This window comes from Moschus berezovskii, chromosome 9 (assembly GCF_049115385.1).
Source record: "Moschus berezovskii isolate FMDL1 chromosome 9, NW_MosBer_1.0, whole genome shotgun sequence".
Taxonomy (NCBI): domain Eukaryota; kingdom Metazoa; phylum Chordata; class Mammalia; order Artiodactyla; family Moschidae; genus Moschus; species Moschus berezovskii.
In genome coordinates, this window is record NC_142468.1 from 77,180,434 (window position 1) to 77,252,522 (window position 72,089).

General features: G+C 36.3%; 2 protein-coding genes and 3 pseudogenes across 2 annotated transcripts; all 5 read right to left on the reverse strand.

The window, feature by feature from the left end:
- Positions 1 to 7,665: 7,665 nt before the first annotated feature.
- On the reverse strand, positions 7,666 to 8,607 carry LOC129563234 (olfactory receptor 4K13-like). The gene has a single exon (XM_088840319.1). The coding sequence runs from the start codon at positions 8,605 to 8,607 to the stop codon at positions 7,666 to 7,668; it is 942 nt and encodes a 313-aa protein (XP_088696445.1).
- A 10,086-nt stretch (positions 8,608 to 18,693) lies between these two features.
- Positions 18,694 to 19,618, reverse strand: LOC129562928 (olfactory receptor 4N5-like; annotated as a pseudogene).
- An 11,238-nt stretch (positions 19,619 to 30,856) lies between these two features.
- On the reverse strand, positions 30,857 to 31,786 carry LOC129563152 (olfactory receptor 4L1-like). Its single transcript, XM_055436881.2, has one exon. It carries the CDS (start codon positions 31,784 to 31,786, stop codon positions 30,857 to 30,859), a length of 930 nt encoding a protein of 309 aa, XP_055292856.2.
- A 14,607-nt stretch (positions 31,787 to 46,393) lies between these two features.
- Positions 46,394 to 47,319, reverse strand: LOC129536214 (olfactory receptor 4L1-like; annotated as a pseudogene).
- Positions 47,320 to 55,191: 7,872 nt separating this feature from the next.
- LOC129562370 (olfactory receptor 4K13-like) lies at positions 55,192 to 56,120 on the reverse strand (annotated as a pseudogene).
- Between the last annotated feature and the right edge of the window lie 15,969 nt (positions 56,121 to 72,089).

A 72,089-nucleotide genomic window follows, 5' to 3' on the forward strand; every position in this document is an offset into this window, starting at 1 on the left:
TTTTTCCCAAGTATTGGCCACGAGGTGATGGGACCAGATGCCATAATCTTCATTTTTTGAATGTTTAGTTTTAATTCAGCCTTTTCACTCTTCTCTTTCACCTTCATCAAGCTGTTCTTTAGTTCCTCTGCACTTTCTGCCACTAGGATGGTGTCATTGGCATATCTGAGGTTATTAATAATTCTCCCAGCTATCTTGATTCCAGCATGTGTTTCATCCAGCCTGGCATATTGCATGATGTACTCTACATGAGAAGGAAATGCAACACACTCCAGTATTCTTGCCTGGAGAATCCCATGGAGGGAGGAGTCTGGTAGGCTACAGTCTGGTAGGCTACAGTCCATGGGGTCACAAAGAGTCAGACATGACTGAGTGACTTCACTATCACTATCACTCTACATGTAAGTTAAATAAGCCAGGTGACAATATGCAGCCTTGACGTACTCCTTTTCCAATATTGAGCCAGTCCATTGTTCCCTGTCCAGTTTTAATTGTTGTTCCTTGATCTGCATACAGATTACACAGGAGACAGTTAAGATGGTCTGGTATTCCCATCTCTTTAAGAATTTTCCACAGGCAAAGGCTTTAGCATTGTCAATGAAGAAGAAATAGATGTTTTTCTGGAATTCCCTTTCTTTTTCTGTGATTGAATAGATGTTGGCAATTTGATCTCTGGTTCATCTGCCTTTCCTAAATCCAGGTTATACATCTAGAGGTTCTTGGTTCACATACTGTTAAAGCCTAGCTTGAAGGATTTTGATCTATTTTTGTGTTATTTTATTCTACACATAGGTGCTAAATACTTATGTGCATTCCCCAAATTCTATCTTTAACTTTATCTTGTTTCCTGGTGATTGTGAGGATACTCAAACCAATAAGGACCACAGGAGGATTTTTACTCTGCAAGAATTGGTAAAGTACACTTAGTGTTAATGAAAATGTTTTTCCTTATTAAATATAAGTGATAATTTTAAAAGAGTTGTTGTCATCATCATTGGTATTATATTTAATGCAATAGAATAGTCTACATAATATTTATGAAATTATCAAAATTATGCACTCTTCGATCTCAAAATACTAATAGAAGAAAACCTTGAGGAGAATCCTAAAAGTAATTTTTATAGTTTATTATGTAAAATTGGAAAATTAAAAGCAAAAATTATATTTATTAATTTATGCTTTTAAAAAAATTTGCAAGCATATTTGTAAAATATATCCATCTAAATGCACATAAACATGATTCAAATATGTTATGATACAAAATAATTCATTTTTACAATTTTTGCTGCTGCTGCTGCTGCTGCTGCTGCTAAGTCACTTCAGTTGTGTCCGACTCTGTGTGACCCCATAGACGGAAGCCCACCAGGCTCCCCCGTCCCTGGGATTCTCCAGGCAAGAACACTGGAGTGGGTTGCCATTTCCTTCTCCAATGTGTGAAAGTGAAAAGTGAAAGTGAAGTCGCTCAGTCGTGTCTGACCCTTAGCGACCCCTCGGACTGCAGCCTACCAGGCTCCTCCATCCATGGGATTTTCTAGGCAATAGTACTGGAGTGGCTTGCCATTGCCTTCTCCGTTACAATTTTTACATATGATCAAATGTGAAATATTTTTGAAATACTCACTCTTCTACTCAGACACAGGTAAAAATAAGTTAGAATCAGAAAAATAATGCGGTTATTGCTAACTTGAGGCACAGTTTAAAACTCACGTAAAAAGTTTAAATTTTTGAGTGGTATGTATTTATACAAATAATATTGAACTGAAAAGGAATGAAAAAATAATTGAATAACGCTCAATCAGGCAAGGTTTGGTTTTTCTCTAGCAGAAATTTCTGAGAATGGGATGGTTACCTGTGACTGGGGAGCCTAGCTCTTTCTGTGCTGTTTATGTGACTAAATGAGTAAGAATTATTAGTTCATCTATGGTGCAAACTTGAAGAAAGAAAACTATGTTTAATATTCTGTGTCTATATTCAGTAATAAAGCCTTTCTACACATTTTCATAAAAGCACTTAATGTATGTGGAGATATGTAACTGGAAGCTCTTTTGTTAAGTAATAAAGGCTGTGAAGTTTGTATTGATCTTGAATTTTTTTAATGATTATTTATCCTCATAGTGTTAAGCTATGTATGGATTAGATAACCCATGAGTAATATTCACTTATCACAAAAAATGTTTGACATGTGAACAGTCAGATTTTCTGCCAAAATAACCATTATAAATATTTTCCTAATTAAAAAATAAGCTTGCACAGTTGGTAGAAAAGTTCCAACATTATATGTGCCCAAAGAACTCTTTTCCCATCTCAAGTTTAAAATATTAAAGTATGTATTTGTTATAAATGTAGGTAGAAAAAGGTGGTAAGTTTAGAAAAATTGGAAATAGTCCTTAGGTTACAAAATCACCAAGACAAATATATTAGCAGTATAATTAGACAATCATATTGAATAGAAGGTTTGTTACTTCAGAAAAATAAATATAGACTTGAGGGGAAATCTTTTAGATATTCTTTTAAATTAATCACATTTAATTTAGAATTCCATAAGTGTTTTCTCAGTTGAAGTAAATATCCAATGTAGGAAAGTAAAAATATGAAGAATTAAATGAACATAAAATAAAATAAGTCAATGTTTTACATTTTCTTGATATGCAATTTTTATTAGACTATATTTTGGACTGGCTAAAGATGTTAAATGTAGCCAAGCATGAAACTGATTTTTTGTTATTTTACCACATTTTAAATTATTTTGTCTTTTTATAAAATAGTGGTTAAACAATAAACAAACTCAAATTTATGTTCTCAAAATACAAACTCAAATTATAAATCTGACCCTTTAGATCAGGATGTCAGTGGTATTTTTCCATCACAGACTGGCTTTCTTCTTATTAAAACTGGGTAAATTTGTCCAGATGATATCTGACCCAAGTTGTATTTTACCGTTGCCTTCATGATCAGAATAATCTGGTTTTCATTAATTTCGAGGTTTCATATACAAAGTTTCCTCCTTTATTAAAGTATACAGTTTCTCTACGTTATTAGCACTGCTATTTAAACCTACCAGTTCTAGCTGAGGAATGGCCTCTTCAAAGATACGTAGACACAGTAAGATTCTGAATATATATTTATCTTTTATGCCTCTGTGGATATACATGACAATCATTTGCAGGTCAGAAAGAAAAAAGACACAAAACACATACATAAGGTGTAGATTAGTGATTAACGCCCAGAGGGAATTATTAGAGTAAAAGTGCTAGTTAGTTGTCTCTAGAGTTCAGAGTAAGGACTTAGTCTCTCATTATTTAAGTTGATTATGAATTCATCAAGTGTATGAGTTGTGTGGAGTCTCCCTAATAAGTGCTTTCCAGAAAAAAAGCATTAACTTAAGTGTTTTGGTTGGCAGAGGGTAAGCAAATTCATGAAAATGGATCTACCATAGATGATGGACTTGAGGAAACTATAATTCTATTCATTTGGCTTTACAATCTGAATATTTATAATTTGATAATTGAATGCATTTTTTCAATTAGAATTAAAATAAATAGATACACACAGAGCAAGGCATGTAAGGAAATTCATAGACTATAGACTAGTTCTTAGCACAGAGAAAACTTTCCTTTTACTCTGTAAGGGAATAAGAGAGAGAGAAAGAGAAAGAAGCACACACACTCATGAACTAGAACAAGCAGAGGAGGCCTTCACCAGTGAAGTGAAGTGAAGACGCTCAGTCATGTTTGACTCATTGCGATCCCATGGGCTGTACCCTACTAGGCTCCTCCATCTATGGGATTTTCCAGGCAAGAGTACTGGAGTGGGTTGCCATTTCCTTCTCCAGAGGCTCTTCCCGACCCATGGACCGAACCCAGGTCTCCCACATTAAAGGCAGACACTTTACTGTCTGAGCCACCAGGGAAACCCCTGGCCTTCACCAGGGTGATCAAAATGATATATGGTACTCAATAAGTGATTAGTTAGTGGAGTTTAGCAGATTTGGAATTTCATGTATTCTTACAATTATGTTTAACTTCATGATGGCTCAACAGTATTAAAAGAATATTATGGAGGTTACAATAAACTGTGGAACATTCTGAAAGAGATGGGAATACCAGAATCTGACCTGCCTCTTGAGAAACCTGTATGCAGGTCAGGAAGCAACAGTTAGAACTGGACATGGAACAACAGACTGGTTCCAGATAGGAAAAGGAGTACGTCAAGGTTGTATATTGTCACCCTGCTTATTTAATTTATATGCAGAGTACATCATGAGGAACGCTGGGCTAGAAGAAGCACAAGCTGGAATCAAGATTGCCGGGAGAAATATCAATAACCTCAGATATGCAGATGATACCACCCTTATGGCAGAAAGCGAAGAGGAACTCAAAGGCCTCTTGATGAAAGTGAAAGAGGAGAGTGAAAAGGTTGGCTTGAAGCTCAACTTTCAGAAAATGAAGATCATGGCATCTGGTCCCATCACTTCATGGGAAATAGATGGGGAAACAGTGGAAACAGTGTCAGACTTTATTTTTGGGGGCTCCAAAATCACTGCGGATGCTGATTGCAGCCATGAAACTAAAAGACGCTTACTCTTTGGAAGGAAAGTTATGACGAACGTAGATAGCATATTAAAAAGCAGAGACATTACTTTGCCAACAAAGGTCCATCTAGTCAAGGCAATGGTTTTACCCGTGGTCACGTATGGATGTGAGAGTTGGACTGTGAAGAAAGCTGATTGCTGAAGAATTGATGCTTTTGAACTGTGGTGCTGGAGAAGACTCTTGAGAGTCCCTTGTACTGCAAGGAGATCCAACCAGTCCATTCTAAAGGAGATCAATCCTGGGTGTCCATTGGAAGGACTGACGCTAAAGCTGAAACTGCAATACTTTGGCCACCTCATGCAACGAGTTGACTCACTGGAAAAGACTCTGATCCTGGGAGGGATTGGGGGTGGGAGGAGACGGGGACGACAGAGAATGAGATGGCTGGATGGCATCACCGACTCGATGGACATGAGTTTGAGTGAACTCCAGGAGTTGGTGATGGTCAGGGAGGCCTGACATGCTGTGATTCATGGGGTCGCAAAGAGTCGGACACAACTGAGTGACTGAACTGAACTGAACTGAATGGAGGTTACTACAGTAAAACTTTTATGGTAAAACGTAATTAAGTAGGTAAATTTCTAAGGGCTATCTGAGTAGCAATACATGAGTGCAGAGGATTTCTCCTGTTTGAGGAATTTTTCTGTCTTTATTCTTATATGTAACTTTTGAACTGTGGTACTGGAGAAGACTCTTGAGAGTCCCTTGGACTGCAAGGAGATCCAACCAGTCCATTCTAAAGGAGATCAATCCTGGGTGTTCATTGGAAGGACTGATGCTAAAGCTGAAACTCCAATACTTTGGCCACCTCATGTGAAGAGTTGACTCACTGGAAAAGAGTCTAATGTTGGGAAGGATTGGGGGTGGGAGGAGAAGGGGACGACAGAGAATGAGATGGCTGGATGGCATCACCGACTCTGTGGACATGAGTTTGAGTGAACTCCAGGAGTTGGTGATGGACAGGGAGGCCTGGCGTGCTGTGATTCATGGGGTCGTGGAGAGTCGGACACGACTGAGCAACTGAACTGAACTGAACTCTGCCATGTCTCCTCAATTAAAATCCTCTTGAAAAGGTTACAAGAAAATGAGGGTTGTAAATATATGATAAATATGATTCATTTCCAAAGCCCATAGTAAATATTGCTAATAAATTTTTTATTCTTTCTAACTGAACCTCAGAATTTTTTTCAATGTAGTTCTCCAGGCAACTGCCAGCAATTAGAATGCCATTAGAAAAGTATTTCAGCTAAGGAGATATACACCTCAACATAGCATGACCTTTGAGGAGATGTTTGCAAGAGAGCCGAGCATTCTTAAAAATAGAAATTAGAAGGATAATATGAGCACAATATTGATATCCAGATGAGATTACCCATACCAGTTGTTAAGGATTGTACACATTTAATTTTTCAGAATAAACTTAAATATTTGGTGCACAATGTCTAAGGTCAAAGTAAAACAGGGTGATGTATTGCTTCTCATCCTGTTTGTGATGCCAATTCATACTGTGTTCTCTGTTCCTTGAACCCATGGTAGATAAGGTGCAAGTGGGGAAGCTGGAAGAAAACCACAGCACAACCTCTCTCTAGGCTGGCACAGCGGTCATAACTGTGTTCTCTCCTGGCTGATGCGGCAGTGGTAGCAGCAGTCACGCTGTCTTCTCTCCTCTTGTGGCTTACCCAACGGACACAGCCGTGATGCAGCAGTAATGCCACTGCTCTCTAGGTGGAGTTCATATATCTGTATCACACAAAGTAGCTCACAGGCCAGCAGCACCTGGTGATGTGAATGCACAGCGCTCCAAGTGATCAGAGCTGTTACATAATCATTATTTGCAAAATGTGGGGCAAGAGCATGAGGCTGTAGGGTGAGAGAGCCTGACCATGCCATCCTGGCTAATTTGCTTTTTCCCTACAGGCAGATACAATCGAACACAAGGGAAAAAACAAATAAGATGAAAATGAGAGGAAATATGCCTTATTCCAGGTTCCTTGTTTTGCAATATGTTAATAAAATACATCAAAAGAGGTGATCCTGAAGATGTTTGCGTAATTTAGGTTTTCAATACGTCTTTAGAAGGACTCTTTGCAATGTTTCCATAAACTCACTGAATCATTAATAAATTCAGATTTGTAACCTCAAATAGCCCACTATTTTCTCTGTGTTCATTTCTATTACAATTTATTCTCCACTTAAGAAGACAAACCTTCATGACACTTTAGAAGTATGTTGAATCTATTCTCAAACCTCCCATTTTCAAAACTCTTTAATTGCTTTATGTTGCTAAAAACTAGGATTCACGAGGCCTAAATACTCTGGTCTCTGCCTTTCTATATAATCTCTGCACATGTCTTTCTTCCTTTTAGTCATCAACCTCCCTCATAAATGTCTGTCTTTGGTACCTAATATGAATTTCTCACTCTACAATATCCATATAAACTTTTCCTTCTTCCTGGAATGCTCTTTTTCCCACTCAAATGTCTATTCTTTAGCTTTTTTAATGCTTTTCTGTGAAGACTTCTTAATATGATCTTCTAACATCACCACGCCTAATATGGATGCCTCCTCATTACTCCCTGCAAGGCAGAGAGCAGTGTTGTGTGATAACCACGTGTGTGTATTATTTATTTTAAACATTCATAAGAGTTCCCTTGAATTCTAAAACAAGGAGTTAAAGGAGGCAATGAATGTAAGCTTCTTGATGTATTACATTTGTGCTAAGAATATTTTCCAATAAAATAAAAAGATACCTTATTTTCCTCACATTTAGTAAGGTAGAAATTTAATATTATTTAACATTTGATTTCAATTATTTGAAGAAATATTTATATGATCTTCCCTGGTGGCTAAGCCATAAAGAATCCACTTGCCAGTGTAGGAAATATGGGTTAAATCCCTGGATAAAGAAGATCTCCTGGAGGAGGAAATAGTAATCCACTCCATGGCAGTGGAGCCTCTTGGGCTACCATTCATGGGGTTGCAAAGAGTCAGACAACACTGAGCAGCTAAACAATAACAATAACAGCCCCCAAATTGCAGGGAACAAAAAATGATCGTATACAGCAGACAATATTTAGGGGGTGAACCAGGAACCAATATGCTGGTTGCTCAGTCTCTTAATGGCTGCCTTCATTTCCTGATTCCTCAGAGTATAAATAATTGGATTAAGGAGAGGAGTGATGACAGAGTACAACATAGACAGAAATTTATCTACAGAGTAACTATTAAATGGGAAAGCATAGATGAAGATGGCAGGGCCAAAGAAGAGAGTGACGACAGTGATGTGAGCAGACAGTGTGGACAGAGCCTCAGAGGGTGCACTGGAGGAGTGCTGCCAGATGGTGAGCAGCATGGCCACGTAAGATACGAGCAAAAGAATGAAGCAGATCAGGGGCAAGAGCCCGCTGTTCACGATCACCAAGAGCTCCAGGATGTAAGGATCAGTGCAGGCAAGCTTGATGACCAGGGGGAGGTCGCAAAAAAAGCTGTCCAATACATTGGGACCGCAGAAAGGCAAACCCACCATAAAAACCATCTGGCTTGTAGTATGGATAAGCCCAATCACCCATGAGAGCAGTAGAAGCCCAGTGAGCACCCTGTGACTCACGATGGTCTTGTAGTGCAAGGGTTTGCATGTGGCAACATACCTATCAATGGCCAGAGCTATCAGAAGAGACATCTCTCCACCCCCAAAGAAGTGCATAGAGAACATCTGGATCAGGCAGCCCCACCAGGAGATGGTCTTGTGTTTTCTGAGGAAGTCTGAAGTCACTTTGGGAATTGCAGCAGAAGAAAGACATACATCAAAAAATGATAAATTTGCCAGGAAGAAATACATGGGGGAGTGAAGATGGTTATCAACTATCACAGAGATGACAATGAGGAGGTTTCCTACTAGGACGGCGACATAGACCAGCAAGAAGATTGCAAAAAAGAATATGTGAGTTTCTTGAGAAGTAGAAAGTCCCACCAAAATGAACTCAGAAACACTTGATCTGTTATTCAGGAGATCCATTCATCCTTCTGCAGAAGCTGTCTGAAAAGGGAAAACAAAGAGGGTGTGATAGGAAGTAACAGATCAGGGAACTTAATATCTACTTAAGCATTTTACCTTTTATTCAGAGTAATGACAGTTTGGCAGTAGGACTGCTTTTTAGGTATTTAGCAGTTGGAGATATTTCACAGGACCTTGAGACCATAAAAAGGTGATGATTATGGACCAAGTTAAATCAAATTTTCTGATGGTTAGTGCAAAGCAAGTTCAGTTAGACACAGAAAACTTGTCTCCTTTCATGTTCAACTCCAGATCACACTGTGTATTAGAGTGACAAAGGAGAGTTTTCAAAATCTACTGAAGGTAGATTTTTATCTTTTGTGAATCTCAAGAAGTACATTATGATATCCTCAGTATGCAGTAATAAGTTTACTTTACTAAAAAAGATATTATGAAGACCAATTCAAGCCTAAAGCAGCATGAAGAAAATAAATAACAAAAATTATAGCAAAAATTAAATGTAGAATTCAGAGAAAGATAACAAAAGAAACCAGTGAAACCAAGACCTGGTTGTTAAAAAAAAATGAATTAAAGCAATGATACTCTAAACAGGCTAAAAAGGAAAGAGAAGATGCAATTTAGAAAAATCAGAAATGAAGGAGAATTCGTCACTACTGGTCTACTCATCCCATAAACATTATGAGGATAGTAAATAACTCTATAAAATAAATAAAAAAACTATTGCCAAAATCACATTATGTGCATTATGCTTCCTAAAGTAGATTGATTAAAGACATGTATTGTTGATAGAAAGTTAAGTATTGAGACAGCTCCATGGTTTACTGAGATCAAACCCTATTCATTTACACCTGAAACACCAGATTAACTCTCAAAAGTGCAGATACTCATTTCATTTATTTTTCTAAATCTTCCCTTTATGTGGCTAGGTAAATAAGTTTATTCCATCTGTGCATTCTTGCCCTGCATGCTGCATACTGTCACTTCACTTGTGTTCAACTCTGTGTGACCCTGTGGATGGTAGCCTGCCAGGCAAGAATACTGTGGGTTGCTTTGCCTTCCTCCAGAGGATCTTTCTGACCCAGGGATATCAGTTGCATCTCCTGCATTGGCAGGCGAGTGTTGCAAAATCCGTGACCGATTTTATCTGATATTTGCTTTTTAACTCACATATTTTCATAAATACAATGAGTATGTAGAAATACCAAAAATACTGTTACTAAGACCATGAGCTAGTGATGTAACCAAGGTAGTCCTGTTCAACTTTTCACTCAAAGAGATGTAAGAAGCAGGGTGACTGAATTGTTTACCATTGTGCATCTAAACAAACAAACTAAAAGTATGATGAACTGTTTGAACAGAGTAGCATCTTTGGATAGTTACTTCTCACCTTTGGACCTATTTCCTCTCGTTGATTTTCCTTAAGTTTCCTTTAACCTTTAACTTTGTCAAGGATAGATAAAAGTCATAGATATTGTGGTGCTGATTGAGATGGACTCTGTTAAGCTAAATTATCTTTTTAAAATATGAATAAAAGGAAAAGTCAATATTTCATCTACATAAATTCACTTATTTCATTGCCTTCCCTGTAGATCTGACTTTAGCTCTATTGTTTAAGTTTAATTACAGGCTCAGTGATCATCCCTAGTGCTTTTATTGCCTTTTTCAGAGCCTAGAGTCAGACCTAATGCCAAAATGAGAGAATAAAATAGGACATATTTGATTATTTGTGTACCTTTAACCTGTTAATCACACAGTGTAGTTTTTAGAGACACAGTATATCCGGTCGGACACGACTGAGCCACTGAACTGAACTGATATCCGGTTGATCATAACGAACGTTTTATGCACTTAGGTATGTAAGATTAATATCAGTAAGACACACATTTGATAAGTGGCCGTACTCTAACCATTATGTTTGACACCATTATCAGTGTTGCATAGAAACTTCATTCTTTCACATGGTTGCTGCTGCTGCTGCTAAGTCACTTCAGTCGTGTCGGACTCTGTGTGACCCCATAGACGGAAGCCCATCAGGCTCTCCCGACCCTGGGATTCTCCAGGCAAGAACACTGGAGTGGGTAGTCAGATAGAAAATGGAAATCTTTGACATGTGAATCATCATTCCTTCTTTGTGCTTTGTACTCTTAATGCAAGACAATGATTTTATCTAAGCTACAGCCACTGGATCTTCTGTGTTTTTCTGAAGTATGCACATAAGTAGATTTGAAGGTGCTCATTGACCTGGCAAACATCACATCCTAGACAGGGTGATTCTTCTCTCTTTTTTTTATTTTTACAAACTCAGTTCAGTTCAGTCATTCAGTTGTGTCCGACTCTTTGCGATCCCATGAACCTCAGCACGCCAGGCCTCCCTGTCCATCACCAACTCCTGGAGTCACAGAAATCCATGTCCATTGAGTCGGTGATGCCATCCAACCATCTCATCCTCTGTTGTCCCCTTCTCCACCTGCCCGCAATCTTTCCCAGCATCAGGGTCTTTTCAAATGAGTCAGCTCTTCAAATCAGGTGGCCAAAGTGTTGGAGTTTCAGCTTCAACATCAGTTCTACTAGTGAACACGCAGGACTTATCTCCTTTAGAATGGACTGGTTGGATCTCTTTGCAGTTCAAGGGACTCTCAAGAGTCTTCTCCAACATCACAGTTCAAATCATCAATTCTTCGGAACTCGCACATCCATACATGACTACTAGAAAAACTAATGTTTGTTTAAATACATGGCCATTTTCAGACTGCTGTCACTGGATAGTTTGTCATATGTTCCTCTCCATAATTCTGAACAAGTGTAATGAAAGCATCAATATTTTGTATGTGTTGAGACTCTATTATTGTCCAAGCCATGAATCAGGCATTTTATCCTTGCAGTTTTGTTATCTATCTCCCTTTATAGTAACTGCATCCCTAGAAACAAATATTCAAATTCCTCTATATTATGTAGTAGCTCAAAGAATAAAGTCATTTAATCTGATCAGGGTCTCCAATTAAAATATCTTGAAAACATAAAAAAGAATAATTATTCTCTAAGAATAATTATCTAAGAATACTTCTAAGAATATTATTCTCTAAGAATAATTTCTTCAGCCTGGATTGCTGCCTTAATTCCCAGCAAACATGATTACAGTGATTTTTATATTTTTCCACTTATATAAAAATAAGGTTTTTTTTCCAGTGCAATTTCACTCTTCAACCCTCACCTCAGTTATTATTTTGACATTTGAATTTTATCACTTACAGACCCATTTATATCATAAATGAACTAGCGTGACAGATGTGATATACAGGTAGAGTAACACATCAGGATGATGTAACCTACCAGTTGCACTTGTACTTTAGAAGTAACATCACTATGAAATCCTGAATGCTCAGTTATTATCCAGTGATTTTATTTTCTGCTCTGGACTTCAAACTGCTCAATATATAAACGTATCCCTTAATAGGAGGTATAAAGGAGAAAACTCACTGGCTTGTTTCAGAGTCCTCAGAGACTGGCAGTAAAAAGTAACTGGGATTGTTAGAAGAGACTTTTGCCATTATGGAAATTGAGATACCATTTTTCACTTCTCAAATTGACAATTCTTTAAAGGGTACAATAGATAATCAAGGGGGTTTTGGAAGCTGTCACTAGTTGTGAATTGTGGGATTTTGTATAGTTTCTTTTGTTTTGTTGTTGTAGTTTAATTTCTAAAATAAGCATTAAGAAATGTTACATTTAGGCAAATATATATTCCAGGTGACTTTAACTATAAATTTTATTAAGGTTGAAAATGTCACATTTAAACTCAAATCTGTTGAAATTTATTGAGAAATGATATAAGGAAATTTTCCATCATTCCAATGAAATAGTTACTCCACTAACAATTTTTTTTCTTGTATATATATATATATAACCTAGCAAATTTGTAGATGCATCAGGTTCTTTTTTGGGTCTGCTCATTTTATTCCTTGTCTTGGCTGTTAACTTTTGAGGAGGTCCTATGCACTTTATTTTTACTCATTATGTTTGTTGGTATATCTTAGTGTTAGAAAGAGCATGTCCTATCTCATCGCTTTATTCATTCAAAGGGTTCTTGTATGTTTTTATATCTTTTTATTCTAAATTTATTTTTTTCTAAAATTAAAACAAGTTCTACTAGTCATTTTGATATCACAATATTAAACTTATAAAATGCAGAAAAAATTAATAGAATTACAAAATTGAGTATAATAGGAAATTCTTACATCCCTTTAAATATTTACTATCATGACACAGCAAAATTTGGTCATGTTTGTTATTTCAACACATTTTTTGGTAACACATTTTTGTTAAATCTAATCTTGCACATTTTGTACTTGGGTGCTGCACTTAAATTATGTTTTCCCCTAACATGATTGATCTTACTGTTACTGTTTTTGTTTTACATATATAGGTGGTAAATGGTATCATTGCTGACATCTAATTTCTAATAGTTTTTCTGCTACTTTCTCTTCTTTGTATTAGGTTAATGATAAAATGATCTCTAAACAATATTTTTTATATTACTTATCTCGTTAACTAAAATTTTCAAGCAATACTGAGTAACAGTGACAATAACTGCTATGGGCAAAACCTGTTAGCTTCCCAACCATGACTTTCTTTTTTCTTGATAATGCCACCTCATTTTCTTGGGATTAGTTGCCTATGTACTTCCACGAAGCCTCAAACTCTTTATAAAAATCTGCATCTCACTAACCAAGGTCAATCCCAACTCCACTATTTTCCTCACCAGTATCTAGTTTAGACATGATCGTAGACCAGGTAGCAGAGACTGCTATTATCTGCTGTGTGGCCTTCTCCTGTTCGTCATTTGTAATGGATACCTGAATTCATTTAGAGACATTGTAAAGCCTCCCTTGTAATTAGAACTGGCAAATAGCATAAAACAAAACAATATTATCATGTGGCTACTTGGTGGAAATTCCCTATAAGGGCTGACTCACCAACAAGTTATGCTCTTTGCCTCTTGCTGCTGCTGCTGCTGCTAAGTCGCTTCAGTCATGTCCAGATCTGTGCGACCCCATAGTCGGCAGCCCACCAGGCTCCGCCGTCCCTGGGATTCTCCAGGCAAGAACACTGGAGTGGATCACCATTTCCTTCTCCAATGCAGGAAAGTGAAAAGGGAAAGTGAAGTTGCTCAGTCGTATCCGACTCTTCACAATCCCATGGACTGCAGTCTACCAGGCTCCTCCATCCATGGGATTTTCCAGGCAAGAGTACTGGAGTGGGGTGCCATTGCCTTCTCCATTGCATCTTGCTAACCCTATATAATCCAAGTCTGTGCCCCGACCAGTAATGCTGAAGAAGCTGAAGTTCAACTGTTCTACGAAGACCTACAGAACCTTCTAGAATTAACACTCAAAAAAGATGTCTGTTCATTATAGGGGACTGGAATGCAAAAGTAGGAAGTCAAGAAACACCTGGAGTAACAGACAGATTTGGCCTTGGAGAACAGAATAAAGCAGGACAAAGTTTTGCCAAGAGAATTCACTAGTCATAGCAAACACCCTCTTCCAACAACACAAGAAAAGACTCTACACATGGAAATCACCAGATGGCCAAAACCAAAATCAGATTGATTATATTCTTTGCAGCCAAAGATGAAGAAGCTCTATAAAGTCAGCAAAAACAAGACCAGGAGCTGACTGTTGCTCAGATCATGAATTCTTTATTGCCAAATTCAGACTGAAATTGAAGAAAGTAGGGAAAACCACTAGACCATTCAGGTATGACCTAAGTCAAATCCCTTAGGATTATACAGTGGACGTGAGAAATAGATTTAAGGGACTAGATCTGACAGAGTGCCTCATGAACTATGGACAGAGGTTCATGACATTGTACAGGAGACAGGAATCAAGACCATCCCCATGGAAAAGAAATGCAAAAAAGCAAAATGCCTGTCTGAGGAGGCATTACAAATAGCTCTGAAAAGAAGGGAAGTGAAAACCAAAGGAGAAAAGGAAAGATATAAGCATGTGAATGCAGAGTTCCTAAGAATAGCAAGGAGAGATAAGAAAGCCTTCCTCAGCGATCAATGCAAAGAAATAGAGGAAAACAATAGAATGGGAAAGACTAGAGATCTCTTCAAGAATATCAGAGATACCAAGGGAACATTTCATGCAAAGATGGGCTTGATAAACGACAGAAATGGTATGGACCTAACAGAATCAGATGATAAGAAGAGGTGGCAAGAATAAACAGAATAACTGTACAAAAAGATCTTCATGACCCAGATAATCACGATGGTGTGATCACTCACCTAGAGCCTGACATCCTGGAATGTGAAGTCAAGTGGGCCTTAGGAAGCATCACTATGAACAAAGCTAGTGGAGGTGATGGAATTCCAGTTGAGCTATTTCAAATCCTGCAAGATGATGCTGTGAAAGTGCTGCACTGAATATGCCAGCAAATTTGGAAAACTCAGCAGTGGCCACAGGACTGGGAAAGGTCAGTTTTCATTCCAATCCCAAAGAAAGGCAATGCCAAAGAATGCTCAGACTACCACACAATTGCACTCATCTCACACGCTAGTAAAGTCATGCTCAAAATTATCCAAGCCAGTCTTCAGCAATATGTGAACCGTGAACTCCCAGATGTTCAAGCAGGTTTTAGAAAAGGCAGAGGCACCAGAGATCAAATTGCCAACATCCGCTGGATCATGGAGAAAGCAAGAGAGTTCCAGAAAAACATTTATTTCTGCTTTATTGACTATGCCAAAGCCTTTGACTGTGCGGATCACAATAAACTGTGGAAAATTCTGAAAGAGATGGGAATACCAGACCACCTGACCTGCCTCTTGAGAAACCTATATGCAGGTCAGGAAGAAACAGTTAGAACTGGACGTGGAAGACCAGACTGGTTTCAAATAGGAAAATGCGTACATTAAGGCTGTATATTGTCACCCTGCTTATTTAAATTATATGCAGAGTACAACATGAGGAATGCTGGGCTGGAGGAAGCACAAGCTAGAATCAAGATTGCTGGGAGAAATATCAATATCCTCAGAAATGCAGATGACACCACCCTTATGTCTGAAACTGAAGAGGAACTAAAGAGTCTCTTGATGAAGTGAAAGAAGAGAGTGAAACAGCTGCTTTAAAGCTCAACATTAAGAAAACTAAGATCATGGCATCCAGTCCAATCACTTCATGGCAAATATATGGGGAAACAGTGGCTTACTTTATTTTTCTGAGCTCCAAAATCCCTGTAGATGGTGATTGCAGCCATGAAATTAAAAGATGCTTACTCCTTGGAAGGAAAGTTATAACCCACCTAGAAAGGATATTAAAAAGCAGAGACATTACTTTGCCAACAAAGGTCCATCTAGTCAGTGCTATGGTATTTCCAGTGGTCATGTATGGATGTGACAGTTGGACTATAAAGAAAGCTGAGCACCGAAGAATTGATGCTTTTGAACTGTGATGTTGGAGAAGACTCTTGAGAGTCCCTTGGACTGCAAGGAGATCCAACCAGTCCATTCTAAAGGAGATTAGTCCTGGGTGTTTATTGCTAGGACTGATGTTGAAGCTGAAACTCCAATTCTTTGGCCACCTGATTTGAAGAGCTGACTCATTTGAAAAGACCCTGATGCTGGGAAAGATTGAGGGCAGGTGGAGAAGGGGGCGACAGAGGATGAGATGGTTGGATGGCATCACTGACTCAATGGACATGGGTTTCTGTGACTCCGGGATTTGGCGATGGACAGATATGCCTGGCGTGCTGAGGTTCATGGGGTCGCAAAGAGTCAGACATGACTGAGTGAATTAACTGAACTTAACTGAACTGAAGATGTACAGTATATATTTATAACCCTAAATAACCACTAAAAACCACAGGAAAAATATAACTATGTCAACATTATTAATATGAATATATATAAATTAATAATGGAAAATACTTAAATATATCCCCCGAAAGAAAAAGGACAAAATCAGAAAAAATGGGTGAAACAAATATAAAATAGAGAGTTTTGTCAGTTTTAACCAAACTGTACTTGTAATCATGATTTATATAAATGGCTTAATAACCCAATTAAACACAGAGATTGTCATATTGGTAAAATATATGTTGCAGACAAGAAGCCATTGTTAAAGCCATCATTAAAATAATCTAATACTTAGATTAAAAGTAAAAAGACAGAAAAAGAAAAGTATGCTAATATGTTATTGTTTAATTAAATTGTGATGTGCTGATTTACCTCTGCTGCTATAAAAATTTACCACAAACTTAGTGACTTAAAATGCCATAATTTATTATCTTACAATTTTTAGGTCAGAAGTCTGATGCACTCTCATTGGGCTAAATTCATAGTGTTGGCAGATTTGCATTTCTTTCTGTAAGCTATAGGAAAGAATTCATTTCCTTGTGTGTGTGTGTGTGTGTGTGTGTGTGTTAGTCACTCAGTCTGACTCTTTGCAACTCCAGGGACAGTAGCCTTCTAGGCCCCAGCCTTCTCGGTCCATGGCATTCTCCAGGCAAGAATACTGGAGTGGGTTACCATTCCTTTCTGTAGAGGATCTTCCCCACCCAGGGATCGAACGCATTCTCCTACATTGCAGGCAGATTCTTTACCATCTGAGCTGCCAGGGAAGCCCTCATTTCTTCTCCTTTTTCAATTAAACCAAAAGAAAGCAGAAAAAATAGAGTAATACAAAACATCTGGCAAGAAAACAAATTTTAATGTAGTCATATCAATAATATTATTAAATATAAGTGATCTTTCATTTTGCACTATTGTCATGAATTTATACATGTATATACATATGTCACATATATAAGTTTCATGAGATATCTACTATTTTTTGTACAGTCAATTTTCAGTATGTACTTTTTTACATGTATCAACATAATTGACAATCTGCTTCTATATCCCCCAGCTTTATAATTGCTATGAGGACAGTAACTTGTTTTATATACCAATTTGTTGGCAATGTTTTTGGGTTATCACTGAGTACCATACCAAATATACCTTTACAGCACTTTCCATGATTTTGTAAGCACTTAATGCCTTATATTACCTTATTTAAAAAATAACCAGAAAAGTTTAGTTATCTGTAACCAAATAATAATATACCAAATATACTGTATACAAAATACCTATCATTATTGTATTAAGTGAAAAGATTTTTGAGTGAACTCAAATTCCTTTCTAAGATTTAAAAAATTACCATTATGAATAACCACAAAACTCTCCAAAACTTTGAAATGTGAAGTTAAACTCTTTCATGACCATTTTCCATAGGATATAACAACTTTCTTTACCTCACTCCACCAAATTAGGAACAAACAACTACATCTTTAAGTGTCCATTAAAATTATGTAACAGCATGATACTTTGTACTTAATGATATTTTACTATGCAAAACCCTTTATTTGGAATCTCGAGAATCCTGCTTTAAATCAAATATGAAACATTAGTCACTCTTTTACTTAATACCTTTTTTGGCCTCTCTTTGAAATTTGAATATATTGAACATCTTTTTATCAACTAAAATATATGATTTTCTTGTACCAATCTCTCTAGCTTCAATTTCTGCCACTTTCACACTAACTATGCTACAGCCAGTCTATTTTTCTTTATGATTTTCAAATGTATCAAGCTTATAAGATCTTTGTGTCCTTGTATTAGTCATCCTCTCTGCCTAGAATATTCAGTTCCCATGGTTATTGCATGGTTGTTTCTTTGAAATCATCTGGATATCAGCTAAATACCACTCAATATCTTGCTTACCAACCAAAAATAAAGTAACTACCATCTCTCAGTCAAACTCTAACATGCCATTATTTTTAATTAACTTCAGAGCATTATCTCTTTCAGACATTGTGTCTTTTTTTCAGTTTAATAGTATAACCTGTCTTTATCCACTCAAATACAGCAGATCTGGAATCTTATCCGTGCCATTCATATACTTAGAATAATGCCTGAAACCGGAAAGTGTTTAATAAATACATTATTTGCTAAATGATTGATTGATTCGATGCATTAATGAATAAATAACTTATTTAATTCCAAATGAACTTACTCCCTTCCTTGGTTTTCCAGTCTTTCCATTGCATTCAGCAAACCATGTGATGACTCAACAACTTCCTCATGGAAGCTTTTACTTCCTGATTGCGAAGGGTATAAATCACAGGGTTCATCAAAGGAAAGATTACAGTGTGAAAGAGAGAAACCACTTTGTCAGCTGGGAAGGCTCTGAAGGGGCGGGTGTAGATGAAGATGGCAGGTCCAAACATGAGAAACACGATGATAATGTGTGTGGTGCATGTGGAAAGAGCCTTGTTCTTCCCTTCAGAGGAGTGCCCCTTTACACGGCAGAGGATGACTGCATAGGAGGCCAGAAGCCCCAGAAAGCACAGCAGGGTGAGCAGGCCACTGTTGGAGACCGTCAGGAGCTCCACCACAAAGGTGTCAGTGCAGGCCAGCTTGATGACCTGTGGCACGTCGCAGAAGTTGTGTCCAGTTGGTTTGGACCACAGAAGGGCAAGTGGATAATAAGAGCCACTTGAACAATGGAAGGAGTAAATCCCCCAAGCCACAGAGCCAACAGCAAGGCATAGCAGGCTCTAGGGTTCATGACAGTTGAATAGTGTAAAGGACGACAGATGGCAATGTAGCGGTCAAAAGCCATCACAACAAGAAGGAACATCTCCCCTGCCCCAAGAAAGTGCAAGAAAAAGAGCTGAGTGATGCAGCCTCTATAGGAGATCACCTTCTTCTCAGAGAGGAAGTCCACCAGCATCCTGGGAGCCACAGTGAAGGAGTAGGATGCATCCAGGAAGGCCAGGTTCCCAGGAAGAAGTAGAGGGGGGCCGTGAGGCCGGGGTCTGACCTGATGGTGAGGATGATGAGGACATTTCCAGGGAGGATGATGAGGTAGAAAATTAAGACTAGTGTGAAAACCAGGAGTTGAACATCTTGAGACTGGGTCAGACCAAGTAGGATGAACGCTGTCACCGCAGTGCTGTTCTCCCCCTCCATCAGTGCTCAGTCTGCGGAATAACCAAGAGCACAATACCATCTGTTATACCCACCTTTCCATCTATCCCCTAGCTCTGCTCCAAATAAAAATGATATTTTCCACATCCAGCACCTTGCCAGCTGAATGCAGTTTTTGCATCATACGTCTCCTGTGTTTTCAGTTAAATTTTCTACCTTTCATTTTCCTGATTCTCCAAGACACTGATCTTACAGCCACACTTGCATTCCTATTTAAGCATGTGTTTCTGTATAATTGTGTTCCTAAGCTATTTTGCTTGAAGCATGCTAGAAAACTCCTGATCAAAGCGACACTGGTCACTATTAAGGTTGTCAGGCTGCTGTTGCTCTTGCTGCTGTCAGTGGTGCACTGTCTCTAATTCTTAGGTTAGGTGCTGAGTTTTGGTCCCCTTCTTCATCTCCACAGAGCAAAGATATTTTGCAGATGCTTCTTTCCTCCAGTTCCTGCAGAATCCCCAGTTCCTGATTTGCAGCTGTGTACCTTGTTTTCAGAATTTGTGCCTTATTAGTTCCATCACAGTGTTTTGCTTTGGTGCCCTTGTGCAACCTTACTCCATTTAGTCACCTGGATCTCAGCAAGTACACTACATTACACCTAACTCAGAGGTATTCCCCTAGTTGGGGCATCCCAGGTGACTGAGTGCTAAAGAATTCACCTGCCAATGCAGGAAATACTGGAGATGCAAGTTTGATCCCTGGATCAGAAAGATCCCCTGGAGGAGGTAATGGCAACCCACTCCAGCATTCTTGCCTGGATAATTCCATGGACAGAGGAGCATCAACCCATGGGGTCACAAAGAGTCAGACATGACTGAGCAACTAAGCACACATTCCCCGACTTACACCTCTGACTGGTCCCCAGTCCTGCATGTGTTCCACACCCTGTTCTTAAATTCTAATGAATACTAGTCTGGTCTTACTTGCTCACCATATATATCCACAGTCTACTTTTCCCTCAGATCTCAGGATGATAGCCAAATGCTATTCCCACAAATATTTTCTTGTAATGTAAAGCTTATTAGAATATATAAAATATTTTGACTATCTCAACTAATAAAATCAAAGCTAGATCTGAAAATGACCATATAAAACATGTAGTCTAATACATCTTTTAACAGATGAGAAAAATAGAGCAATTTCAGTTAAGATTCTTAAATTTACAATGAATTTTCTTTTTTATTCTAGTTAGTAAGTGATAGGGGAGAAAAGGTATGTGTTCCTCAGTTTAAACAGATTATGTGTGTGTGCTCAATTGTGTCTGATTCTTTGCAACCCCATGGACTGCAGCCCACCAGGCTCCTCTGTCCATGGGACTTTCCAGGCGATAAAGTTACTAATTAGTGCCCCCATCAACTTGTATGATTCTATTTAGGTGCTTAAATAATTGCTATTTGCTTATGTAAATGCTTTGTCCTTGTGGGCTATAATCTGATCTAAAGAATTCTGTTCATGACATCCAGAATGAAGGTTTAGTCTATAGTGGTCTCCAAAATGGAATATGCTCATCTCAGTGGATAAACAAGATAATCCATTAGGGTGCATAAAAACAGTGGAACTTCTCCATATATTATTATAAATCATGCTTTGAATTTTTAAAAGTATTTGTGATTGATTTCTAAGTTTTACATTGATATAGTTGTAGAAACATTCTGTAAGTAAATATTCATATATGTGATATTTGTGCATATTTGTTGAGATGAATGATGTAAAAGAAGAAAGGTTGTTGACTATAACAAAATATTATAATGTGACATACAGCAATATTTCCCTTGATTTTTAATTGCACACAATGTTGATTTTCAAAAATGCTAAGCATACAGTGGAATGCAATTTAGCAATGAAAAGGAATGGAGTACTGATGTATGTTACAACATGCATATAACTCAAAACCATTATGCTATGTAAGAGGAGCCAGTCACAAAGGACCACATATTGTTTAATTCAATTTATGCAAAATGTCCAGACAAGGCAAATCTGTAGATATAGAAAGTAGAAGAGAGGTTGCCAAGGAATAGGAGTGGGATTAGAGTGACTGTTAATGAGTATGAGATTTCATGGGGAGTGACAGAATGTTCTAAAATTATATCATGTTGATGCTTGCATAGCTCATTAAATATACTTAGCACTGAATAATACGGACTAAATGGTAAATTTATGATATGTTTTTTATATCTCAATAAATATTATTTGTACTGTGCTCTATCGCTCTAGTTGTGTCTGACTCTTTGTGACACCATGGACTGTAGCCTGACAGGCTCCTCTGTCCCTTAGATTTTCCCAGCAAGAATACTGGAGTGGGTTGTCATTTCCTTCTCCAGATTTCTTTAACTACTATTTAATGTGGCAGAGAAGAGTAGAGAGGAAAAAATTTCTAATTGAAATTTGACATAATTATTACTAGCATCCCTAGAAAGAAGAAAAGAGAAAAGGAAAGAGTGAAGGAAGATCAGCTTTAACAAGTCTGTATAGGGAACTCATGGAAAATTCAGACAATCCACCAGTATCTTAGGCACACTTATTAGGCAATGGCAAGCCACTCCAGTACTCTTGCCTAGAAAATCCCATGGGTGGAGGAGCCTGGTAGGCTGCAGTCCGTGGGGTCACTAAGGGTCGGACACGACTGAAGTGACTTAGGAAGAGGAGGATTAGGAAACATCAGAACTTGTGTTCTGTGTGATTAGTAACATTTGTAAGGAGCAGCCAAATGTGACAAAAAAGGTGTTTATAACTCATGGGTGGGCTTCCCTCATAGCTCAAGCAGTAAAGACTCTGCCTGCAATGCAGACCTGAGTTCGATTCCTGGGTCGGGAAGATCCCCTGGGGAAGGAAATGGCAACCAACTCCCATGTTCTTGCCTGGAGAATCCTATGGACAGAGGAGCCTGGCAGGCTACAGTCTGTGGGGTCGCAAGAGTTGGACTTGACTTAGGGACTAAACCAACCAAACCATAACTCATGGGCACATATTTGCGCATAAAAATACATATTTACACATTGTGAGTCTAAGGAAATTTAAATAGGAAAAAAGTATCTTTGGTGACCTTCAAATTAGTTTAGGATCTTTCTTTTATCCACTTAAACACTGATTTGTCTCCACATTCATTCTTCATTCTGCCTGTAGAAACCTGTTCTTAGGAAAGTAAGTCTACAGCTCCCTCTATCTACTCTTAAGTTTTGTGCATTTCAGGTGCTCAAGGTTATTTCTTTGGGTTAATATTTCCAGGACAGAGGGATCGCTATGAGTTACAAGCTCTTCCACTCCACCTTTGCTTTTATTTTCCATCATCCACCTCTACTTCCTATTTGTTATTAACAAATGAAAATCTATACCACTTAATATTTTAAATTCACTACTCTTCTCCCATTCTCATGTGCTGCTGCTGCTGCTGCTGCTAAGTCACTTCAGTCGTGTCCGACTCTGTGTGACCCCATAGACGGAAGCCAACCAGGCTCTCCCGTCCCTGGGATTCTCCAGGCAAGAACACTGGAGTGGGTTGCCATTTCCTTCTCCAGTGTGTGAAAGTGAAAAGTGAAAGTGAAGTCGCTCAGTCGTGTCCGACTAGTAGCGACCCCACGGACTGCAGCCCACCAGGCTCCTCCGTCCATGGGGTTTTCTAGGCAAGAGGACTGGAGTGGCTTGCCATTGCCTTCTCCGCATTCTCATGTACATACCTTCTATTCCAGTGATTCTCAAGTTGTGCTCATCACAGAGATAAAGGACAGATGTGCCTTGGGTGACTAAAAAAAAAGCATTCTGCTAGACTTACTGTGGTGATCATTTCATAATGTGTGCAAATGTCAAATCACTATGGAGAATACCTGAAACTAATATAATATGGTACATATATGTTTCAATTAAAAACAAACAGGCAAATAAAATATAAAAATATACATCTTTGAGTTACCATGGTTCAAATTCAAATAATACCATCATACTGTACATAGAAAGTAATGGCTTCAAGTATCACATTTGTAATTTCTCCCTCCATGCTTTATGCTCTTGTTTTCATATTCTTTAATATGCTATAAACATATATATATATAATAAATTGCTACTGTATTTCTTTGGATAATTTTCTAACAATTAAAACAGGAAACTAAATTTTTAAAAAAAAAAAGCATTCTGGAAAAAAATAAAAGCCCCAAACAGTGGATCTTAGAGGGACAAGCTTTTGTCCTAATCCTATAAAGCAAAGAAGTACTGTCAGCGTAGGCTAAGATAGAGATCTGAATGCTCTCATCATCTCTAATAGTCCTTGTTATTTCAACTGGTACAAAAACACATGTGGCACTGAAGATGCACAGGGAGAGATGTCTATCTCTTTTCCCTCTTTCTCAGAGTGCAGACCCGCAGCATCCATCCACAAGCAATGCTGAGCATGCCTAGCCTCCAGCTGCTGTCAGATCAGCTCTCCTCTGGGGACCTGATTACCACCCTGGCATCTCGCTCTTTAATCTTTCCCCATTTATTTCCTGTTCTTGTTTTTCTATAATTTCCCATTCTCTTCCTGTTAATTCTACCTTAATACATTCATTTTCTCAATTATTCTTTTTATATTTATATTCTCTTTAGCTTCTTTTAGTTTCAATTTTATTCTTTTATTTTTTCTTGCAGTTTCTCTTCCTTGTTAGAGCTCTTGCTTTCCCGTCCTCCTTGCTTCCTTTCTTGTCATTCTCTTTCTTTTCCCTCTTTTTGCCCAAATTCTTTCAGTGTTAAATCCTTTTCACTCTCTTCTCTATATGTATTCTATTTCATCGTGTTCCATGCCTGTCTTTCCATTAGTTCTGAGATAAGAGATTGTTTTTTCTCCCCATGGTAGAGGGAGCATGGTAGGTGCCTCCTAAATGTTCATTTAGAGTCGATTTTCTACAGACTGAAAATTCTTCACTTGGTCTTCAGTGCTAGGCCTTTTCTCCTGAATACTATCCTCTGAAATTTACTCAGTCTCCATCACACATTAGTCACTCAATCACACATTCTCTCACATGTTTTGTCGGGTTTTAACTCATTCTGATAGATTTGAAATGACTTTGTGCTCTAAAATTAATCTCCTTAATTCCACCCTTGCCAAGATGAAAGTTCAAATATGACAATGTGGTTTCTGATAATGTATTGTTTTCTATATTTTATTACAATATATTGTTACTATTACTACAAGTTTTTAAAAATGTGGATCAGGTAGAAGAATAAGAAATATTTAATTGATAGTAGAGTTGAGGATTCGGAGAAGGCAATGGCAAGCCACTCCATTACTCTTGCCTAGAAAATCCCATGGATGGAGGAGCCTGGTAGGCTGCAGTCCGTGGGGTCGCTAAGGGTCGGACACGACTGAGCGACTTCACTTTCACTTTTCACTTTCACACATTGAAGAAGGAAATGGCAACCCACTCCAGTGTTCTTGCCTGGAGAATCCCAGGGACAGGGGAGCCTGGTGGGCTTCCGTCTATGGGGTCACACAGAGTCGGACACGACTAAAGTGACTTAGCAGCAGCAGCAGCAGCAGAGTTGAGGATTACGTAAAATTTTATACAATTGCACAAATCTTCACCCATACAGTATCTTATAAATTAAATGGAATAGTTAAATTAGATCATAGAAATTTTTATTTTCCTTTAACACTCCAAGATTTTATATAGTATCATGAATATTATTTGAAGATCTTCTATTTAATATAAGTGACTATTTCTATAGTTTGGTAACTGTATAACCTTGGGCAAGTCATTTAGTGTTTTAAAATCTTCTTTTAATCTAAAAAGGAGAAATAATATATCCCATCTTTCTGTTCCACGGGGTCAAATGAGACGATCAGTAGCCAATTCACATCTACTTAGACTGACCTAAAACATCCAGTAATTAGACAAATTCTGGTAAGAAATGATAAAGTGGACACTGTGTCAGTAGATCTTTGGTCATTGCCCTGGAGTTTATTCCATCAAAGATGATGATGGCTTCAGTCTGAATTATTTCATGGTAGAAGATTGTGGATGTTCAAGAAAGTGACCATGTAAAGTTTTCTTAAATATTTCAGCTAGGGTTTGTGAATCAAGTCTTTCTGGTTTTAAAATCCCTAACTTGGAGCCTTACGTTTGTGTATGTTAGGACCAGATGCAAGAGAAAGTACTCATGCCCATTGAGTGTGGGATCCAAGAAATTTGCAAACTTGTGAGGTCAGTGTAGTTTGTTTCTGGGACTCTTAGGACTCTGATTCTTCCTCCCTTTATATCTGATTTAGCGTGAGGAAAAATCATTCGTATGATATCCCAGTTTAAATTCAGATGATTAATCTCCCAAAGCTACTGGCATTTACACTTTTGTATAATAGTGGAAATAAAAATTTTAATTTCTTTAAAGTAACACTAAGCACCAGGAGGATGTGGCAGGAGGTGTATTTGAGGGACAGGGTAGAAAGTGCTGTTGGAATGTAGATCTCACATTTTCTCTGTTCCTGCAACATTATCCTATTATCATGCTTTTTTAGGCAGCAAATGTCTTGGACAGTTACAATGTGAATTGTTTTCTATTATCTTCTTCCTTTCAATTTCTTTCAAATAGGAAGACTGAGCAAAAATTTCACCTCACCAGGTGTTCATTGTTACTCTCAAACAAATGGCTATTATCTTCCTCCTGATGAAAAGGAGATTAACTGATCATTCCAGAATTTTTCCTTAAATATATATTCTCATGGTGAAACATGATGAATTCTAAATCTGTTCTACAACTTATAATGCAACAAGGAGTGCTTGGGGTATTATAGCTACTTTAAGCCTGCAGAGTACTTCCAGTGGGAATATTAGAATGTCATCTAGAATTAGAGAAATATGAGAATATTTTAAGGATTAACTGTTAAAAAATGTACCAGCTAGGGCCACACAGGTCTTGTTAGGATTTAGAATTTGACAGTTTATCAGTGACAGTGATCATGGAATGGCACATATGTTTATTAAGCATAATGAAAGTAGAAAGTCTAGGGAGATTATTTTAGATCTTATTATGCAATTCATACAAGTGATGAAAATGCTGGGTTGTTTAATCAGAAATTAAATAGTGAAAATAAATCAATGATAAATATGTTACTACCTGCATTTGTTTGTATAGAAGAGTAAGACAGAGAATATATTATGCTCAAAATGTTTTTCAGGAATAATTCTCCTTAAATAAGAGAACTTCATGATGTCTTGTAGAATAGTCTCTCTAGGGATATGCTGTCTCAAATAAAAGAATTATTCTACTGTTATTTTTGTATTTATAGTTATTCACTTATACTGCGGGGAGATCCAACCAGTCTCTAGAGGAGATCAATCCTGGATGTTCATTGGAGGCACTGATGCTAAAGCTGAAGCTGCAATACTTTGGCCACCTCATGCGACGAGTTGACTCACTGGAAAAGACTCTGATGCTGGGAAAGGTTGGGGGCAGGAGGAGAAGGGGACGACGGAGAATGAGATGGCTGGATGGCATCACCGACTCTGTGGACATGAGTTTGAGTGTACTCCGGGAGTTGGTGATGGACAGGGAGGCCTGGCGTGCTGTGATTCATGGGGTCGCGGAGAGTCAGACACGACTGAGCGACTGAACTGAACTGAACTGAACTTTTTTTAATGTGTGTTCAGCTGTAACAAAATGAAGGTTTTTAGTTTCTAAATTAATGTTATATGGAAGAAAAAATACTTAATCTTAAAAAATTAATTTAACTTTTCGTTTAAGAAGTGAAATAAACCTATCACATTAAAATTAAAATAACAATCATTTATAAAAGGAATACAATATATGATCAAGTGTACTTTCATTCAAATTTATATCCAATTCAGCCAGAGATGCAGTAGGAGATAAAAAGTTGGAGAAAGAGGTAAAGAGATGAAAATAATGTTATTTAATTTTTCCTATTATAATCTGTGTTGCACATAAATAACTTTGAATATATGTCATTTTGCTTGGGTAAAATTAATATAATAATATAAATTCCCAGAAAGACAGATTGAAATGTAATTGGAAAAGACAGGAGAAAAGAGGGGAAAATGCAAAGACATAATGGAAAAAATAGGAGAAAAGATGTAGAGACAAAAAAACCATGCCCACAGAGATGCTTGTGCCACAAAGGCATGTATGCAGATACAAAAAAAGGAGAGAGAGGACAGAGAGAGGAGAGTGTCAGAGAGAGATGAAATATCTCTGGAAATGCAGTGGCTTTTGTTGTGGTTTTCAGTTTTTGGTTTTTATTGCTTTTTTATATAATTACAGATTTCTCAGGGATCTCAGTTTTCAGTATTGATTGATAAGAAAGATTCTAGTTCTTTGAGAAGCCTCTGAGAAGTTGAGGTGTTAGGTGCATGGCTCGATTCTTTCCCTCCCCAGGGAGAACTTGAGAGCTGAGGTTTCCAATCACCAAGTAATATTCTATACTGTGGATACAGCACATTTTGTTCTACCCATTCATCAGTTGATGAACACTTGAGGATGTTTTAGCTTTCTTATTATTATGATTAAGGCTGTTGTAATCAATTGTCTACAGTTTGTTGTGTGAATATGTGTTTTCATTTATGTTGCATTGATATTTGAAATAAACTTGCTCGGTCATATGTTAATTCTATGCTTAACATTTTGAAAAACTGCCAGAATTTTCTTTAAAAGTGTTGCACCATTTTATGTTTCACCAGCTATGTATTAGGGTTCCAATTGTTCTACATCCTTGTTGACCCTTGGAATTGTCTATCTATTGGATTATAGCCATCCCAGTCGGTGTGATGTGATTTCTTATTGTGAATTTTATTTGGGTTTCCTCCTGATACCAATGATGTTCAGCATCTTTTTACATACTTATTGGCCATTTGTATATCTTTTATGGAAACATTTATTTAGATTATTTGCCCATTTTTAATTGAGTTATCTTTTGATTCTAGAATTTTCTAAATTATTGTATTCTGGATACAAGTCCCTAACCAGATATATGATTTATAATCGATTTATACCATTCTGTGTATTTTCTTTTCCCTTTCTCCCAATTCTCAATTATGCTGAACTTTTTCTTTGCTTGTCTTGGGTTTTTTTATTGTGAAAGTGTGAAAGTTTCTCAGTCATGTCCAGCTCTTTTGTGATCCCATGGACTGTCATCCGGTCATGCTCTTCTGTCCATGGTTTTCTTCAGGCAAGAATACTGTAGCCGGGCAGGCTCCTCTGTCCAGGCAAGAATACTGGAACTGGTAGCCATTCCTTTCTCCAGGGGATCTTCCCAACCTCAGGATTGAACCTGGGTCTCCTGCATTGCAGGCAGATTCTTTATTGTCTGAGCCACCATGGAAACATCTTTTATTGTGAGTTCTCTTTTAAAATATTTCTATGAGAGTAAGTATAGACTGTCTGAAAATTAAGAGGAAACCTTAACTAAAATTGGATTTGGGAAGGCCTGTAAAGGGAGCTCTCATGCCCTACCATTTATCCTCAGTTACCCCAAACAGGAAGTAATCAGGCACTAACCTCAACGGGAATAGATGTATATAGTTCTCCCAAAAAGGAAGGGCAATCATTCTACTTTCCCAGCAGGAGGAAAGAATACTTTCTTCTTGTCCAGCAACAAGTTCAAGCCAAAGGAAAATGCCTAAGCTCAGACTTCATCTGAACTTTCACTTTCTTTCAATGAGCTTTCTTCTTTTTACTTACATGACTTCCTTTGCTTATCTACTCTCCTTTCTATCAAAGCTTCCATGTGTATCTCATAGTATCTTTCTGGCAGATGAGCCTTTCTACCTGACATGAATTGTTTAATAAGCCAATTAGATCTGCAAATTTACTCAGTTGAATTTTGTATTTTAACCGGTGATTCAAACCACAGTTTTTTCAGTGAACTCTTGTGTTTTCTTCTACCAAATACCCAAGCCTATCACTCTGAAGTTGCATGTTAAAAGAAAATTCTCACCTTGATGTTTCAGATCATACAAATAATTTGATGACAAGACAAACCCTTGTTAGGGAAGCACTTATTTTCAACTCCACTAAAAATCAAGTTTGAGAGACTTCTTTTTTTTTTCTTGCTGTCTGCTTCTGCTGGGCAAGCTTTCTACTGATTTTCTCTTTCGTTCCCCCCAGAATCTGAGCTCTCGTTCAAGTGAAGTCTGAGCCATCCCTGTTCAGGCTCAAAGTCTAGCCCATAGTGCTCTCCCAAATTCAGTTTTACTAGCAGGCTCTAGGCAGAGTATTCTATAGATGTTCTCAAAGTAGGCAATGGTTCCATGTTGGTGTATTTTCCTGGAATGCCATTCAAAGTTCAAACTAGAGTTCAGGTGTGAATTTTTAAAATTTCTTTAAAAAATCATTAATTTAAAAAATATTTTAAATGATTTTTGACAATCCTATATGTTTTGTCAACCAAGTGACTGAAGAGCTCGAGTGATTTATACTGATAGACCCCAAAATCTTACATAATATTTTATGAAATGACATATAATTCCATCTACCACTGATTGTATACTTTACCTTGCAATTAGTTAGGATTCTCTTAATATCAGGTGTGCTATATTGTAGGACTGAGATATTTTTGTTTACTATGTAGAAATAGACTTGAATATAATTCTTATGGCAAATATTCTTAAATTATGATATATAACATAAAATCAAGCAATGTACTTCCTTTTTTTAAATGACATTTGAAAGTCAAATCACACTTATGAGCATGTGGTTTCAAGGCTGCTCTTTGTAGTTCTATTGAAATTGTCCTTCCGTTATTTCTTTTTCCTTTCTGGTATCTTATATTCACTCTGTCATCTTATATTAACTATAGTATCAAATTTATTTATTTTTCTTCTTTATCTTATTGGTTCAAGAGGTTGAAATTAAATTTTTGCCTTTGCTGTTATCATTCTTTTAATCATGATTTATTCAGGGTACCGCATTTATGGTAGTAGTAGTTAGTGATAATCATTAGCAATCTATATAAAGATAATCTTTATAGTACAACTACATATTTTTATATTTATCTCTTCACTAATAAATATTGAATATATCATAAAGTATTTAATGACATTATATGTCTATTTTGCTGCAGATAACTAATTATCATTATGTGGTATAACAGCATTAACTGTGAATTTAAAGAATTTTATCATTAATTTTTTCTGCACCAGTTATGATTTAAAAGAGTAAAACCATGATTACATATAATATATTCAAATTTTGTTAGACTTATATTTGAAAGCTGGGTTATTTATACAATTCTAAAATCTAAAAATTCTATATGGAGCTAACATTTTGGAACCTTAATTTTTTCATGGCCTCTTGCATTTTCTGATTTCTCAAGGTGTAAATAATAGGATTCAATAAGGGTGTGAATACAGTGTAAAATACAGCAAGGACTTTATTGCTGGCAAAAGTCTTGAATGGCCAGGCATAGATGAAGATACACGGCCCAAAGAACAGACTGACCACAGTGATGTGGGCAGACAGTGTGGACAGAGCTTTGGAGAGGCCTCCCGATGATCTTCGTTGCACAGTGGCCAGGAGGACAGTGTAGGAGACAAGCAGGAGGAGGAAACAGATAAGTGACAAGAGTCCACTGTCAGCAATGACAAATAATTCCAGGGTGTATGTCTCCACACACGCAAGCTTAATCACAAGGGGAAGGTCACAGAATATGTTGTCTATGATGCGGGGGCCACAGAAAGGCAGGTTTACCGTTAATACCATCTGACTCATGGTGTGTATAAAACCAATTGTCCATGAGAGTATAACAAACCCGTTCAGCAACCTGTGGTTCATGATTTTCCTGTAGTGCAGGGGTTTACATACGGCCACATATCTGTCAAAAGCCATGGCTACCAGAAGAGTTTCCTCAGCACCTCCAAACAAGTGCATAAAGAACATCTGAGCCATGCATCCCCATATAGAGATGGTCTTGTGTTCAGTGAGCAAGTCTCTGATCATCTTGGGTGTGGTGACCGTGGAGAGACACATGTCCAAAAAGGAGAGGTTTCCGAGGAGGAAGTACATGGGAGAACGAAGGGTGGAACTGCATGTCACTGTGACCACAATGAGAGCGTTTCCCAGCACAGTAGCCCCATAGATCAAGGAGAATGTCACGAAGGAGACAATCTGAAGTTCCCATCCTGCAGAAAATCCTTGCAAAATAAACTCAGTCACTACAGATCCATTTTTCAGATCCATTTACTCAACTCAAAAAAAGTTCCAGACGTTTTTTCTTATCTCAGATGTTTTCAAGAAATGATTAGTGTCTGCAAATTAGAGAAAAGAAAATGAAAATAATGTTGTTACTGTAGGTTAACCTCCAGAAGCATACAGAGTGGATACTGAAATGTTGACTGTTTACCTGGGGAGTACACAGAGGACAGAAGCACACTAAGCCTTCTATGAAAAGTTGTGCTAGAAGAATAAAATGTAAATGAGCATAAATATTACTATTGACACTTTTGTGGTAGTAAGTGCAATAATTACATGCACTATGGAGAAATGACAATGCTTGATAACTTTTAAAATGAAAACTAGCTATAATTTGAGAACCATTGCCTTTGTCACATGGATTTATCTTTTTTACTTCCAGAATTATATTTTCTTATTTTTTAAAACTAAACATAAAGAAAAGTTTCTATTGTAAATGCTCCTGTTAATGAAAAACAGACTGTATTTTTCACATAGTTCCTATGTTACATGGAATTTTACAACCCATGATACAACTAACAAAAGAAAAACCTGAATATGAAATTAATTCAATTAAGCAGAAATTGATTAAAAAGACTTATATTGGCCTTTTACTGTATTTCAGAGGGAAAGATGGCATGAATTTAAGTTGATGACTTTCCCAGCCCTTGTGTCTCTTATTCTTCTTCCTGAGCAAGTCTTCTCAAAATATTTATTTCTGCACTTAATAGACCTGTTCTTCATTATGAATACAAAGGTAACATAAATGAAAGGAAAGAAATTATTATATAGCTTAGACAACAACATGTCTTGGTAAAGAAACTTTTATTCCTCTTGAATAATTAATTGCCAATTAGATTTTATTACTTTCACTAAATTTATGATCTACTTTGGAGAAAATTGAAGGTAGAAAAATAATACATTAGCACTAGGGAAGAACTTTCTAATCACTTTTCTCCACACCTTATTTAGTAAATGAAAAATCAAGGTCTAGGTAAGTAAGTAAATCTACCCGAGTCCTAAAGGCAAGACCACTCCCAAGAATGTGTAGTGAGTATTAGATGAGATAGTGTATATATAAGCTCCTGGCTTGGCACAGAATGAGTACCGAGAAGGCATATATTGATCAGTTATTCATGAAAATCCAAGATTAAAGTCTGAGAATAATTTATATAAATCCCTATTAGAAATGTAATAAACCAAGGCTTATTTTATTATCAGATATGAACAATACACATTACTTTATGTAACAATTAAATATTCTCTTTCCTTTTTATTATAGACATTTTAAGCAGACAAACATAATTTCAATATTGATGCATTTTATATTTTTTAAAACCTATGCACACTTATCCTAGACAAATCTCAAAAACTAAATAAAAGAGACCTAACACAAAAGACCACATGTTATATAGCTTGCTTTATATGAAATATTTAAAAACAAAAATCCATAAAGACAGAAATTATGTTAGTAGTCCCCGTGAGTTGGGATGTGAGTGCCAATGGGCACTGCTGATGATAATGACTTAAAATCAGATTGTGGTGATAGATACACAAATATATGAGTATAAAAATAATCATTGAAATGTGTATTTAAAAAGGGTAAATGTATACTATGTGAATTATATTCAATAAAATATAAACCATTATACATTTTTAACTTTTATTCTTGTTAAAATTTTGTGTTTGTAAATTATAGTTTTCTAGTACTGTACAACTGCTTATACTCAAATATATTTCATTGTGAGATAATTAATGACCTACTTCAGTCCAATCGAATCTACTTATAAGTGTATTAATATCCCCAATTTGAATTTATAATTTTGGCTACCTTTAGTATTTGGAAACTTGCTCTTCTCTGTTCTTGTTAAACAGTTTTCTTCATACTTTTCATACTATTTTGAATATTCATAATTAGTTTCCTGGAATATTCAAATTTTCCTTCAGTCCAGCGTTCCAAAGAATAGCAAGGAGAGATAAGAAAGCCTTCCTCAGTGATCAATGCAAAGAAATAGAGGAAAACAATAGAATGGGAAAGACTAGAGATCTCTTCAAGAAAATTAGAGATACCAAGGGAATATTTCATGCAAAGATGGGTTGAATAAAGGACAGAAATAGTAGGGACCTAACAGAAGCAGAAGATATTAAGAAGAGGTGGCAAGAATAAACAGAGTAACTGTACAAAAAAGATCTTCATTACCAAGATAATCACGATGGTGTGATCACTCACCTAGAGCCTGACATCCTGGAATGTGAGTCAAGTGGGCCATAGGAATCATCACTATGAACAAAGCTAGTGGAGGTGATGGAATTCCAGTTGATCTATTTCAAATCCTGAAAGATGATGCTGTGAAAGTGCTGCACTCAATATGCCAGCAAATTTGGAAAACTCAGCAGTGGCCACAGGACTGGGAAAGGTCAGTTTTCATTCCAATCCCAAAGAAAGGCTATGCCAAAGAATGCTCAAACTACTGCACAATTGCACTCATCTCACATCCTAGTAAAGTGATGCTCAAAATTCTCCACACCAGGCTTCAGCAATATGTGAACCATGAACTTCCAGATGTTCAAGCTGGCTTTAGAAAAGGCAGAGGCACCAGAGATCAAATTGCCAACATCCATTAGATCCTGGAAAAAGCAAGAGAGTTTCAGAAAAACATCTATTTCTGCTTTATTGATTATGCCAAAGCCTTTGACTGTGTGGAACACAATAAACTGTGGAAAATTCTGAAAGAGATGGGAATAGCAGACCACCTGACCTGCCTCTTGAGAAACCTGTATGCAGGTCAGGAAGCAACAGTTAGAACTGGACATGGAACAACAGACTGGTTCCAAATAGGAAAAGGAGTATGTCAAGGCTGTATATTGTCACCAAGCATATTTAACTTATATGCTAAGTACATCACGAGAAACACTGGGCTGGAAGAAGCACAAGCTGGAATCAAGATTGCCGGGAGAAATATCAGTAACCTCAGATATGCACATGACACCATGCTTATGGCAGAAAGTGAAGAGGAACTAAAGAACTTTTTGATGAATGTGAAAGAGGAGAGTGAAAAAGTTGGCTTGAAGCTCAACATTCAGAAAACAAAGATCATGGCATCTGGTCCCATCACTTCATGACAAATAGATGGCGAAACAGTGGAAACAGTGGCTGACTATTTTTCTGGGCTCCAAAATCACTGCAGATGGTGATTGCAGCCATGAAATTAAAAGATGCTTACTCCTTGGAAGGAAAGTTATGACCAACCTAGACAGCATATTAAAAAGCAGAGACATTACTTTGCCAACAAAGGTCCATCTAGTCAAGGCTATGGTTTTTCCAGTGGTCATGTATGGATGTGAGAGTTGGACTATAAAGACTGCTGAGCACAGAAGAATTGATGCTTTTGAACTGTGGTGTTGGAGAAGACTCTTGAGAGTCCCTTGGACTGCAAGGAGATCCAAACAGTCCATCCTAAAGGAGATCAGTCCTGGGTATTCATTGGAAGGACTGATGTTGAAGCTGAAACTCCAATACTTTGGCCACCTGATGCGAAGAGCTGACTCATTTGAAAAGACCCTGATGCTGGGAAAGATTGAGGGCAGGAAGAGAAGGGGACGACAAAGGATGAGATGGTTGGAATGCATCATCGACTCAATGGACATGGGTTTGGGTGGACTCCAGGAGTTGGTGATGGACAGGGAGGCCTGGCGTGCTGAGGTTCATGGGGTCACAAAGAGTCGGACACGACTGAGTGACTGAACTGAACTGAACTGCACTCTTGAATATGAAGGATTTCCAGGTGGCTCAACAATAAAATAATCTTCCTGCAATGCAGGAGACCCTAGTTCGATCCCTCAGTCAAGATGAGCCCCTGGAGAAGGAAATGACAACCCACTCCAGTATTCTTACCTGGAGAATCCCAAGGACAGAGGAGCCTGGCCGGCTGCAGTGCATAGGGTTGCAGAAAGCTGGACACTACTGAAGCGACTTTGCACTTTAATATGAATATCCTGTAGGGACTTCTCACTCTTTCAGATTTATTTAAAATCTCATTGTATTAATGGTACGTTTTATACAGAGATTTTCTAAATATCTACTTTGTATCTACCTAATTCTACCTTGCCAAGTCCTTCTTCAACTATCATTATATATGCATATTTACTTGTTCTGCCAACACTTGAAGCTTGATCCCTATTCTGCAGAAAATATCATGAGTTTCTAGGTTTTCCATTATTTTCAATGATAGTATGAATTATCTGGATACTCAGGGTTTACTTTTCTTAATTTTAGTCATGATTCCTAATCACATCATCTATTGTCATATTTTACTTTGCAATATCATTTTGAGAATATTTATCTTTTAAATTTTCATGGAAATTGTTGATTGTAGCTCATTGTGAAATAAGGATGTGATTTCATATCTTAAAATCCATAGCCTTTTCCTTTCAGCCAATGCAGGAGTAATTAAAATACCTTTTTCAGTGTATGAACCTTCTAATGAATTAGCTCTCTGTAACATTTTCACTTACCTGCTCTAAAGGCACAGTATTAGGAGCAGCATGTTCAAGGGTTTATTCAAAATGACAAATCTACTTTTCACTCCCTGTGATTCCCTTCATATGGTTCTGGGTACTATTTTAGGCCTGTTTTATAAAAATGTGAACCACCTTGGAGGCAGACTTGTTGGATCTCTGGGAATCCAAATTTCAGTGGGAGTAGTTAAAACACTGAGGCAAGATGTCCACACTTAATTTCTGATCCTGGAATATACTGTCACTCTCCTGTCATTTCCTGGAGTATTCAAATTTTCCTTTACTCTCTTGAATATGAGGGGCTTCCCTGGTGGGAAGTTGGAATGATTAAAATAGGCATGAGAGTGTTGGTTGATTGTGATATAGTAAGTGTAGACAGCTTTGATTTAACACACACTTTATTTTCCTCACTTCACTCCCAAGAAATTTTCTTACATTCCTTCTAACAACTCTGCAGTAATTTTTGAGATGAATAATCGAAAAATCATTCTGTCCATCAAAATAATAATATAAAAATTGATCTACACATATTGTATAAAAGCACATCTTATGGATATGTTTACGTGTTACAGTAGAAATTTTTAAAGATAAAATTGAAATAAATTATGCTAAATTATTTAAAATTGATATTCATTAATGATTAATCATTAAGCTAACTAAAATATAGCTATTTTCGTTATTCAGGTATCTTTCTATGAAATTTTGAGAGAATGTTTATAGTTGGCACAAAATAGTTTCATAATCATTGCTGTGTGCTGTTGTGCTGTGTGCTCAGTTGTGTCTGACTGTGACCCCATGGACTGTACTCTGCCAGACTTCTCTGTCCATGGAATCTTCCAGGCAAGAATACTGGAGTGGATTGCCGTCTCCTCCTCCAGGGATCTCCCCGACCCAGGGACCAAACCTGCGTCTCTTGCATCTCCTGCATTGGCAGGGGGATTCTTACCACTGTGCCACCTAGGAAGCCCTTTCATAATCATTATCTTTTTTAAAATAAAATATAATAAATTCTTATTTTGTAAGGTGTTGCTTTTACTGAAATAATCATATTGATATTACTGGTATACTCTGCAACACAGGCTTCAGAGTCTGTTTCAATAACTTGACAACAAGGGCTGCCCTGAATAACTTTTGAATTGGTTGACATCTGTGTTCCTTATCTCCAAATCTTTATTTAATTCTAGTCAAATTCATCATTTAACCCATGGTTTCATATAGAGTTTTTGCATAGATATTGCTTTTTTTTCAAGAGTCATTGTAGTTGATGGGAATTTCTCATATACAAATGTTAAAATCTCCCATAGTCTTACAATAAGCAAAATTCCTTTCCACAAGATTTAATTTATTCTATCACTATATTTGCAAGCCTCAGAAATGGTTTGTGTGTACCTTTCCACGGTGTTTGCTGATAAGGAATGCATTTTATTTATTGTCATATTGCTCATCTTACCCATTTTTACAGAATAGCAGAAAAACAAGTACTTTCTTTCTCAGTGGAATGTGGCTTTGTTCATTTGCTATTAATAAGAAACATTCTAAAACACTTTCTATTACATTAAGTGAAAATGTTAAAGCCTTTCATTGATTATTATATGACTGTTAATATTTCAAAGAAAATTATCAGTAGTTTCATTATGGCATTATTTGAAAAGGTGTTTGATATATTTTCAATCTTATGTTTATTGAGACTTATTTTATCGCCTAACGTGATATCGACCGTAGAGAGTGTTCTATGTGCAATTGAAAAAATGATGTAATGTCTGATAAATATCTGTCAAGTTTTTCTGTTCTAATCTGTCATTAAAGACCAATATTTCTTTATGCATTTCTATCTGGAAGAATATCCGTTGATATAAGAAGTGTGTTAAAGGTCCCCTACCATTATTGTACTGTCCTTTTATGTCTGTTGATATTTGCTTTATGTATTTAGGAGTTCCTATGCTGAGTGCATAAATACTTACAAGTGCTATTTCTATTTTGAAAATAAATGATTTTCATTTTTACAAGATGTAATACCAGTCAATCTTGTTTATATCCAGGTTAGCAAATAAGGCATGAATAGCTGCAAAGAGATTTTAATATTTTAGTAAATTCACAGAGCACTTGATTGTGTAACACAACCTGTAATTTAAAATTGTATTTCATTTAATCATAAATTTCTGATATTAAAAGCAGAAGATAATCAGCAGCTTAGAAAATAACAGAGAAGAAACAAACAAACAAAAACATTTAAAAGAGAGACAGAGGACATAGTCGTGGTAAGTTTTCTGTCTCAGTGGCATGTTAACTGGATGACTTGAAGACAGAAAAAAAAAAAAAAAGCAGCCATGAGGTTGTTCTCTGATACCTGTTTCTCCTGCACTACCCTGCCTTTTCAAAGCTTCTGCTCCAGCCATGTCTTCCATGATTCAGACTTGCTCGTTGTTTCCCAGCATTCCAGAAATTTATTTCTCTTTCTTCTATTTTAGTTCCCAAATTTATTATTTTAAACTTAGAAATATTTCATTACTCTGCAATTATTCCCTTGTTCTTTTTTATTTCTAGCTGAAAATTTTGAAGAAAATATTCCTCTGTAGTAGCATTAGTTCAGTTCAGTTTCAGTTCAGTTGCTCAGTCGTGTCCGATTCTCTGCGACCCCATGAATCACAGCACGCCAGGCCTCCCTGTCCATCACCAACTCCCGGAGTTCAAAACTCATGTCCACAGAGTCATGTCCACAGTGATGCCATCCAGCCATCTCATTCTCTGTCATCCCTGTCTCCTCCGGCCCCCAACCTTTCCCAGCATCAGAGTCTTTTCCAGTGAGTCAACTCATCGCATGAGGTGGCCAAAGTATTGCAGTTTCAGCTTTAGCATCAGTCCTTCCAATGGACACCCAGGATTGATCTCCTTTAGAATGGACTGGTTGGATCTCCTTGCAGTCCAAGGGACTCTCAAGAGTCTTCTCCAGCACCACAGTTCAAAAGCATCAATTATTCGGCGATCAGCTTTCTTCACACTACATGACCACGGGAAAAACCATAGCCTTGACTAGACGGACCTTGGTTGGCAAAGTGTTGTCTCTGCTTTTTAATATACTATCAAGGTTGGTCATAACTTTCCTTCCAAGGAGTAAGCGTCTTTTAATTTCATGCTGCATTCAGCATCTGCAGTGATTTTGGAGCCCAAAAAAATAAAGTCTGACACTGTTTCCACTGTTTTTCCATCTATTTCCCATGAAGTGATGGGACCAGATGCCATGATCTTTGTTTTCTGAATGTTGAGCATCAAGCCAACCTTTTCACTCTCCTCTTTCACTTTCATCAAGAGGCTGTTGAGTTCCTCTTCACTTTCTGCCATAAGGGTAGTGTCATCTGCATATCTGAGGTTATTGATATTTTTCCCAGCAATCTTGATTCCAGCTTGTGCTTCATCCAGCCCAGCATCCCTCATGATGTACTCTGCATACAAGTTAACTAAGCAAGGTGACAATATACAGCCTTGACGTACTCCTTTTCCTATCTGGAACCAGTCTGTTGTTCCATGTACAGTTCTGACTGTTGCTTCCTGACCTGCATACAGGTTTCTCAAGAGGCAGGTCAGGTGGTCTGGGATTCCCATCTCTTTCAGAATTTTCCACAGTTTATTGTGAGCATTACACTGGTTCAATTCAGTTCCATTGCTCAGTCATGTCTAACTCTTTGCAACCCCATGGACTGCAGCACGCCAGGCTTCTCTGTCCATCACCAACTCCTGAAGCCTATTCATGTCCATCAAACTCATGTCCATCAAGTCGGTCATGCCATCCAATCATCTAAACCTCTGTCATCCCCTTCTCCTGCCTTCTATCTTTCCCTACATCAGGGTCTTTTCCAATGCATTTTCCTTTGCATCAGGTGGTCAAAGTATTGGAGTTTCATCTTCAACATCTGTCCTTCCAGTAACTATTCAAGACTGATTTCCTTTAGGATTGACTGGCTAGATCTCCTTGCTGTCCAAAAGACTCTCAAGAGTTTTCTCCAACATCACAGTTCAAAAGTATCAATTCTTTGGCACTCAACCTTCTTTATGGTACACCTCTCACATCTGTACATGACTACTGGAAAAACCACAGCTTTGACTACAAAGACCTTTGTCAGCAAAGTGATGTCTCTGCTTTATAATACACTGTCTAGGTTTGTCAGCTTTTCATTCAAGGAGCAAGCACCTTTTATTTTGTGGCTGCAGTCCCCATCCACAGTGATATTGGGGCCCAATAAAATAAAGTTCATCACTGTTTCCATGGTTTCCCCATCTATTTGCCATGAAGTGACAGGACTGGATGCCATGACCTTAGTTTTTTGAATGTTGGGTTTTAGGCCAGCTTTTTCACTGTCTTTTTCACCCTCATCAAGAGGCTGTTTAGTTCCTCTTTTCTTCCTAATATTAGAGTGACTATTATCTGCATATCTGAGGTTGTTGATATTTCTACCAGCAATTTTGATTCCAGCCTGTGAGTCATCCAGCCTGGCATTTCACATGATGTATTCTGCATAGAAGTTAAATAAGCAGGATGACTGTATACAGCCTTCACATATTCTGTTCCCAGTTTTGAATCAATCAGTTGTCCCATGTAACGTTAGAAATACTGCTTCTTGTCCTGCATACAAGTTTCTCAGGAGACAGGCAAGGTGATCTAGTATTCTCGTCTCTTTCATTTCCCCTAAAGTCAGGAATAAGACAAGGGTACCCACTCTCACCACTACTATTCAACACAGTTTTGGAAGTTTTGGCCACAGCAATCAGAGCAGAAAAAGCCATAAAAGGAATCCAAATTGGAAAAGAAGTAAAACTCTCACTGTTTGCAGATGACTTGATCCTCCACTGAATAATAAACTGAAAAAAAAATTAAAAAAAAAATAATTTTCCACAGTTTTGTTGTGATCCACATAGTCAAAGGCTTGTATTGAGGAAATAAGCAGATTATCAAAGGAGATAATTCAGTATAAAAAAAGAACCCGATATACCACCATTCATCATTGGATCTTGATTGCCAACTAAGTTCTCAATTAATAATCTGAACATTTTAAAATAAATAGAACCCCTGGGATACGTCTTATTAAATACTTATATTTATTTATAATAAAATTGTGACCCAGGATTTGATTTTCCCAAAAACCTTGACAAATTATCTTGTCAAAGAAAATGACTGAAGCTCTCTCTCATCATATAAAATAACCCATGTCTTTGATGATTAATTTTCTTCAGTTTGAACTGAGAAGTTCATATAATGTTCTAAACTATGTTTTAATTTATAAAAGATGGTCATTTATGGTAGTATTAGTGCTTGGGAAAAGGAAAGAATAAGGCAATAAGTAATTTACTAGTGAATTACATCTATTTTTCTGAAAAAAAAATAGAAAACTTGAAGAGGTATTAATTTTAGTGCACTGCTAGTTTAATTTTAACATATAAGGCAAAATTAGAGACAAATATAGCACACAAAAATGCCCCAAAGTAGAGAATATTAAAAAAATAAAAATAAAATTTCTATTAGGACCAATAAAACTAGAACTCCTCTCTGTCACACGTACTTTTACCATGGAAAATGAGTTAGACATTGGCTTTAAGAGCTTATAGCTGCATCCCAGGAGAAGGAGAAAAAGGTTTTTGGTAAGAAAACAAATCAAGATATTGCTCTATTATAATTAATATTATTTCCATAAAACATCCTCAAAATTTCTTTTATTCACTATTGAAAGGATACCATCCCAAATAACTTTATTTGATATTTTTGCCATTTTTAAAGCCAGTCTTTAAATTCTGTTATCTACATGATCAATAATTTACAGATGTTAAGATGAACCAATCTTAAATGTATAGTTTGAAAATCTTGTTTTCTTGTGCAGGCATCTATGAAACTACCACACTTGTCAAATTTCTAAATAAATTTTTCTCACACCAAAAAGTTCCCTTCTACTGCTTTGCAATAAACATTCACCAGCAGAGATAAGGACTATTCTCATTTCCCTCACGTAATATCAGTTTTGTCTGTCGTTGAATTTCTTTTAAATAAAATCTTACAATGTGTATGCTTTTGAGTATCTTCTCTCTAAAATAACAGTCTTTTAGAGATGTATCCAGACTGTTTAAAGTACAAGTTTAATTTTTTTTAATGTATTACCGAGTTTTATTCCACTGTGTGAATGTACTATGAATGTAACCTCATCTTGGTATCCATTTCTCAGAAGACCTAAATAAACATAGTTGGTACTGGGAGTGGTCTGAGAAACAGATGAAAATGGGGATTTGTAGCTGGCTCATCACCCGGTGGCCAATAAGATTCCACTGCAAATGGTAGGGTTCCCAGGTGGCTCAGTGATAAAGAATCCAGCTGCCAGTGCAGGAGATGCAGGTTCAATTCCTGGCTCAGGATGATCCCCTGGAGGAGGAAATGGCAACCCACTCCAGTATTCTTGCCTGGAAATTTCCATGGACAGAAGAGCCTGGCAGGCTACAGACCATGGGGTCATAAAGAATTGGCTCTGACTGACTGAGTGAGCACGCATTCACTCAAGTGGTAGATGGGACACAGGCCCTCGCTTAGTGCAGTTGGCTGATGGCTAAATTCTCATGGGTGGTGATCTGGAAATACAACCTGTTGGAAAGGAATGCTATTGCAGGTGAATGATTATTTGGAAGAAAGAGAAGAGAAATTCCTATAAAGAGTGCAGTTGTTTGGTTATTGTAAGTTGTATTGATGCCTTGAAATAAAAAGAAATTGAGTTGTTAACTAACAAACGTTAAAGGTTAGGTGTAAGGATTTAAAAACTCTTTGGTAGTTTACAAAGAGTTCCTTGTCTCCTGAGTAAGTAGACACAGACAAGCAAGATACTGAAGATCTAACAGAGTTACACAAGTATACCTATAGAATATCCTTCACCTTTGAAACTGTTAGTTACTCAGGAGTGTCTAACTCTGCAACCCCATGGACTGTAGCCCGCCAGGCTCCTCTGCCCATGGAATTCTCTAGGCAAGAATACTGAAGTGTGTTGCCATTCCCTTCTCTAGGGGATCTTCCACAGTTACACGGATCCAAAAAAGTACAAACACTCTACGCATGTGTATCATGATAAGGTCAGAGCACTGGTTGGGAAAACTTGAAAACCCTGAAGTATGGAATGAGTACATCTGGATAAATGCCCCGATAGACTTTGGTTCTACAGATTCCTCAACATCAGTAAGAGCTAGAACTTTCTGCTGCTCAAGGAGCTTCAGAGGCGTCACTTCTGCAAGGAAATAGGTCATCTTTTAGGCCTGGACTAACTTCCTCTTCTGCTTAATAACTAAAGTAGAAGCCCAGCATAACCCCTGGGATACGCTGGGCCTGATAAAAATGAAAGAGACTATATACTAAAGTAATTGTGAGATTTTACTGTCATGTTCTGGCAGGAGCCGTGAGACTATTATTGAAGGGAGTCATGAGACTGTTACGGAAGGGAGTATTCATGCTTTGCTCTCTTCATTCCAAAGGGAATCTTTATGACAGTTACCTTCAATTCTCAGTCAGGTAAATCATGAACTCTGTTTCACTAGTGTCAGTTTCTGGAGATTTACCTTGCTTCTTTGTTTAGAACATCTTTGCCTGGTTCTCTGTTGATTCTCTGCATTGGTCTCTAAACATTAGACCATGCAGGCACCTCTGCCAGTCTTCACAGATTGGCCTTGTACAGGAGGTCCTCACCAATAAACCTGAACGGAGGTTCTGGAGACCTCTGCCAATGGTTTCCCTCCTCAGGAGGAAGCATGCTTCTTGGTATTGATTTTTGTTTTCTCACTCTGTGGACAGATCGTGGTGGGGTATGTGGTGAAACTTTGGCGTCTAGAAGCCCAACCTGCTATCCCCATTCTCCCCCAGCACCTGGACTCTATCAGAATCATCACAGCTCCAAACCTGGTGAGATAAGTACTAGTTCTTTGGGAATCCTCTGTGAAGTTGGGATGCTAGATCCATAAAATAACTCTTTCCCTTACAGGTGGAAGCTGAGAGCTGGAATATTTTATCCACTCATTCTGTGCTGAGTTATGGAGAATCAATTATATAACTGGCCCAGCTAACTGCCTCTGTCTTCCCCCAGACAGCCAGACTGTGACAGACCTGTCAGAGCTCCAAGACTAGCAAGACCTGAATCTCCTTGCCTGATTTGGTGAAACTGATTTTTCATTCTCCAGGGGTAAAAGAGACTTTCAATTGGTTTCAGACTTCTCACAAAGAAAATCTGTCGACTAATTGCTGTTAAATTGGTGTGTTTATTGGAGAGCAATGGACCAGGGATTCCTCCTCTCATGTTGCTCATGTCACTCTTAGCATCAAGTAGTGAGGTAAGCTGTGACGTGAATGAGTCTTGAAAACATTGAAGAGAAGCCAGTCTAAAAAGACCACATCCTTGCTTCCCTCACACTTCTGGCTCTAGGCAACCATTAGTCTACTTTCTACTTCTAAGGGTTTGCCTATAAAGGACATTTCATACAAATGGACTCAGTAAGGTGTAGTTTTCAGTGACTCATTTCTTTAACTTAGCCAAATGTTTTCAAGATTCATACATAGTGTAGCATATGCCAGTACCTGATTCATTTTTATTGCCAAATAATATTTCATTGTATGTATATAGCATGTTTTATTTATCCATTCATTAGTTGATGAACATTTGGGTTGTTTTAACATTTTTACTAGTATGATGAAAGATGCTGCAATCATTTTAGTATAATTTTGGGGGTGTACATGTGCCTTAATTTCTTTTGAGGATGTATTTGAAATGAAGTAACTAGGGCACATGGTAATTCTATATTTAACATTTTTGAGGAACTGCCAAAATTCTCTCCAAAATGGTTACACCATTTTGTATCCCATCAGCAGTGTATATAAGGGTTCCAATTATTCTACATCCTTGTCAACCCTTGTTATTTGTCACCTTTTTGATTATATCCATCTTAGAGAAATAATCATAATTTTATGGGACAACTTTAGGTATAGCATAAAACTGTTTCACTGGTATTTTTTTATGAGCATTCTGGTCAATAATATGTTATAGGTTATTTTGACGTTTGTGAACTACTAAGCATGAATTTAGCTTGCCATGCAGTTTAAAGAAACAGGCTACTAACATGCTGTAAAGAATCCGAGCACTGCATTTTAACAGCATCACTTTGGATGAACTTGAAGATGCATTGAATGGAGAAAAAACCCTATATACTTCTTTAGGATTAATTTCAAAACTATTGCCTAGAACAAGAAGAAATGTTTAGTCTCTCGAATTGGGGAAGAAAATTTAAGTTTAGTCATCAATAAGTTTGGGATTCTGAATTCAGCAAGAAATGCCCCCTTGCCCTTAACACTAACAAGCAAATGTTAATTTGCTTATAATTGCAAGAAAAATTGCAAGTTTACCAAAGACAATTGAACCATAGTTTAAGCACTTGGAAAAGACAAGTTACATGGTATATTACATAAAATAAAAAAAAAATGTGCTTCTACTTTTATTTCCTTAGGTTTGAAAGTCAACTGTGAATACAAATGGAATTTCTTAGAGTGTTTGATTTCAAGGCTGCTCTATGCAGTTCTATTGAAATTGCCCTTCTATTGTTTTTTCCCTTTGGTATCTTATGTTCAGTCTAGCATTTTATATTTATGATGCTGTCAAATATGACTTTTTATTCATACATTTTCTTTCATTTGTTTAAATTCTTTCAATCATAATTTGTTCAGGATGTCTCATTTAATGATAGTATAAATGACTATGAGTATAAATGATAGTATTATGACTGTCATTAACAACCCATTTCAATTAAAGTAATCTCTAACAGTAATCACCATGTTTTTATATTTATTTCTTCAGTAACAAATATATATTGCCTGTATCATAAAGTATTTAATGATTTTTATATGTCTATTTTGCTGAGATCACTAATTATCATTATAACAGCATTGAATAAATTTAAAACATATTATCATTAATTTTGTATGCATCAGTTATGATTCTAAAATAAGAAAGTAAAACTATGTATTGCATATGTATTCAAATTATATTCGCATTATATTTGAAAGCTGGGTTACATATACAGTTCTAAAATCTAAAAGTTCTATGTGGAGCTAACATTTTGGAACCTTAATTTTTTCATGACCTCTTGCATTTTCTGATTTCTCAAGGTGTAAATAATAGGATTCAATAAGGGTGTGAATACAGTGTAAAATACAGCAAGGACTTAAATGCTGGCAAAACTCTTGAATGGCCAGGCATACATGAAGATACACGGCCCAAAGAACAGACTGACCACAGTGATGTGGGCAGACAGTGTGGCCAGAGCTTTGGAGAGGCCTCCCGATGATCTTCGTTGCACAGTGGCCAGGAGGACAGTGTAGGAGACAAGCAGGAGGAGGAAACAGATGACAAGAGTCCACTGTCAGCAATGACAAATAATTCCAGGGTGTATGTCTCCACACACGCAAGCTGAATCACAAGCGGAAGGTCACAGAATATGTTGTCTATGATGCGGGGGTCACAGAAAGGCAGGTTTACCGTTAATACCATCTGACTCATGGTGTGTATAAAACCAATTGTCCATGAGAGTATAACAAACCCGTTCAGCAACCTGTGGTTCATGATTTTCCTGTAGTGCAGGGGTTTACATACAGCCACATATCTGTCAAAAGCCATGGCTACCAGAAGAGTCATCTCAGCACCTCCAAACAAGTGCATAAAGAACATCTGAGCCATGCATCCCCATATAGAGATGGTCTTGTGTTCAGTGAGCAAGTCTCTGATCATCTTGGGTGTGGTGACCGTGGAGAGACACATGTCCAAAAAGGAGAGGTTTCCGAGGAGGAAGTACATGGGAGAACGAAGGGTGGAACTGCATGTCACTGTGACCATAGTGAGAGCGTTTCCCAGCACAGTAGCCCCATAGATCAAGGAGAATGTCACGAAGAAGACAATCTGAAGTTCCCATCCTGCAGAAAATCCTTGCAAAATAAACTCAGTCACTACAGATCCATTTTTCAGATCCATTTACTCAATTCAGAAAGATTCCAGATGTTGTTTATATACAAAGAGAATTTTTTTAAAAAGCCACAGTTAGCACTGACTGACATGGGATTGCAAAGAGTCAAACACGACTTATCAAATGAACTTCAACAAAAACACCAACATTTTTTGATTTCTATTTGATGAGTAACAATTTGTAATATGAGAATAGATAGTCTTAAATCTCATATCTTTTGGAGTTGCTTTCTCAAATCCTTTTCTTATCATTCTTCACAGTGAAGAGTTTGCGTGTTGTGTGCAAATGGTATGTCGTGGTTTAGAAGTAAATAGTGAAATGATTCAATCCTAATGTATAGATATTGTTTGGTTGTAATATATCACACTAAATTTTATTTGCTGAGCTTTTTAGATGTTATTCTTAGGAGGTAGAGTGATCAAAATTAATTATAATTATGTGATCACTATGTCATAAGCTGTGTTGTATTTCACATATGTTAACAAGGTTTACTGTTATGAACATAGCAATCTCGTTATTATAATTATCCTAATTTTGTATTAAAGGAAACTTGGCACAGATGTTTTAAATGACTTACATGAGCATCTGGGCAAGTAGCAAAACACCATATTCCCTCCAAACATAAAGGAATGTATATTTATGGTCAAGTTATTAAATATTGATTGAATTAATATGTTCCATTTATATGAACATAACAGATATGATTCAACAAGTATTTGGAATCCCTCTATGTAATTAACTGCACTTTTTTTTCTTATACAAAAGGAATCAAAACCTGGTATCTCAGGAGTTTACCATCTAGAGATTAATTATCAATCAAAAATTAGACATGGAAGAAAATATTTAATTTAGCACATGATTTGTGAAAAATGTAAGATTTTTTAAAATTGGCAACCAATTCCAAATGTCACTTTTAAGACATAGCTTCAAGCTTGTTTGTTTTTATCTTCAAACGATTTTAAAAAGAAAAGAAAAAGTACTCATGGTCAGTAAATAAAAAGGACAAGGCTTAAGGACTGAAGATTTATAAGAAGAAAAGAATTGATAGCAGTGACTAGAAAGAGTGGTGTATTTGGAAAAGTGACTGAATTAAGTTTTAAAGATGCTTAGGAAATGTTTGTTTTCTTTTCTCCAGTGACCTGTAAATCTCTCCTTGTTTTCAACTCTGCTCAGTCTCTTGTCAAAATATCTTATCAACATTATCCAACCTTAATTATCTTAATTATCTTGTTATCTTACCTCCGATATTTTTAAGAAATAGTCAGTGTCTACAAATTAGGGGAAATAATAGTAAAGAATGATGTAGTTCCTGTAGGTCAACCTCCAGAAGTGTACAGAGTGGATGCTAAGTGGTGTACTGTGGACCTGGAGGGGCATGCAGAGGACAGTCTCCACACCATGCCTTCTGTAACGATTGTGTTACATGACTATCATAAGAGTGACCAGAAATATTGCTGTTGAGACTTTTGTGACAGAAATTTCAATAACTGCATGCATTTTGGGGAAGTGACATGACTTGATAACTGTTAGAAAGAATGAATATGCCAGCTATAATTTGGGAACCAATATCCTTGAATTTTATTTCCCACAATAAAGTAAAAACAGAAAAACTTGCAAATGAAATTAATTTAGTTAAATATAATTGATTAAAAAAGATTTATTTTGGCCTTTTATTTCAGAGGGAAAGCTGGAATTTACTGTGTTGATGACTTTCCCAGCATTTCTATCTCTTATTCCTCTCTTTCATTTTTTATTTATTTATTTTTTAATTTATTTATTTTAATTGGAGGCTAATTACTTTCCATTATTGTATTGGTTTTGCCATACATTGACATCTCAAAATATTTATTTGGTTCTGCACTTAGTATACCTGCTTCTATATTATGAAGGTGAAAGACTATACAAATTAAAAGAAATAAGTTATCATATAGTTTAGACAAAAATCCTATCAATGAAGAAAATTGTCTTCTTAAATAATTGCACATTTTGTTTTAGTTAACTTTACTCAATTTATGATTCTCTTTGCAAGAATTTGAAGACAAGATCACAGTATATTAGAGTTAGGAAGGAACTTTGTAATCATTTGTTCTCTTTAGTAAATGAAAAATCAAGACTCCCATAATTAATTATATTTTCCCAAGTCTTAGAGGTAGGACCACCCCGAGGAAATGTAGTGATTATTAGGTGAGATGGTGTATGTATAAGCTCATGGATGGACACAGAATGGGCACAGAGAGGGCATGTGTTGAATCTGAGTCTCTCATATAATCTTAGATAATCCTGAGACTTTTCCATATAAATCTGTATTAGGAAAGGAAGGAGTCAAGACTTTTTTTAATAAATTGTTGAAAATAAATATTTCTACTCTTGCTCATGTGTATATAAGACATAAATTACTTAATATAACAAAAGAAGAAGCAGGTAGCAGAGGATGAGATGGTTAGATAGCATCACCAAATCAATGGACATGAATCTGAGCAAACTTCCGGAGATAGTGAAAGACAGGGGAGCCCTGTGTGCTAAAGTCCATAGAGTCACAAAGAGTCAGACCCAACTTAGCAGCTGAACAACAAACAGTATAAGCATAACTAACTCAAATAAATATTTTCTCCCATTTTCATTATAGACATTTTAATAAATTAAGCATAATTTCTATCTTGACTAATTTCACCTTTTTCTAAAACTATACATATTTATCTTAAAATACAGATGAAACTGAAAAATATGCTTAATAAACTGGGCACAATAGACTATATGCTTTGTAAGTTCACTTACATTAAATGTCTAGAAACAGCTAACCTATGAAAAAAGAATGCAAATTAGTAGCCCTTCAGCTGGGGATCGATTGGAGATGGGGGTGAGTTTTCTTTTTGCAGTGGTGAAAATTATTTAAAACAAGATTGTGGTGATCCTTGCACAGCTATGTGAATAGAATAATAATCATTCAAGTGTGTATTAAATGGGAGATTTTATATTAGGTGATTATATTCAATAAAACTATTATGCATTTTTGTTTTTATTATTAATTAAAATTATCTTTAATATTTTAATTTAGTGTTTTTAAATAGGGTTTTCTAGTACTATCCAGCTGCTTGTCCTCAAATTTATTTCACCAGGAGACAATTATTGTCACACTGCAATCCAATACAATATAGCTTTAAATTTTTATTAAAGTCTCCTGTTTGAATTTATGGTTCTGAATGACATCTATTTGGAAGCTTGCCCTGTTTTGTTAAATAGTTGTTAAATATTTTCTTGATATTATTTCTATTTTGAATAGAAATAATGAGATTCCTGAAGTATTCACTTTTTCCTTCATTCTCCTGAATGTGAACATCCTGTAAGGGCGTCTTTGTCTTTATTCTTTAAAATGTCCTATGTATATATGGTGTAACCCTAAGTTTCAAACAGTGGTTTTCTAAATATCTAGTTCATTAATTCTCCCTTGTCATCTTCTTTTTCAACTGTAATTATGATATTCTTATGTATATGTCCTGGGTATACCTGAAATTGATTAAAAGAAATCTATGAGAGCCGAAAAATTGATGCTTTTGAACTGTGGTGTTGGAAAAGACTCTTGAGAGTCCCTTGAACTGCAAGGAGATCCAACCAGTCCATCCTAAAGGAGAGCAGTCCTGGGTGTTCATGGGAAGGACTGATGCTAAAGCTGAAACTCCAGTACTTTGGCCACCTTATGCGAAGAGTTGACTCATTGGAAAAAAACTCTGATGCTGGGAGGGATTGGGGGTGGGAGGAGAAGGGGATGACAGAGGATGAGATGGCTGGATGGCATCACCGACTCGATGGACATGAGTTTGAGTGAACTCGGGAGTTGGTGATGGACAGGGAGGCCTGGCGTGCTGTGATTCATGGGGTCGCAAAGAGTCGGACACGACTGAGTGACTGAACTGAACTGAACTGATCCCTATTCTGTAAAAAATAATATGAGTTTCTAGCTTTTCCACTATTTTCGGTGATAGTATGCGTTATCTGGATGCTCAGGAATTTATGTTTCTTAATTTTATCCATCATCCTTAATCACTTACCATATACCACCAAATTCATTTGCAATATCAGTTTGAGAGCATATACCTTTAAATTTTCATGGAAATTGTTGATTATAGTCCATTGTAAAATAAATATGTAATCCCATGTCTTGAAAACCATAGTATTTTCCTTCCAGTCAACACAGAATTAATTAAAATACCGTCTTCAGTATACTAAATTTGTAATGAATTAATCCTCTATAATGTTTTCACTTACTTGCTGTAAAGGTGCATTATGAGAAACAATGTGTTCAAGATGTTATTTGAAATTAGAAATTAACTTTCTCTCTCTGTGATGCCCTTCATGTGGTTCTGGATATTGTTTTCTGCATCTTTTATAAAGACGTGAACCACTTTGGAGGCAGATTTTTTTTGGAGCCCTGGGAATCCAAATTTCAGTGGGAGTAGTTAAAACATTGGGGCTGCTGTGATAGCATGACCAGGAGAGATGTTCACTCTTAATTTGTGGTCCTTGAGCATTGGAATGATTAAAATAGTCATGAGAGTATTGGCTTTTTGTGATATAATAAGTTCAGACAGCTTTGATTTAATGGACACTTCCTCTTCCTCACATTATTCCCAAGCTACATTTTTACCTTCCTTCTAACAATTTTGTGGTATTATTTCAGATGAATAATCTCTAAATTTTTCTGACCATTACATCTTTAATAGAAATTTGATCTATACATGTTACAGGCTTACTCCTAAAACTGCATATTATATGCACATTAATATATTTAGGAAATAGAAAATTGTAAAGATATACTGAGAATAATTCACATTAAATTACTTCAAACTTCATATTATACATTAATGTTACAACTAACTGTTTTATGGTTATTAAAATACTAATATTTTTTAAAATTTATTTACCTTGCTATGAGAATTTCAGAGAATATTTATATGGTAAAATATGTTTTCATTGTCATTGCCTTTTTACTATAAAATCTTACAGTAAATTCTTTCTTCATGAGTTTGCTTTTACACAGTTCATCATATTGATCATCCTAATGTACTTTGTATAGCAGGCTTCAAAGTCTGTTTCAATAACTTGCCAACAATGTCATGAGTAACTTTCAAATTGATCGACATATGTATATCTTATCTGCAAGTTCTTATTTAATTCCAGTCAAATTCACTATTCAACGAAGGGCTTAATGTAGATTTTTGTCATAGACTAGCTTTCATTATAAGCTAGTATTATTGATGACAATTTTTATGTACAAGTGTTAAAATCTTTCAACTCTTATATAAGGCAAAACTCCTCCCAAGACATAATTTATTCTATCACTTAATTTTGAGATAGTTAGAAGTAGTTTCTGTGTGCTTTTCAATAGCATTTGCTGATAAGGAATGTATTTTATTTTTTGTCGTACTGCTCATCTTAGTCATTTTTATAAGAATGGCAGAAAATACAAGTAATTTCTCTGTGGAATGTGGCTTTTGTTCTTTTGGTACTAGTAAGAAACAGAAACACTTGTTACTACATTTAGTTAAAATGTAAAGCCTTCCATTGGTTATCATTGACTATTAATATTTCAAATAAAATTATAGAGGTTTATTTTATGTTTTATATATTTAGTTTTTAGTGTTTTACTAATTTTGATGACTAGCTAATTTATCAAGGTATGATATATATTGTCACATTCATTGTTAATAAAGATGGAAGTAAATCCATATTGTGAAATAATTTTTCTTAACTTAAAATATTTTGCCAGCTTACTGTCAGTTCTGTATCTCAATGTTCTTTTATTAATACTTTGTGATTTAGCTAAGAAAAAGTTCATATTGTGTGTATAATTATAAATTCTGTCATTTTATAATCGTTTACATGAATCTTAAAAACAAGAATGATCTTCAATCCAAGGTTTATTCACAGAAACATTTTTAAAGCCCTACTGAAGTGGTGGAGGATGAATTGAGCTAAAATAAGATAATATAATCTTTAAGTATTCCCTCCCCTTTACTTTTAGCACACCTAAGCTATTATACGGAGAGAGAGTTGTTTATTGAATAACAATTTGTTCAAAGTAAATGACCTTGAAGAGAACTGCTTTTGATCCCCCTCTGTCTTTGATTAACTCACATTTTCTCCAGAAACTTTAAATGCCATATAGCATGACCAGGCAACACACAGATTAATTGAGTACCTAAAATAATCTGTGTAGTAAATAATAACAAAATTTATCATTTAATATTAAAAGACATAAATAGATGTTCTCATCTTTTTGTACCTAATTAAATGATTACAGTTAGTTTAAAATGCATGCACCCTCCTTAAAACAATGGGTTTGAATAACATTTTAAAATAACTGCTTAATTCAGGCTTCTCTTGTTTCAACTATGAATTCTAACTCTATTTATATAATATCCTTTATTCTTGATTAAATATGCACCCTAAGTTACTGGTCAGGGTAAAATTCTGTGATTCTCGATACATGCCTTCTCTCTTCTCAAATGTTTAATACTCTCATTCTATCTTTATTTAAACTGCCAAGGAACAACAGTTGTCTTAGCCTAAAGATGTATACAAATTAAGACACTCACCCTCTTTTCTCCAAATGGAAAGACAAAATTCTACAGGTTACTATGTACATCTCAGTGTGGTATTATTATTTCCTCTAATTTAGTCATAATCCCACATGAATATCCCATATCCTAGAGAAAAAATTTAAAGTTAACCTCCAACAACTACTTGATAATGAACCACCAAAAAAAAATTTTAATTTGTCAGCAAATACTATACATACACAATGACATAAATATTTTAGGAAGAAACAGTCTTAGTTTCTATAATCATCATTCTACTAAACTATTGTAATATTTATTTATGTCTATCTTCTTTTACTACCAATTGCATTCTTGTTTTGTCTTCATCCAAGATCTCCAATGATGGTGATTCTTTACTTGGTTGAGTGAATCAAATTCTAATTTATACTAGGTTGTGTGATTTTCTTTTATTTTAAGAAAAAAGAAATTTTATTATTTTTTAAAATTTATTGATTTTAATTGGAGGCTAATTACTTTACATTATTGTATTGGTTTTGCCATACATTGACATGAATCTGCTTGATATGCACATACTGTGAGGCACCATAGAGAATCACATGGGTTTCAAACATGATTTTTCCTACCCTGCTGTCTATCAGTAGTACTAGTACACCTTGCTCAATAGGTCAACCTTCTTAGCTATTTTAATAAACTCTTTTTATTGAATCAGAGGCATAAGGAAACAGAAATTGTTGGTTTCTTTTTACTTTCAGATCAATGGAAAATCATTTTAACCTTTTGTTGGGAAGATTTAATTATTAGGACTACGACATGTAAGGGAGAAGACAGGAAGCAAAAATGTATGAATACTAATTAAAATTTAGATAAAAATATTTTACTTATAACAGCATAGATTTTGTAGTTACATGTAGGATCTGATTCTAGGTCTAGTACTTAACAATTTTTGTGACAAGTTTGTTAAATTTTTAATGTGCAGTTTTCTGGTGATAATATAAATAATATTCTCTATTTTCATTGTGTGAGGTTAAGAGAAAATGCATGCAAAGTGCCTTAGACATGGTTAGAACTCAACAAACAGTATTTTAAAATCTAAGAATTTATAGGAAATTTTAAAATTACAACATAAATGAATGATAATATATTGGAATGATTTGCACTTGGATGTACAATTCAGAATGCTTTGTTGCATATATACTTGTGTAAGAAAAAGTAATAATTTCCCAAAATATGACTTATGTTCAGTGTAAAATCTTATACCCGTATCTCTGGATGATGATTACAATAACAACAACGATGATGCCTTTGATGATTGTAATATTTAAGTTAAAAGGCTGATCTGGAACTCACATTCTTGGACTTTATTTTTATTATTGCTTTCTTCATGTCTTTACTCCTAAATGAGTAAATGATTGGATTTAAAAGGGGAGTAAAAATTGTATAAAACACAGAGAAGATCTTATCTATGAAAACATGGCTGAATGGCCATATATAGATAAAGAGGCAAGGTCCAAAGAATAGTACCACCACAGTGATGTGGGTTGAAAAAGTGGACATGGCCTTGGAATATCCACTGGAGGAGTGATGATGGACAGTTATCAGGATGATGCTATAGGAAATGAACAGAAATGTGAAACAGAACAAAGGAAGTAGTCCACTAAATGCAATGACTAATAGGTTTAAGACTTAGGTGTCAGTGCAGGTTTGATCACCTGAGGCAGGTCACAAAAAAAACTATCCACAACACTGGGGCCACAGAATGGTAAAGTCACTATAAAAACCATTTGGCTAACAGAGTGCACAAACCCAGTAGTCCAGGAGAAAATACGGTGCAAATACGGTGGCTTATAATATTTTGTAATGAAGGGGTTTACATATGGCAATTAATCTATCAATTGCCATGGCTACAAGCAACATCATCTCACTTCCACCTAAATGGTGAAGGAAAAAAATCTGGGCCATGCATCCTTCATAAGAAATAGCCTTATTTTTACTAATAAAGTCACCAATCATTTTAGGAGTAGCAAAGGAAGCCAGAGACATATCAATAAAGGACAGGTTGACCAGTAGGAAGTACATTGGAGACTGTAATTGAGGGTCCAGTTTCACTACCAAGATAATAATGAGGTTACTTAATAAAATGGCTATGTAAATAATGGTAAAAAAGAAAAAAAAAAGAAAATCTGTAACTCATGAAACTCTGTGAGTCCCAGCAAAATAAATTCAGCCACTACAGAGTGATTTTATTTTTCCATTTGTTTGGCTGTTGGCATATGTTACCTAAAACAAAATCAAAATAGAAAGTCTGTGAGTTAAACTTGAAAGATAAGTGCATAGTCACTTACCTTTTTTCCCTAAAATTCACTGAAATGCCTAAAAAGGATAAAAAAGAATCAACACTAAATCCAGCTTTTTGAAAGAGATAGACACAATTTCTTAACAAAAATTATAAGGAATATCTACCATAAACCAAGATGTTTGAAGAAAATTTAAACTATCAATATGTAACTCATATTTGGGCTAATTATAAGAAAAGTGATTATCTCAGCTGGTGAGAGAATATTCAAGCTCCTTGCCATGTTTTTAGAGTTTGAGAAATAGGTTTATTCATCCTCCATAGACAAAAAATAAAGTCTACCATCTTGAACTCTAATAATAGTAAGGGTCATGTAAGTGAAAGAAAGGCCAAGTGGTTTTCTAATTATAAGCAGGACCTAGAGAAATGAAACTGAGTAACTGGAATATAGAGCATCAACAATCTAGAAGTCATTCTGTATTTGCGGCTGAAAGTTAGATGAACAGAGATAATAAACATGATGAGTCTTTGAGACAAATGAATCTATGTTGGCAAACTGAGATAGCTTCTCGTCTTATTTTTTTCTGAGATGGAAGAAGTGTCCAAATATTTGAGTCTTCTCCCACAGACCCCGATTTCCTCTGGGCCTATGAATTTAGTAGATTGTGAAGTACAGGGCAGAGATAGCCTAAATGGATGCTTGCTGCTGGCTTATAGATCCCTGATAAACAAAAGGAAATCTGTTTATCAGGGAATACATCCATATTGCTCTGGATGTGTAAAGCAGACCTTTGTAGAATGACATCCACTTCCACCATGAATAATGCTAGCCAGAATTTTTGAAACAAAATAACAAGGAATATATACCAGGTTCGAAGAAGAGATAGTAACACAACACATTGTTAAGAGATCTAAAAAAAACCAAAAAACGGGTTTCTAGCTGAGCAAAGGAAAATATTTTTAAATATTTTAAGAACTCAGAAAAGTAAAAAATACTATAATAAAGATCATCCTATTTTCAGAATTAACAAGTATATGCATTTTTATCATTTTGCATCAAATTTTTTAAAGAAAATAAAAAATACTGGCAGAGGTAAAGTTCACTTATCATCTGACTAGTTTGTGTATGACACGAAAATGATTAAGTGATATCCTGTCATAACAACATTTTACAAATGATTTTATTTTTACTGACAAACTGATATTCTAAAATTGTACAATATACTTGTACATATCCATTTACATGTAAAAAATTTTTTCGAGATTACATTACCAGAAGCACAATTATTAGTCATTTTCAACTAATCAAATAATGCAAATTTCTCAATAAAGATTTATATAAATACTACTTTGCACAAATATTGGTAATTTTTTAGCTCTCATTCTGACCAACTAATTTTATTGTAGGAATGCAAAAATGGTTCAATACTAGAAACTCACTTTATATAATTAACAAAATTAAAGAGTTAGGCAAGTAACATAATTTACAAGTGACAACAAAATAAGCATCTAATAAATATTAGATTCATAAATTGTAAAATATGCCAATTATCTTTAAGTTCACATATATATTCATGTACTCCCAATCTGAATTCAAGTAGGAGTTTTTGGAAAATTGACATGTTAATTCTAAAATGTATATTGAATTACAAAAGATCAAGATGAGCCAAGGCTGTTTTGAAGAACAAAGCTAGAAGATTTGTACTGCCAAAACCTACTTATAAAGCCATATAAGACAGTTTGATTTTGGCTCAAGGATGTAAAAATAAACCAAAGAAACAAGTGAAATATCAGAAATGAAAACAGATGACATAGTAAAGCACATTTGTGGAGAAACAAATATAACTGTTTACTGATGAGCCAGTATGTAATAAGTAGCTGATGCTGGTGGTTCTGTTTTGGGAAAGAGGACATTTCTAATGTCAGAATTCCACAATATCAATAAATACCATTAGTTGGCTTAATCATATTCTCCTAAAAATTTGGCTTCAAAATTAATATTGCTTAACTTTAAAGATTTGATATTTTAATCTTTTCTTCCAGTTTGTTCTCAGGTTTGCCTGATTATAAAGTAGACCAGGCAGTGGGTGAGATAACTTTCCTAGGACGCATTCTAAGTCTACATGCAGCAATAACCCAGCTTCCCACGAGATGATGAGAAAAGAAGGAATTTTGCTAAATTTTTGCTTATAAGTTTTTCCACTAAATCACACTTTTCACATATGACTCTGCCATGTGAAATAGCGGTGTTTGTCTTCATGCACTGTTTATTCCACAAATTACAGATTTCAGAGAGTAAGGACCCAGAGCAGAAAGAATGAGTCAGAAAAATGAAACAAAACTACAGTTGACCGTTGAATAACAAGGGTTTGAACTGTGCATATGCAGATTTTTTCCAATAATAAATACTGCAGTATTATATAATTGTTTAGTTCCACTGTGTTGGAGGGTCGGTGCCCCTAATCTCCCCATGTGTTCAAGTTAGTAGATCAGTCATGTCTGACTGTGATCCCATGGACTATATATAGCTCACCAGGCTCCTCTGTCCATGGAATTCTCCAGGCAAGAGTACTGGAGTGGGTTGCCATTTCCTTCTCCAGGATGTGTTCAGAGTCAATTGTATTGTCCACACCTAGACACAAACACATACGTAAATGAGATATATAATAGAGATAGATTTTGGGATCAATAAGGGAAATAGTAAATGATAATGGGGCAACTACTTAGCAATCAGGAATGGCAAGATCAAACCTCTAATTTCACTTCTCTTTTGAAAATAAATCTCAGAAATGTAAAAGATTTAGATTAGAAAAATACAGCTATAAAAACAGTAAAGGCAAACATAGGTGCATATTTTAACCCATTAAAAATAGCTCATTAAAAATGTTTTAGATATGATGCAAAAACTAAACTCTAGGAAGATATGGACTAGTAAATTTGACTTTACTAAATGTAAAAAATTAAAAAAGTGATCATAAAAAAGAGATGAGAATATACTTTCAACAAATGAAACTAAGAACTGTTTCAAACTAAGAAGTTTGATTAATAAGAAAAGGTTAAAGAAACAGTGGAAAAGTGGAAAAACCATATGAATTAGCAATTCACAGAAGCAGAACTTCAAATATCTTTAAAAAACCCTTCTCAACTTTATTGATAATTAAGGAAATGCAATTTATAGCAAAATATGTAATTTTACTTATCACATTTAAAAATAAATTTAATTTTGACAGAATGTGAGATAGAGTTTAATAATTCTCTTTTTTATATTGGCCCTATATATATTTTGGGAGGGGGTGTTGGCACTATATCTTAGATTTAAAGGTTTTACGACAGTTTAATGGAGAACTTCCACTTGTGGGATTTATAGGCTAAGTGTTCAAAGAAACATAATTGCATGCTCTTTGCATCATTGTCTTTAATAACCAAAAATCGAGAAGCTCCTCAAAATTCCACTATTTGTGGGATTATTTTAAAATGGAAATGCCTGTGTGCTAATCTGGAAAAACATATGACATATTAAATTTGTAAATGTTATATTTTAAATTGCTGAAATATTTTAATGAAATATTTCATACAAATTTCAGAGAAGTATCAGTTCATTAAACTACCAAGACTGCCTACCTCTGGCATATTAACATATAAAGTTTAATAAAGATTCTAAATTTTATAAGTTCAAATTCTGTACAATGTAATAAAATTGAATTAGAGTCTAGTCCTGGATAAGTGCTCTCAAAAATGTAGTTGGCGTTTGTCTACCGAAAGCTTTGAATCAGAGAGTCATTTATTTTACACACAGCTATAATGGAATATTTAAAATTATCCATAAGTAACCTGCAACTTGTGATATTACCTTGCTGTGCCAGTTTATCATCTACTGCCTAAAGCATTTAGAGTTGCAGTGGCAACTCTAAGTTGGTAATTATGGATTTGGCAATCAATCATACATAGCCAGAATTGGAAACATATTCTAAGTTGTATATCAACTTTGACAAAGAAACTTCAAGAAAGTCAGGACGATATCTCTGTCCCCTTACCCTTCGGCCTTTCCAAAGTTTCCTCTGTGAATAATGAGAAAAATTCTTGAAGTGAAGGACAATGAAATCTGATATTAAAATGTACTACAAAGCAGAGTAATAAAATGATATTTTAGTTTCATAACATTAGATGGAGTAATGAAGTGATTGTAAGAAACCTGAGAATTTAAAAATAGTCATAGATTAAAAATATGTTCTTAAGGATAAATTTTCAGTTATTTGAGAATAAATATGGCTGGTTAGCTACATATCTTAAAGAAAAATAAATTCTAATTTCAAAAATAAAATACTGACATAAATATATGTGAATATATATGCTCTTTTGTATTAATATTGGGTAAGATCAAGATAAACCTATAAGTAAATATATTCATTTTGTTATTTTATAGTATTGAGTTAGGATCATGTAAAAGGCAAAAATAAAGGTGAATAGATTTTATTCAGTGAGGATGAGTAAACTCTCTATTATATAAAAAACATAAAAAGATTGTAAGAGGCAAGAGCTAAACTGGAGAGAAACAGTCAATATATATGCCCTTAATGTCAATTTTTTACGAGTCAACAGGACAATATCAAGAGCCATGTAAAAAAATTAAGACAAAGTGAAGTATAAAATGTTTAGGAAAATATATGTGATGTTTGAACCTGTGGAAAAAAGAAATTAATTTCCATAAAAATATAGCTTGAGATCATACACAGCAAAGTTTTGGTGATTTAGTTGGATAGAAGGCAATGGCAAGCCACTCCAGTACTCTTGCCTAGAAAATCCCATGGATGGAGGAGCCTGGTAGGCTGCAGTCCGTGGGGTCGCTATGGGTCAGACACGACTGAGCGACTTCACTTTCACTTTTCACTTTCACACATTGGAGAAGGAAATGGCAACCCACTCCAGTGTTCTTGCCTGGAGAATCCCAGGGATGGGGGAGCCTGGTGGGCTTCCGTCTATGGGGTCCCACAGAGTCGGACACGACTGAAGTGACTTAGCAGCAGCAGCAGCAGCAGAATTAGATTTCTGGTTATATTTTCCCATATATCTTGATATATCACAAATATTTTGTAATAAAGATATTTAATTTTTAAAATTAAAGATGTTTGAATAAATATTTTATTTAATGTATTCAAACATAAAAATGTCTTTAGTTTTTTTCTCCATTCCTTGTACCTGCTTTGAGAGTTGTGGCTGAAAATCACTGAGATTCTTCTAGAATTTTTTTTCACTTGCTCCCACTTTCTTTAATCTTCTTTCTGTATGTGCAAATTCTAATAAAGGAGAATTTTACTTGAAAATGTATAAGACAACATGAAAAATGTGTCAATTATCGACCTTGGGAAAATCTGGCATCTTATAACTGAATTCCCTCAGCAAGTTAAAGGACATGTATTTGGCAAGCTAGAGTATTCAAATTCTCTCATTAGTGTGTAGTTTTTCACAATAACAAGGGACAAAAATAAGGCTTTGCCAACCAAACAATACATCCACATTTCAAAAAGCAGACATGGATATAAAAACTGAGTGTCTATATAAAGTGTAGATAAAATTGAATTTTCAAAAATACAAAGTAAGAAGGATTTATAAATAAAAGAAACAAGATTAATTATAATTCACTTTATTATAGAAAATGTCTTCAAAAAATACTTTCCTAGTCATAAACATCTCTTTCTTTAATCCTATTATCTGAATAAGAGTCAAGAGAACAAATTTAATTGGAAATATTGGAAATAACTTATTCCTAAGAGTCACATTCCTCTGATACCTATTTTCCTCTGTAATTAGTTCCTCTTGGATTTGCAAGCTCCGCCATAACTGCATTGTTCCAGAAGAGTTCAAACTGGTTAAAATTTGGTTAAAATTAAAGAGATCTACTGTTTTTTTATTTATTCCATGTCAAACAGCAGCTTATTTATTTCTCACACTTGACTGCCAATGTTTATTATGTCAATAAATGACCTATGCAACCAATTATTTTGTTGAATTATATTGTGATTTCAGTGAAAAGCCTGGTTAATAATATCCAAAAGTACTTATTTTCTGCCTCTATATTGACAGTTTCACATATTGATTACTTCACGTATTCATAGTTTAGATACTCTTAAGAAAATAACATACCTGTTAAAGGGTTAATGTGTTATTCCCAAATATGCTATAAGCATTCTTGTACATTTCTTTTGGACTTGATCATTTCTTTCTCTTTAGGTGTATACCTTGCAGTGAAATTACTGGCTCCTAGGCATGTCTTTTAGAAACTGCCAGTTTCCGATGTTGTTTCACCAATTTATCCTCCCAAGCAGTGTACAAGAATTCTAGATGTTCCATATCCTTCACAGACTTTGATATTCTCAACCTTTTTTAATTTAAAGCTATGTTCTTATGTACATAGCAATACTAATTGTGGTTATATGTACATTTCCCTGATTACTAGTAATAAGGAATACCTTTTTATATGATTATTATCTATTTGAATATTCCCTTTTGTGAAGTACCTATTTAACTCTTTTTGCCCAAATCTTGTGAATGGACAACTTAAGTGAAACAAGCAAATCTTGAAACCACAAATTATACTACTGGCAAGAGAAGAAAGAAAATGTACATGCTGTATATCAAAGAGATTAAAACCATAATTTAAAATAATCCCTTTAAAAAAGAAACACAAGGAGCATTTGTTTCACTAATGAAAAAATTTCCAATGTTTTAAGTGAAATAACTTAGAGGGAGTAGACAGAGATGATAGTGGAATAGGAAGATGCTTATTGCACCTCCCCCCAGAAACACATCAAAAACACCTACACGTGGAGCAATTCTCACTGAAAACAACTTTGAAACTGGCAGAAAGACTCTTGTTTGTAAGAAAGGTACACACAGAATTGGGTAGGAAGGGAAGAGCTGAGATCGGTTCAGGACTCACAACCCATCAGAGGGGACATAGAAGAAAAGGGGTTTGGAGATCCTCCCTGGGGAGTGAGCAGTTCAAATCACATATTTGACACCCCAGCCCTGGAGTCTGACACTAGGAAGATGAGTCCCATTAGCTGATTTGAAAACCAGTGGAACTTACAGAGGGCTGTGAGAAACCCAGACCCACTGGTGAAGGGCATGCACATCTTTCTTACTCCCAGGAACAAGGAAGAGGAAGCAGGTTGAAACTGCCTCAGGCTCTGGCTGGTTTCCAGAAAGCACCCCAACATGTACCTTTGCCCATGCCAGTCACCCAGTCTGGCCCCTCTACCTCCAGCACAACTCCGCTGTAGAGTGAACACTGCCTTTGTCAAGCAGAGTGTTCAATGTTGATGAATTTATGCCTAAAAAATTCCTGAGACTAAAAAAGGAGACAGATATTCAGGCAGAAGGTAAATATTCAGATATTCATCACAGAGAACCCTAATCAAGAAGAACCTGAAGAGACCCACACCAAGTCATATCATAACTAAAATGGCAAAAATTAAAGATAGAGAATTCTAAAGGCAGCAAGAGAAAAACCAAAGAGTCATATACCAAAGAATCCCTATCAGACTATCGGCTGAATTTTCTGCAGAAACTTTGCAGTCTGGAAGGGAATGACATGATATAAATTGCTGAAGGAGAAAAAAATAAACCTAGAATACTCTACCCAGCAGGATTATCACTGAGAATTGAAGGAGAGACAGACAAAAATTAAAAGAGTTCATCAACCTCATTTTGTTCTTTGATCTGTGGGTTCATTGTTGTTATTCAGTCATCAAATCATGTCTGATTCTTCGCAACCCCATAGACTGCAGCGCACCAGGCTTCCCTATCCCTCACCATGTCCACCGAATCAGTGGTGCCATCCAACCATCTCATCCTCTGTCACCCTATTCTCCTTCTGCCTTCAGTCTTTCCCAGCATAAGGGTCTTTCCCAATGAGTCAACTGTTCGCATCAGGGGGCCAAAGTTTCTTCTTCTTCAGCATCAAACCTTCCAAAGTGTATTCAGTGTTGATTTCCTTAAAGATCAACTTGTTTGATCTCCTTGCTTTCCAAGGGCCTCTAAAGAGTCTTCTCCAGCACCACAGTTTGAAAGCATCAATTCTTTGGCACTCTGCCTTCTTTATGGTCCGACTCTCACATCTGTACATGACTACTAGAAAGACCATAGCCTTGACTATATGGACCTTTGTCAGCAAAGTGATGTCTTTGTTTTGTAACACACTGTCTAGTTTTTTCATAGCTTTCCTGCCAAGAAGCAATCATCTTCTAATATCATGGCTGTGGCCACCAACCACAGTGATCTCAGAGCCCAAAAAGAGGAAATCTGTCACTGCTTTTTCCCCTTCTCTTTGCCATGAAGTGATGGGACCAGATGACGTGATCTTCATTTTTTGAATGTTGAGTTTCAAGCCAATTTTTCACTCTCCTCTTTCACTTTCATCAAGAGGCTCTTTAGTTCTTCGCTTTTTGCCATAGGGTGGTGTTATCTGCTTATCTGAGGTTATTGATATTTCTCCCGGCAAACTTGATTCCAGCTTGTGCTTCCTCCAACCCAGCGTTTCTCATGATATACTCTGCATATAAGTTAAATAAGCAGGGTGACAATACATAGCCTTGATGTACTTCTTTCCCTATTTGGAACCAGTCTGTTGTTCCATGTCCAGTTCTGACTGTTGCTTCCTGACCTGAATACAGATTTCTCAGGAGGCAGGTAAGGTGGTCTGATATTCCCATCTCTTGAAGAATTTTCCACAGTTTGTTGTGATCCACATAGTCAAAGGCTTTGGCATAGTCAGTAAAGCAGAAGTAAATGTTTTTCTGGAACTCTCTTGCTTTTTCCATGATCCAGCAGATGTTGGCAATTTGATCTCTGGTTCCTCTGCCTTTTCTAAATCTAGCTTGAACATCTGGAAGTTCACGGTTCACATACTGTTGAAGCCTGGCTTGGAGAATTTTGAGCATTACTCTGCTAGCAAGTGAGATGAGTGCAATTGTGTGGTAGTTTGAGCATTCTTTGGCATTGCCTTTCTTTGGGATTGGAATGAAGACTGTCCTGTGGCCACTGCTGAGTTTTCCAAATTTGCTGGCGTATTGAGTGCAGCACTTTCACAGCATCATCTTTCAGGATTTGAAATAGCTCAATTGGAATTCTATCACCTCCACTAGCTTTGTTCGTAGTAATGTTTCCTGAGGCCCACTTGACTTCGCATTCCAGAATGTCTGGCTCTAGGTGAGTGATCACACCATCATGGTTATCTGGGTCATGAAGAACTTTTTTGTATAGTTCTTCTGTGTATTCTTACCACCTCTTAATATCTTCTGCTTCTGTTAGGTCCATAATGTTTCTGTCCTTTATTGTGCCCACCTTTGCATGAAGTGTTCACTTGTATCTCTAATTTTGCTGAAGAGATCTCTAGTCTTTCCCATTCTGTTGTTTACCTCTATTTCTTTGCATTGATCACTGAGGAAGGTTTTCTTATCTCTCCTTGCTATTCTTTGGAACTCTGCATTCAGATGGGTATATCTTTCCTCCTCTCCTCTTCCTTTTGCTTCTCTTCTTTTCACAGCTATTTGTAAGGCCTCCTCAGACAACCATTTTGCCTTTTTGCATTTCTTTTTCTTAGGGATGGTCTTGATCACTGTTTCCTGTACAATGTCACGAACCTCCGTCCAATAGCTCATCAGGTGCTCTGTCTATAAGATCTAATCCCTTGAATCTATTTGTCACTTCCACTGTATAATCATAAGGAATTTGATTTAGATCATACCAGAATGGTCTAGTGGTTTTCCCTACATTCTTCAATTTCAGTCTGAATTTGGCAGTAAGGAGTTCATGATCTGAGCCACAGTCAGCTCCCAGTCTTGTTTTTTCTGACTGTATAGAGCTTCTCCATCTTTGGGTGCAAAGAATATAATCAGCCTGATTTTGGTATTGACCATCTGGTGATGTCCATGTGTAGAGTCTTCTCTTGTGTTGTTGGAAAGGGTGTTTGCTATGACCAGTGTTGTCCTGGCAAGACTTTATTAAATTTTGCCTTGCTTCATTCTGTACTCCAAGATCAAATTTGCCTGTTACTCCGGGTATTTCTTTATCGTACTTTTGCATTCCAGTTCCCTATACTGAAAATTATAGATCAGTAAAATTGTTTACTCAGGATTTTTATTAGTAACTTGGACTAGCTCACCTTGAAGTACCTCCTAGATCCTGAAAGAAAAGTTATCCTATTATTGTATATATTTATCAATTCAGCTACCTGATTCTGCAGATGAAGAAAATGAGAACTGGGTATCAGGAGTGATTTTCTAAGGATAATATTTTAATGGTAAAAAAATGAAAATGTCCTATCCACCACCTTTTTTATCTGCCTTTTCTTTTCAGTAAACAATCCTACATTTTTAACTTTCAGTTCAGTTCATTTCAGTCACTCAGTCATGTCCGACTCTTTTTCAACCCCATGAATCACAGCATGCCAGGCCTCCCTGTCCATCACCAACTCCCATGTCCATCGAGTCGGTGATGCCATCCAGCCATCTCTTTCTCTGTCGTCCCCTTCTCCCGCCCCCAATCCTTCAAATTTAGAACTTCACAATTATTTCCCCTTCAATAATCTCAATGATTTGCCACTTATATATTTTTTCCTTAATATATATAAAGCTCTATAAACAGTAAGAGAACAGAACAACATCGTAATAGGAAAATAAGCAAAAAGATACAAACAAATAACATATAGAAAAGATTCTTAAACATATAGAAATATCACTCATTCATAAAAAGATAAAGAGAGAATATCATGAGACAGTATCTCATGTTTAACCTGGGGAGTGACAGAGATCAAGAAGTTTGATAACACACTATATGGCTGAGAATGTGAAATGGGTTCTCTCACATAGGTGGGAGTGTAAGTTTTACACTGTATTTAAGACAGTCAAAATTTAGAAGGCCTATGCCCTGGAACCCAGCAATGCAGCTTCTAAGGTGCTTAGCTTATGGCTTTTTTCACACATATAGGAAATTATGAAAGTTTAAAAATGTTTATTGTATCGTTGTAATAGCAAAATGTTGAGAAAAATGTCAGTTCCCATTAATGAAAAGCTAATTAAATAAGCTATAGTTTAGTCATACAGTAGAATACTATGTCTTCAATTTCATAAAATATGAAGTAGCTCTATAAGTAATGTTACATAATTACTTCAAGATACATTGTTGAGTAAAAAAAAAAAGTGAGCTGAGGGAGGGAGATTCAAGAGGGAGGAGACATATGTACAGTTGTCTTTTAACAGAGGATATCTTTCTAGAGGAATAGTTTTTAGCAACAGAGACATCAATGATTAATGGCTGGGGCAGCTTACTTGTCTGAAGCAAGATCCAGGCGTGACACCATTATGTGTCAGGATATGATGGCCGTCTTCACTCTGCAGAGGAGTATTCTTTGTTGTTGTTCAGTCGATTGGTCCTGTCCACTCTTTGTGACCCCGTGTACTGCAGCGTGCCAGGGCTCTCTGTCCTTCATCTTGCAGAGTTTGTCCAAACTGATGTCCACTGAGTCAGCGATGCCATCCAACCATCTCATCCTCTGTTATCCCTGTCTCCTCCTGCCTTCAGTCTTTCCAGCATCAGGGTCTTTTCCAATGAGTCCACATTTCACATCAGGTAGCCAAAGTATTGTAGCTTCAGCTTCAGCATCAGTCCTTCCAATGAATATTCAGGATTGATTTCCTTTAGGATTGACTGGTTGGATCTCCTTGCAGTCCAAGGGACTCTCAAGAGTCTTCTTCAACACCACAGTTTGAAAGCATCAGTTCATTGGTGTTCAGCCTTCTTTATGGTCCAACTCTCACATCCATACATAACTACTGGAAAAACCATAGCCTTGACTCTACGGACCTTTGTCGGCACAGTAATGTCTCTGGTTTTTAATATGCTGTCTGGGTTTGCTATCATTTTTCTTCCCAGGAGCAAGTGTCTTAATTTCATGGCTGCAGTCACCATCCACATTGATTTCAGAGCTCAAGAAAATAAAGGCTCTCATTGTTTCCATTGTTTCCCCATCTATTGGCCATGAAGTGATGGGACCAGATGTCACGATCTTCATTTTTTGAATGTTGAGTTTTAATTCCAACTTTTTCAGTCTCCTCTTTCACTTTCATCAAGAGACTTTTGAGTTCTTCGCTTTCTTCCAGAAGAGTGGTGTCATCTGCATATCCGAGGTTATTGATAGTTCTCCTTGCAATCTTCATTCCAGCTTGTACTTCATCCAGTCTGGCATTTCCCATAATGTACTGCCTATAAGTTAAATAAGCAAGGTGACAATATACAGCTTTGATGTACTCCTTTCCCAATTTGGAACCGGTCCATTGTTCCATGGCTGGTTCTAACTGTTGCTTCTTGACCTGCATACAGGTTTCACAGAAGGCAGGTAAGGCGGTCTGGTATTCCCATCTCTTTAAGAATTTTCCACAGTTGTGATCCACACAAAGGCTTTAACATAATCAGTGAAGCAGAAGTAGATGTTTTTCTGGAATTCTCTTGCTTTTTATCCAATGGATGTTGGCAATTTGATCTCTGGGTTATTATAAAAGCAAACAGCAAAAACTGTCAAGAATCTGGAGAAATTGGAGTACTTGTACATTGCTGGTGGGGATATAAATTGGTTAAGCCTCTGTGGAAAATAGTACAGCAGTTCCTAAAAGCCATGGATTACCAATGATTCAGCAATTCCACTCTGGGTATATATACAAAAGAACTGAATGCAAGGAATCGAGCAGATATTTTACGCTCATAGTCACAGCAGCAATATTCACAATAGTGAAATGGTGAAAGCAACCAAAGTATTCTTCAGATATGAATAGATAAGTAAAATTTTATATACACAAATAATGCAACCTTTGGAAGGAAATTCTAACATGTTCTAAAACATGAATAAACCTTGAAAACAATATGATAGGTGAAATAAGCCAATCACAGAGGACAAATTTTGTGTGAGTCCACTTATATGTTTCCTAGAGTAATAAAATTCAAAGGTAAAAATTCTAATAGTCAGTTGCCAGGGGCTAGGAGAAAGTGGAATGGGAAGTTATTATTTAATGCGTATTGGAATTTCAGTTTGGGATAATGAAAAAGTTCTGGAGATAAATGCTGGTGATGGATACATAACAATATGAATGTAATTAATGTCCAGAACTATACACTTAAAGTGGTTAAGATGATAATTTTTATGTTATATATACATATTACCACAATAAAAATAGTTTAAAATCATAAAAATGTAGGAGAATAAAATAATAAAAGTACTTAAATAATCCAAAAGAAAACAAAAAAGGAGAAATAAAGGAACAAAGAACAGACAGAACAAATGGGAAAGTAATAGTCTGTCGGTGATTAAGGACTGGAAACAAAAATTTATAATTGTAAAGTATGTGAAGAAAATACACTCTCATAGAATATAAACAATATACATTGTGAATATTCTTTATATTTCATAGAGAAACAAATGTTTCCTGAAAGCAAAAGGAAATTTTCTGTAAATCTGCACAGACAATTCAGCATTGCCTTAAAGACAATATTCCTGTCTTCACTCTGGGAGCCACATTAACCTAAACTATATGAAAACCTCGGATAAGAAAAGGATGTTTCACCAGAGTCTTGAGGGAGTCACAAACCAGCCCAAGAGGACTCTGGAGACGTCACAGGAATCTCTGAGATGAAACTGGAATTGCACGCTGGGGCGTCTCAGCATCACCCCCCTCCCTTCATTCACCTGCACCCTCCGTTATCGAAATCTCCTCAGGAGGTTTGTACCCCATTTCTTTCAATTACTCTACAGCAAAAGTAACCAAAATATAAAGCTCTGTTGAATTGTCTCTTCTGGGTGAGGCGAGTGAAAGATCTGGCTGCCTTGGGTCAACTTAGGTCTCTTATGTAGCTCTTGATGAAAATATCAGTGTGTCAAAGAAGGCCCACATCTCCATGACTGATTATAGGGCTGTAATTCTTTTCACTGGCTATCACATTGTCCAGCAGAAGTGCCCTGTTGCTTGCTATAACTGTTTCTTTTGAGTAATTCAGGAAAGGAGGGAGGAAAGGGAGTTTCAGCATTTAACTTTGTATATTGTAGGATGCTCAGGATCAGGCCCCTGGATTTTGATTCTATGTAAAGGAAAAAACATCAGTGAGAAGATACAGACTCAGTATTTGTTCCCAGCTTTGTCCATAATTAGTCTTATCATGAAGGATAAGTAACTTTTCTTCCTGTCTTGGCATCACTGTATTTCTTCTAAGACACCTACAAATTGACCCTAGCTACAGTGGAATTACATTTGAATATTAATATACTTTTGCAAACTTTTGTGGCTTTATGTTTCTGGATATGAAGTTTCAGTCACTAGTAACATAATAAGCTTGTTATATGAAATGTTGACTCTAGTGTCCAGCTATTCATCTCCCTCGGTTTAACAATCCCTGAAACTTTTTTTTCCCCCTGAAATTTTTTGCTTAGTGATTCATAAAAGAATGTTTCATTATTCAGAAATTTAGTGAACTAATTTGGTCTGAGAAGACTATTTAGAGTTGTACTAAGGAACTCAGGGGCTTCCCAGGTGGCACAGTGGTAGGAACCTGCCTGCAAATGCAGGAGACATAAGAGATTTGGGTTAAATTCTTGGGTCAGGAAGATCCCCTAGAGGAGGACATGGCAACCCACTCCAGGATTCTTGCCTGGAGAACCCCATGGACAGAGAAGCCTGGCAGGTGTCATTTCATGGGGTTGCAAAGAGTTGGACATGACTGAAGCTACTTAGCACACAGTAACTCATTTTCTACAGTGCCCCCAACTAAAGATAACATTCCCACTTACTCTCATGCACCTCACAAGTAATGTAACACTCCCTTTATTTATTCTCTGTTTCTTGAATCACAATGTTTCAATATCTTCTTCCTTTATATCATACCAAACTGTTTGTTTTTAAGTGCCAGAATATTCAAGGACATCAGTAAAATCAATCTGAGCAACCAGAGAGTTGCCCATAGCTTTACTGTGTGATATGTTGGAGCTGAGTAACTTTTTAATCACTAAAGCTTTTAAATAATTATGTAAAAAGTTTATACTATGTAATCATGTTTGTTGATAGTACTGTTATTAACAACAACAGCTATGAATTTTTTTAGGTCCAATTATATTTTAGGAACTGTATTTAGCATATATTAAATATACTCAACAGCATTTTCACAGGAACTCTGAAAAATAGGTGTTAACTTGCCCAAGAACACACAGTATGTCATGCTATTTGAACACAAATCAAGTTTACATTGTTTATTTTCCTTAAAGAAGGACCGTTGTGACCAACCTATAACGCATATTAAAAAACAGAGACATTATTTTGCCCACAAGGTCTGTCTAGTCAAAACTATTGTTTTTCCAGTAGTCATGTGTGGATGTGAGAGTTGGACTATAAAGAAAGCTGAACGCTGAAGAATTGATGCTTCTGTGGTGTTGGAGAAGACTCTTGAGAGTCCCTTGGACTGCAAGGGACTGCATCCCTTAGGATGAAACCAGTCCATCCTAAAGGAAATCAGTCCTGAGTGTTCATTGGAAAGACTGTTGTTGAAGCTGAAACTCAAATATTTGGCCACCTGATGCAAAGAAACGACTCATTTGAAAAGACCCTGATGCTGGGAAAGATTGAAGGCGGGAGGAGAAAGGGATGATAGAGGATGCAGTGGTTGGCTGGCATCACCGACTCAATGGGCATGAGTAAGAGTAAATTCTGGAAGTTGATGATGGACAGGGAGGCCTGACGTGCTGCAGTCCATGGGGTCGCAAAAAGTTGGACACGACTGAGCAACTGAACTGAACTGATGGTGATACAACAGGACTACTGAGTTAAGTATTATTGGATTTAGTCAATCAGTCAATCAGTTGTGAACTTAACCCAGTTGTGGTAAGTCACCACAT

Bases quoted from the DNA above. Each gene is read 5' to 3' on its own strand.
- LOC129563152 (XM_055436881.2), bottom strand. From the start codon at position 31,786: ATGGATCTGAAAAATGGATCTGTAGTGACTGAGTTTATTTTGCAAGGA.
- LOC129563234 (XM_088840319.1), bottom strand. From the start codon at position 8,607: ATGGATCTCCTGAATAACAGATCAAGTGTTTCTGAGTTCATTTTGGTG.